General features: G+C 41.2%; 2 protein-coding genes across 3 annotated transcripts in view; both read left to right on the forward strand.

The window, feature by feature from the left end:
• LOC118090184 (desmocollin-2-like) overlaps positions 1-7,610 on the forward strand; it is a 12,960-nt gene extending 5,350 nt beyond the window's left edge. The window contains exons 5-13 of the mRNA XM_035125568.2: positions 218-393; positions 820-954; positions 1,647-1,832; positions 2,426-2,682; positions 2,795-2,934; positions 5,094-5,306; positions 5,407-5,679; positions 6,669-6,820; positions 7,113-7,610. Of these exons, the coding sequence (XP_034981459.2) occupies positions 218-393; positions 820-954; positions 1,647-1,832; positions 2,426-2,682; positions 2,795-2,934; positions 5,094-5,306; positions 5,407-5,679; positions 6,669-6,820; positions 7,113-7,610 (2,030 nt within the window). The remainder of the gene's footprint in view (positions 1-217; positions 394-819; positions 955-1,646; positions 1,833-2,425; positions 2,683-2,794; positions 2,935-5,093; positions 5,307-5,406; positions 5,680-6,668; positions 6,821-7,112) is intronic.
• A 13,929-nt stretch (positions 7,611-21,539) lies between these two features.
• On the forward strand, positions 21,540-53,466 carry LOC118089915 (desmocollin-1). 2 transcript variants are annotated; one of them, XM_035125051.2, is made up of 17 exons: positions 21,540-21,966; positions 29,898-29,982; positions 31,005-31,201; positions 31,901-32,011; positions 32,506-32,661; positions 34,274-34,418; positions 36,190-36,365; positions 38,108-38,242; positions 38,644-38,829; positions 40,244-40,503; positions 41,292-41,431; positions 43,540-43,752; positions 43,850-44,098; positions 45,392-45,519; positions 46,935-47,210; positions 47,753-47,798; positions 47,880-48,025. In XM_035125051.2, the coding sequence occupies exons 1-16, from the start codon at positions 21,889-21,891 to the stop codon at positions 47,786-47,788; spliced, it is 2,571 nt and encodes an 856-aa protein (XP_034980942.2). In that variant the 5' UTR covers positions 21,540-21,888; the 3' UTR covers positions 47,789-47,798; positions 47,880-48,025. The 2 variants fall into 2 exon arrangements, with proteins under 2 accessions (XP_034980942.2, XP_034980943.2); XM_035125052.2 differs by lacking the exon at positions 47,753-47,798 and having other exon boundaries at positions 47,880-53,466.
• The last annotated feature ends 18,623 nt before the right edge of the window (positions 53,467-72,089 follow it).

A 72,089-nucleotide genomic window follows, 5' to 3' on the forward strand; every position in this document is an offset into this window, starting at 1 on the left:
TCATTGATCAAATGTTCAGAACTGTTATATTTCTCTGCAGATGTTTTAAAATGGATATACTTAGGTATACAAAAGTATTTTTAAAAAAGCATTCTGACATATATGCCTGGATTTATATGTTTAGATTAAGTGAAAAATCACCACATCTAAATAATTCTTTAAAAACTATCTTATGAAGGAAAGCTGGAAATTTAAAGATGATGTCTTGTACATGCAGGGACGCTAGTTGGACAAGTGACTGCAACAGACAATGATGAGCCATACACCTTACATACTGAAGTGAAATACAGAATTGTGTCCCAGGATCTTCAAAGTTATCAGAATTTAAGGGTATTTGCTATAAATCCAGATTCAGGTTCTATTACGGTGGTAACATCACATCTGGACAGAGAGGTAAATTTCCTGTGCACCTAACCTTCATTCACATGCCAAAACTCTGTCATGAAGGGCAGCTTGGAGCTTTTTAGAGGAAAGTTAGATTATAAGTGAAATAAATGGGTACATCACCATGCAATTATTGTTTAGGATCAGAATGTGAAGTCATTCTTGCTCCCTTTTTTTAAAAAATAAGGAGATGTGTTTGATGTTGCAAACAGATAATTTAAAGCATGTTTCTCTCATAATGCTATTTTGTAGGCTCAAACAATGCCAAGCTGTTTTTTTTTCAATGCGACATCCGCCATTTTGGCCAATATTATACAAACATGTAACTATCTGAAGAAATGGGCAGTCCCATGGTCTCTGGTTTTCCTTTTCATAAAATCCTGGTGATTTTAATCAGAACAGGAAAATTATGTTTATATATTCCTTTTAATGCAGACAACACCAGAGTATAAGCTACAAATTGAAGCAAGAGATATGGGAGGCCAGGATTTCGGTCTGTGCACTACAGCAAAAGTTATAATTACAGTTGGAGATGTAAATGACAATGCTCCACAATTAGAACAAAATGTGGTAAGTTGGTTATTGTTAAAATTCAACAGAGCTTTAAAAAACGTGGGTACCTCCTGAGCAGTCAGTATTTCCCATGGTGTAAATGTAATCATAATAAATGTTAAATTGAGGAAAAAGCATGGCCTATTAAATTCAATTGGGCTTACTTGCAGGTACATGAATATAGGATTGCAGCCCAAGTCTTAAAGTAGCGAAAGTATGTGTCTAACAGATTGTACTCTATTAGATGCATGAAGTGTTAACCTCAGTTTGCAGCTATATAGACATGTGGGTAAAAAAGAAGAGGTGGGAGTGGAATGCTATTACCATGTGTGGCCAGGAGGCCACCAAAATAAGAGATATGTGTGTCCCATTACTATGGTAACTAAAATACAGATGCAAACAAGGCATAGATGCAAACAAATTCCCATCCAAGTGGTAAAGTATCAACTCAAGAGTGGATGTGGTCTAATCTCCAAAGATAATGAACAGGAAAAGCAAAATGAATAATATATGTAAACATCAAGGTGAGCTAGCCATTTCCAATTGCGGCTCAGTTCAAGTCTGGTAGTGTCAGATCTGCACAAGGCTTGAAACTCTGCAGCTTCGCCACTGGAGTTAAAGTATTTTATTGTTGCCTTTGGGAAATCATTTCACAGTTCTAGAAGTGTTTGAAGTGTTTACTAATTGCTTGTTTGAAAACTTCATTTCAGTATGAAGTGAAAATATATGAAAACGAAGAGAACATAGAAATATTGTGCATTCCTGTAAGAGATAATGATGAAGCTGGGACTTCTTCATGGTTGGCTGCATTCACAATTATAAAAGGAAATGAAGATAATGTTTTTTCTATGAATATTGATCAAGAGAGGAATGTCGGGTGTTTAGTTGCTTTAAAGGTAAATGCAGATGGGAAAAAAATTACCTATGGTACAAAGGTATATTACTAATGGAAATCATCTAGAGTTTTGTGGAAATTATTTGATGGTATGCAACAAAAATTTAAGCCCTGAAAGGGTGTTCTTGAAATGTTATATTTGTAACTATTTCCCAAGGTTGAAATTTTTCCCTAAAGGAAATGTATCCATGTTTTATGCAATTTGGGGAAAATAAGCAAGCATGAGGAAAAGGAAGGGTGGCAAGAAACTTAATTGCAAAATACTAATTAATAACCATTGCGTGGAATCCAAAAGGTGTCATTCCACTAATGGAAGGAATCCACTATACCAATAGGGAGGCAATTTTTGAAGACTCCCTCTGCAGCCCACATCCCCTTAATCTGCTCTGCAGGGTCCCTGGCCAGAGGAAAGGAGGAATCACTCCCCCCCAAAAAAAAAATTCCCCTCCCTGTTCTGCTTATGCATGTCTTCTGTCAGCAGAGTGACACCCATTGGATTCCACACATTATTTTTACCATATTTGTTCAAAGTTTATAACAGCAATCCAGTAATAAATATTGTGTTAGTTTTAATGGAAATGTGTTTGTTTCCAGGGACTGGACTATGAAACTTCCAAGGAGAGAAGATTAGAAATTGTTGTAAATAATGAAGCACCTTATGTCCTAGCACCAAATTCAAGACCCCCATCAAGAAACCCCACCACAATTGTGATTGAAATTATGGATGTGGATGAGGGGCCAACATTTGCCTCTGAATATATTATAACTTTAAGGGAATCTTTCCCAAAAGGAACAGTGGTTGGAATCTATCAAGCGTATGACCCAGAAACTGGAGAAAGCACAGGCATAAGGTAGACTTTTAATCTGGTTTGTAGATTATGGTTAAAAACGGAACAATTATAACTGGTTTATATTATCACATTGTACTAATGGTATACAACCCTCCTAAAATGTTCTCAATAGTTACGGAATAATAAATGACCCATGCAGTTGGATCACCATTGATGAAACAGGACAGCTGAGCACCACTACAATTTTAGACAGAGATATATTAAATGAGGAATACAGTCAATGCATTGTAACAGTCTCTGCAACTGACCAAAGTGAGTACCAAATGCTTGTAAACCGCTGATTACACCATCTACATATTTGCAGCAGTATTTTGTATCTTTCTTTTAAACCACAGTGTTAAAAGACCTCTAATCCTATGACATCAATGAGCTCACAATATGGATATAAATCATGGTTTCACCTGTATTTTATATATAATAAGCTTGCTACCATGAAGAAAATGAAACAACAGAGAAACCCGGTAAACTGAATCATAAAAAGGTTAAATTAAATAATTCCATATCCACATATTTTGTACTTGTTTTATGAATGTGATTTTATCAATTTTATGCTGCTTATTTTTTCTTAATGGCCGTACAGACATTTTTGCGAATAAATATTTTGAAATCTTGTTGATAATTCAGTAAGTGTTTAAAAAGAGCACTAAATGGTAAAAGGTAAAGGACCCCTGGATGGTTAAGTCCAGTCAAATTCAACTATGGGGTATGGTGTTCATCTCTACTTTCAGGCCGTGAGCCAGTGTTTGTCCACAGACAGCTTTCCAGGTCATGTGGCCAGCATGACTAAACTGCTTCTGGCACAAAAGAATACCATGATGGAAGCCAGATCGCATGGAAATGCTGTTTAGCTTCCCTCCACAGCAGTACCTATTTATCTACTCATGCTGGTATGCTTTTGAACTGCTAGGTTTGCAGGAGCTGGGACAGAGCAATGGGAGCTCATCCCATCACACAGATTAGAACTGCAAACCTTATGATCTGTAAGCTCAAGAAGCTCAGTGGTTTAGACCACAGTGCCATTGTATCCCCTTAAAAAAGCACTATTCCCCTCCTAGTCCTGGTTTTTGCTGTTTGTTTAAGTGTACACTTAAACAAGCTCTTAAAGAAATGGGAGTGCCTGATCACCTCATCTGTCTCCTGTGAAATCTCTATGTGGGACAAGAAGCTACAGTTAGAACTGGATATGGAATAATTGATTGGTTCAAAATTGGGAAAGGAGTACGACAAGGCTGTATATTGTCTCCCTGCTTATTTAACCTATATGCAGAATTCATCATGTGAAAGGCTGGACTGGATGAATCCCAAGCCGGAATTAAGATTGCCAGAAGAAATATCAACAACCTCAGATATGCTGATGACACAACCTTGATAGCAGAAAGTGAGGAGGAATTAAAGAACCTTTTTATGAGAGTAAAAGAGGAGAGTGCAAAATATGGTCTGAAGCTCAACATGAAAAAAACTAAGATCATGGCCACTGGTCCCATCACCTCCTGGCGAATAGAAGGGGAAGAAACTGAGTCAGTGAGAGATTTTACTTTCTTGGGTTCCATGATCACTGCAGATGGTGACAGAAGTCACGAAATCAAAAGGCACCTGCTTCTTGGGAGAAAAGCAATGACAAACCTAGACAGCATCTTAAAAAGCAGAGACATCACCTTGCGGACAAAGGTCCATATAGTTAAAGCTATGGTTTTCCCAGTAGTGATGTATGGAAGTGAGAGCTGGACCATAAAGAAGGCCGATCGCTGAAGAATTGATGCTTTTGGATTATGGTGCTGGAGGAGATTCTTGAGAGTCCCATGGACTGCAAGAAGATCAAACCTATCCATTCTTAAGGAAATCAGCCCTGAGTGCTCACTGGAAGGACAGATCCTGAAGCTGAGGCTTCAATACTTTGGCCATATCATGAGAAGAGAAGAATCCTTTGAAAAGACCCTGATGTTGGGAAAGATGGAGGGAACTAGGAGAAGGGGACGACAGAGGACAGTGGTTGGACAGTGTTCTTGAAGCTACAAACATGAGTCTGACCAAACTGCGGGAGGCAGTAGAAGTTCCTGGCATGCTCTGCAACAACACCTGAATAGGAAAAACTTAATTCAGATGCTTTTTTCTAAGCTTATTTATTTGATAAATGATACCAGAAAGGTTGCATTTTCCTCAGAGTCCTATGCCAAGCTCCATCTTCTCTTGCTGAACTGAATTCCTAGTTTGTTACCCTGTTGCCACAGAAATAAGTCTAAAAGCTAGCTTTTATCCACGAGGAGAGAGAGATAAAAATTCTTAAAATTTTCTTTATTTTGGGCATAACTTTTTTCCGCTACTACATATTTGCACAGATTAGCTGAAGTCTGCTACTGTGACAGTGTGTGACTATTTACAGCATTAAATCATGGAAAACTTCCATTTTTCAGGTGGTAAAACAGGTGTAGGGAAAATTGTGATAAGCATCATGGATGAGAATGACAATTTCCCAGTGATTACTACAAAGAATTACACCATGTGTAACGACAAAACGCCAATTTGTATTACGGCCTTTGATGCTGATCTACCTCCATACACAGGACCTTTCCATTTTGAAATAGAGACTCAAATGGGCTTAACATGGAGGTTAACACCAAATGATGGTATGTATATGGTTTTCCCTGTCCCACTTCTGTAATAATAACTGTAGCTAACAGAACAAATAATGTAAAAATGTTCATCATTGCACAATTTGTTTTACAGATGAATCAGCATTGCTTTCACCCATGGAAGATATTGACTATGGCTATTATATAATACCTGTTAGGATATACGATAATGAGGGTAACAGTGGAATAAGCGAAATAACAGTTCACTACTGTGACTGTGAAATTCCAAGTAATTGTTCTGAACGCAGCACAGTCGCCGCTCTGGAGCATGGAGAAATCCCTGTAGATCGCGTTCCGTATCAAGCAGAATCTGCTTTTGGTCCCTGGGGCATTGCTGCAACAGTCATTGGATCAGTATTATCAATGTGTAAGTATATAGCTGTCTTATAGATGATATACAAAATGAGCCATTAACTCCAGTCTATTGCAAAACTGATTCTCCCTTGACTCTTCCTTGGAGTTCTAAATGTTCGCTTAAGGTGGTTTAGTCCCATGTTTGTGTGTATAGGTATGTTAAATGGAAAATGCACATAGCAATTGGCCACTGTGCACATTCAACAGGTGTCATGGAAAATGTGCACATATCCACAAAGATGAACTTCTGCACATTTCCCAGTCAATCTGTGCAATCCACAACAAGCTTCGGGCATTGTGCATATATCAACTACATTAGGTATGTTCTCTGGCCAATATGCATTATCTCCAGCAGGCCTTGAGAAATTTGCATATCTCAACTGCATTCTGTACATACATGCTGACTGTTTGCTGCTTGGGAGAACTAGGCCTCTTTTCCAGAGCTATCAAATCTTCCAAAGGATGAAAAGGGAGGGGGGAATGCCCTGAAATGAAAAATCATGTGTAGCATTTTATTATTTGTAGTGTCCATCCTTCATCTGTAGATCTCAGGATAGTTCACAGCATACAAATACAAGCTAAAGACACAAATAAACATAATAAGAACAAGAACAAACCAAACCAAACCAACCAAACCAAACCAAACCAAACACCTCCTCCTGCTCCCCCCCAAACATTTAAAAGGCTATAGGAGGTTAATCAGCCAAAGGCTTAGTTGAAGACTTAGTTTTCACCTGGTGCCTAACAGGTGTATGATGAAGGTGCCAGCTGAACATCCCCGGAGGAAGCATTTCACAAAGGGGGAGCCACCCTTTACTTTGAGCATTGTATTCACTTCCCCAGCCCCCCACTTCCTAAGATACATGCCTGCCTCCGATGCTATTTGCTTTATAGAAAATATGTAACAATTTACTTATTAAATTTAGTTCCCTTCATGCCTGACTTTGAATCACATAATTAAAAACTAAAGCTCAGATTACAGGTAGGTATTTCTTTCTACAGCGGGCATGATGGTACCCTGTGGTTATTGGCTCTATAAAAGAAATTCAAATACTGAAGAAGCGCCTGGAGAAGAAGCTGGAGAAGCGTCTAATAATGCAGCTTTTGAGAACTTAATGATGTCAAACACAGAGGCACCAGGTGAAGAAATGACAGTAAGTAGCATTTTTTGGCTAAAAGTTATGAAGTTTCGTACTGCATTTGCCTTCTAAAAAGTGGTGTGTGTGTGCGTGCGCCGCGCAATAAAGATTAGAGTTGATGTGTTACTATAAAAGGGGAAATACATGTCTTATCTTTTTAGTGTGTGTACTTTTGAGCTAACCTCTGCACTGTGGGTGTGAGAGAGCGTGTGAGTGAGAGACAGAGAAAGGTTGGAGTTCAAACTATAGATGGTAAAAAGAAACTGCTGCTTCTTTTACAAAATTCTGCTGTTATCTTTGTTTTCAGGTTCTAAATATACTTCCAGCGAGTACGCTGAAGACAGCTGTAAGCATGAGCACAGTTGCAGAGAAAACGGGAAAGCAGGAAAGTTTGGAAGTGATAAAAGGAGCAGGCCAGCACCCACCAGAATTGGTCAAAGGTGGAGGAAATACACTGGCAGCATCTTTACTTGATATCAGAGGGCATCGCAAACCAGAATTAGTCAAAGGAGGAGGAAAACTCTTGGCATCATCTTTACATGATATTACAGGGCATCACAAACCAGAACTAGTCAAAGGCGGAGGAAATATCATGGCAGCATCTTTACATGATATTAGAGGGCATCGCAAACCAGAATTATTCAAAGGTGGAGGAAATCACTTGGCAGCATCTTTACACAATATCAAGCAACCCTTACGGAGTTCCTCCAGAGATTTGTGCTCACAATGGCAGGATTTTACCAATCCTCATTTAGCTAAAGTAAGCATTCTGATACAGATTTCCTATGGTTTATGTTTGGATTAATGTTAAGACTATCCACTGCAGTGTTATACATTTCAGTTAAGTAGCTACAGTTAGTTCATATTCTGGATTTTAGTATTGGCTGTAGCTCTCTAGTTATTTGATACACTTGGGCTTAATTTGTGGGTTATGCTGTTTTACTGCAATGATTCATATTGTTCGTGCTTGTGAGGTGTTTGTGTGGCCCACAATTATTAATTTATTCCCCAAAAAGAATCCAAGGTCACTCACAGCATAGCATACCGTTAAAACAATACAATAAAAAGCTAAAAATTCAGTTATAATACTAAATAATAATAATAACAAATAATATTAATAATAATAATAATAATAATTTTTTATTTATACTCCGCCCTCCCCAGTCAAAACCAGGCTCAGGGTGGCTAACACCAATAAAATTACAATAAAACATAAAAAGCAATTAATTAAAATACAGATTAAAATACAATATTAAAATTTTAAAGTGCAGCCTCATTTTAAGTAGTCCATAAATCCAAGCCATGAGGGAGGAAAACACAGGGGTCAGACTAAGTCCAACCCAAAGGCCAGGCAGAACAGCTCTGTCTTGCAGGATCTGCGGAAAGATGACAAATTCCGCAGGGCCCTGGTCTCCTGTGAAAGAGCGTTCCACCAAGTTGGGGGCAATGCTGAAAAGGCCCTGGCCCTAGTAGAGGCCAATCTAGCTACCTTATGGCTCGGGATCTCCAGAGTATTGTTGTTTGTGGACCTTAAGGTCCTCCGCAGGGCATACCAGGAGAGGTGGTCCCGTAGGTACGAGGGTCCCAAGCTGCATAGGGCTTTAAAGGTCAAAACCAGCACCTTAAACCTGATCCTGTACTCCACCGGGAGCCAGTGCAGCTGGTAAAGCACTGGATGAATGTGATCCCATGGCCGGGACCCCGTAAGGAGCCTCGCCGCGGCATTCTGCACCCGCTGGAGTTTCTGAGTCAACTTCAAGGGCAGCCCCGCGTAGAGCGAGTTACAATAATCAAGCCTGGAGGTGACCGTCGCATGGATCACTGTGGCCAGTTCAGGGTGAGAGAGGTAAGGAACCAACTGTTTGATACGGCGGAGATGGAAGAATGCCACCTTTGCTGTGGCTGCAACCTGCGCCTCCATGGAAAGGGAGGTGTCGAAGGTTACACCCAAACTCTTGACAGAAGGCGCTGGCACTAATTGAGCCCCTGCAAGAGATGGCAGTTGTCCCCCCAACCCCATGTCATCCCGACCCAGCCAGAGGACCTCTGTCTTTGAAGGATTTAGCTTCAACCGGCTCCAATGTAGCCATCCAGCCACAGCTTCCAAGCACTTGGTCAGTGTGTCCGGGGCCGAGGCAGGGCGGCCGTCCATCAACAGATAGATCTGGGTGTCATCAGCATATTGATGACAACCCAGCCCAAACTCCGGACAATCTGGGCAAGGGGGTGCATAAAGATATTAAAAAGCATCGGGGAAAGGATTGCGCCTTGCGGGACTCCACACACCAAGGAGTGCCGCGGCGACAACTCCCTCCCTAGCGCCACCCTCTGTCCCCGACCTGAGATAAAGGAACACAGCCATTGTTGGACTGTGCCCTGAATCCCCATGTCAGCAAGGCGGTGGTCTAAAAGTTCGTGATCGACCATATCGAAGGCTGCTGACAAATCTAAAAGAATCAGCAGTCCCGACCCACCTCGATCCAGCTGTCTACGGAGATCATCTGTTAAGGCGACCAGAGCTGTCTCAGTCCCATGACCGGGGCGAAAGCCGGACTGAAATGGGTCTAGAGCTGATGTTTCATCCAGAAACCTATCAAGCTGTTCGGCAACCGCTCTCTCAATTATCTTACCCAGGTACGGAAGATTGGAAACCGGGCGATAATTGGATAGATCTAAAGGATCTAGAGAGGTTTTCTTTAAGATCGGATCCACCACTGCTTCCTTCAACTCCTCTGGGAAAGTCCCCGTGCCAAGGGACAAGTTGATGATCTCACCCAGGGGGGCCCGTACCTCATCTGGACATGCTCTAATCAGCCAGGACGGGCATGGGTCAAGGGAGCAAGTGGTGGGCCTTCCAGCTTGGAGGAATCTGTCTACATCGGCAGGGAGTATCTAGCATAAAGCAGTGAGATAAAACATAATCCATAAATATGACAGCAGAAAACAAGTCAATACCATCAATTAACACCTCATATAAGTAGTATAAAATAGTATCAGTCACTTATCAAGCAAGACAACATAGCCTAAGAGTGGGGCTTTGTTGCCCACTTTCCTTTGGGATGGCATTTCAGAGCTTTGGTGCAACTACTGAGAAAGTCCAAGAAGAAGAAGAAGAAGAAGAAGAAGAAGAAGAAGAAGAAGAAGAAGAAGAAGAAGAAGAAGAAGAAGAAGAGGAGGAGGAGGAGGAGGAGTTTAGACTTGCTATCCTGCCTTTCACTCCCCTTAATGAGTCTCGAAGCAGCTAACAATCTCCTTTCCCTTCCTCACCCACAACAAACACTCTGTGAGGTGAGGCTGAGAGACTTCAGAGAAGTGTGACTACCCAAGGTCACCCAGCAGGTGCATGTGGAGGAGCGGGGAAGCGAATCTGGTTCACCAGATTACGAGTCCACCGCTCTTAACCACTACACCACGCTGGCTCCTACCTATTTAAATGCTTCCATTATTTGAATGCAGAGCCTAATGCAGATGCTCAAGGTATCCCACAGTGTGACATGGCTGCTAAGAAAAGGTAATGCAATCTTAGGTTGCATTTATAACAGCACAGCGCCCAGATCACAAGATGAAAGAATTCCACTCTGGTCTGCACTAGTCAGGTCAAATGTGGACTCCTGTGTCTAGTTCTTGCCATCAAAATTTTAAAAGGAAATTTAGAAAAGAAAGCAAGCCCACAGCTCCTGCACCAACCAGGAAAGGGGGGGGGGATTTTGTTCACTGCCCAGGGATTCTGTTGAATGAAGGGTGACATAAAAGCACAATAAATAATAATAAATAGGCGGCCAGAAAATCCCTTTCAACCCAATGATTCTATCCTGCATAGTATGGGATAGACTGACACAAGAAGCTGACCTTTGCCTTTAATAAATAGTATGCAAACTGCATTGTTATGCTTTATAGAAAGAGACTTAAATAGTATGAATGATACATGTGAATTATATTCATTTTGTATGCAGGAATCAGTTAGAAGCTCTGATTTATGATCAAGTGCATGTAAGAAAATGGTTAACATGTACTTTCTTTGTGTGCAGAAGGTGTTTTTGTGTGAACAGGAGGAAGAACATAAACGTGTCGGAGAATATGTACATTCATATAAATATGAAGGAAAAGGATCACTGGTTGGTTCCTTAAGCTCCTGTACTGGCGAGTCATCATCAGAAGAACTTGCGTTTTTAAATGAGCCAGAGCCTGCTTTTAAGACATTGGTTGAAGCCTTTGGAATAAAGAAGCATGCTTCCATTGGTTCTGAAACCCACCTGCACAATCTTCCAGGAAGCTATGTGCTAACTTCCACAGTTGGAGGCAGCAATGCTTCTGAATACCAGCTGCTGGAAACCACAGGACAGAAGAGTGCTCTTGTGCCCAGAACATGCTTGCTGGTTTCCCAAAGGCAACTTGTTGGCCACTGTGAGAACAGGGTGCTGGACCAGATGGGCCATTGGCCTGATCCAGCAGGCTCGTCTTATGTTCTTAACTCCATTGAAATGAATTAATGTTCTTGTACCCCTCTAGTTCATTCCAATAGGATTTGAGCAGGAAAGCATGGCCTACTGTAGGCTGTCCCCATTCACATGTCTCCCCAATTTTTTATTTTAGTAGACTCTATAAGAGCTGATTTAGTGGGTTTTTTAAAAAAATAGTAATCGAGATTCTGAAATGTGTTACAAAAACTGACGTAACTGCACAAAACAATTTGAAGCTCAGGTGCCTAATTTTACATTTTTAACAAAATGTAGTTTCATTCTTATATTTAAAAACACCCTTTGGAAACAGTAACATTCTATTATTTCAATTTCAATATTATCTGTCACATGTCTGGTAAATAGAAAGTATTACTTGGTTTAGCTTCTCTTTTCAAAGAGTTCAAGTAATAACTATGAAATGCTACTGGTGTGCATGTTGAAATATCTTCTTAGTTTCTTACTTATATTCATTTAATTTCCTACATATCATCTCTGTGCTGGGTTCTGAATGTAAAGCCACAAGCCAGCACATAGTTGCTTAGGAAGTCCAACTGAAATCAACACAATTTATGTGTGCATAACAGTCAACTGGATACAACCTTTAGATTTTACAACCTGAACTGTGGAAATAAGATTAAATTGGAAATCAGCAATCTGTTCACTAGCAAATAAATGCCATTTAAAGCCCTCCATACTTTATCTCTGTCCACACAGTAGTTGTAAGCATACAGGCTTCTCCATTTATTTTTCTGTAGCTCCTCCTGCAATGGAATAAAAAAAATAAAGCCCTCATGCCATGTGTGTATGAGAGCAATCATGTGCAAACTGCTGCCAGGCCCACACATCACATGTTATTTGCCTTTCAGTTCCTTTCTCCACTCTTGCCTCTGGCTTCTGTCCACCCAGCAGAGCTGATCAATATGTTGAAACTGCATATTGATTAGATTATATGGCTCAGGGCAAGTGCTTTAAGAATCATAGCAATAACTAACCCTACTGATATGCCTAACATTTGCCTGGTGCTATATTTGGTATCCTGCCCACAAGATAATTGAACTTGAGCATAACATTAAGATCAGCTAACCAAGCAAAAAACTAAATTTCAGGTGCATTACATATTTTCTAACACACACACACACACACACACACACACACACACACACAAAACACATTGTAAACAGTGAGGTCAAGAAGCCATGAAATCAAATTCAAAAAGTTTTGTATGCAAAGCTCAGGTCAGTGAATATACCAGTCTTTGCCAACCTTGTGCTTTCCAGATGTTTTGGGCTACTACCGGTACTGGTTCCCATCATAACCATGCTAGCTGGGTTGATGGGAATTACAGTCAAAACATATGGAGGGCACCAAGTTGGCAAAGATAAGTATGCAAGACTGGCATAGCAACCTTTTCAGAAATAACCTTTCAGAAATATTCTGAATTTTAATAAAGCTTTACCTTATGCATTAAGGCTGTTTCCATACACTTTCCCAGAAATCAATACTGTTCTGGATTGAAATTAACGAGAGTTATTGATATTTCATCAACAAGGTTACTGTTGAGAACTGCCAAGTCGCTAGCTTTTTCAGACCTTTAACCTAAACATGCTTCTGGAGGCCCTGTATAATATTATACAGTATATTTATGTGGTGACGATGGTGCTGCTGTTGTGACCCAGCAGTGAGTCCTGACCCACCGGATGAAGACAAATGGCCTAGTTGAATATATGTATTTCTTCCGTGCTGACTCTTTTAAATATCTGCTAAAGTTTTGTTCTTTCAAAAATAAACTGGCATTTAAACAGTAGCTCATTTTTTGTATGCTAAAAATATTAATGTACTTCTATATAATAGTCACATAATAAATTAATGTTGTACAGTATGACTGAAAGTGACCTGCTATGATTGTTGGCTGCTTGCGATAATGGAAAACGCTGAAAGCAGAATATGACAAAGTTCCTTCTCATGACACTTCTGCAGTGAGAAGGAATTAGAACACTGCCCTGCAGCCTCTAGGAACAAAGCTCAGAACTGTGCCTCCCATACAGGAAATACTACATGGACAGGGTAAAGTGTAGTTCCCAGGTGCCTTGAGAGATGTTTAAGGCATTGTTTGTGCACTTTTACATGTCATTTATTAATTGCCCAAACGTCAACCCTAACAGACAGACATGCATGCAAACTCGGCAGTCTTCGTATACTACACTGGGCTGCTTTCATGTTGCTGAAATTGAGGCTTTTCCTGCAGGACCAATAATCTGCTTTGACAGTGCTGATAGTTTCGGAGAGTAGAAAAAGCTGATGATTAGAATAAGAGCTGTTCAGTTCTGTGGGGAAAACGCCTGCCCAGCTACAGCTACAGCAGATAAAATCCTAAAAATGGGGTGTGGCTTTCCATGCCCCTAATCCAGACGGGTGATTCGTGTGCAGAAAACATGATTCTGTTCAACCGTTCCCTTGATTTATTTACCAAAAAACCAAAACAAACCAAAACAAAAAAAAACCCCACAGCTATTTGGATTAATATAGCTGAGTTGACCATTAAAATCTCTGCCTGTTTTGCATCTTTTCAAAATTGTATTTATTTGTGACAACAGCTTATAAAAGGCAGGAAAATTAATAACATAGCCCCAATCTGTGGCAAAACAGTTGATTGTAAAAGCAGCTGGGATCCTTTTGCTGTGATAAAAAGGGTGCCTGTGCACACTTAGCTTCTCTGATCATCTGCTATGAGAATATATTGTTTTATATATTAAAGATTTCATGTTTTAAAATGAGGCCTAGTTCTCTAAAACTGTGTGGATAAGGACACATTTGGGGTAGATGTGTCATGTGAATTAATCCTCTTCTATTCACAAAAGGGTATGGTAGGTTGAAAACAAAGGAGTAAAGCAGGCACCCCCAAACTTAGCCCTCCAGATGTTTTGAGACTACAACTCCCATCATCCCCAGCTAACAGGACCAGTGGTCAGGAATGATGGGAATTGTAGTCCCAAAACATCTGGAGGGCCGAGTTTGGGGATGCCTGGAGTAAAGGTTCTAGCTTTGCCTGTCATCTATTCTTCTATAACAGTAGTAACCAATGAGGTGGTGCCAGTCGGGCTTCATTGCTCTCCTGGTTTCCCTGCACAGCGGATTGCTGCCCCTTGTAGAGAGGGAGAAGGGAAGGGAGAGGGGCAGATTGTGGTGGAGCCGAGCTGAGAGTCCTGCCATCATATTCCGTGCTGCTAATTCTTTTATTATGATGGTACAGTTATTTGGGGAATTTTTGTGCAGGAAAGAACATTCAGTCGTGTGGGCCCCTACCGTCAATCTGAAGAGATGTAGTCTTCATATACTGTATAGGTTTACCAGCCCATCTGCTCCCTGTGACAACTAGGCCCATGACTGCCTTTTATTAATTCCAAGCTTTGTTTAGAATACAAGACTGGTCAGAGAAGGGAAAGGTAAAGCATATAAATGAGATTACACCACGTCAGAGCTTATTCAGCACCGTTTTACACAAACACATACACCTAAGCTTTCCAGGTGAGCAGCTATCTAAATGTCCCTGTTGTCGCCCAAACAATTAACACAGCAACCATTGTGCAAAACCACCATAGTGTCGAACAGTCATTATAGTATGTAGTCACCTCTTTCTTCTCATGCTTGTATATTACTCATCATCCAAAGTGTTTATAACCTAATAAGAACCCTTAAAGAGAGATAAATCTGGAAGGTAATGGTTTACCAAAGGCCATCAAGTGCACTTCCTAGCCAAGTCAGGATTTATTATGGGGGTTTCCACATTCAAACCTAACAAGTCAGCCACTACAGCACGCAAGCTTTTGTGACTCTTTTCCTGTAACACCAGGCATCATGGCTGCAGAAACTGCAATGTGATAGTTGCCAACTATTATTGGTTATGTCTAACAGGTTGCATTGTACAGACTTTTAGGCTGCAAGTCCATATCCTCTTTCCTATCAATAAGCTCTGTTGACTCAATGTCTGAGTTGAAACATACAGGATTGCACTGTTAGTCTCTTCCATCATTGTAAATGTGAGAATATAAGACAGATAATTTTCAGTGATTTCTGAGATGCCCATAACATGTATTCTCAATTTATTGTTTTAGGAGAACAGTTGTGAAAGAAATTTACATTTTAAGTTACAGAGTAAAAAGTAAAAAGTTACTTTTTAACCATACAGACTATGGTTACAGATAAATTGCAACAATACTTTGAAAAAATGTATACAATCGAAAGATGTACCAGCTACTGGAAAAACATTGTAATAAAGTATTGTTAAAGACAATTGTTGTCTCAATGACAACAGTACCATGTACACAGGCAGAATTGGATACAACATTTACACAAATTTTTATGCAGATAGTAATTCTTCTGTGTTTTTAGCAGTGACTCCTATGTGATATCATGAATTATCTTTGAAATCCCAAATTTCAAAAGCAATTTGCCAGGTGGAATGGGTGGCTTCTCTCTGAGGGAAAAACCCTTGGGCTCACAAAACCGCAGTCCTGAACCAGCAAATAATTGTTTAAAATAAGGAACAATTATTGCTGCAGTGCTTGAAGCTCCTCATAAGATCATAAGAAGAATCTTGTTGGATTAGGCTAGTAGTCCAGCATCCTGTTCTTATGATTGCCAACCAGGTGCCTATAGGAAGCAAGCAAGCAGGACCCAAGTGCAGGTCTTCCCTTGCAATGACTGCCTCTGCCCTTTGCTGGCCTCCCCACAGTTATGACATTGCATCCATGCCCAATATAATAGTGGTCAAGCAACGCTATTCATACTCCGAAGCTTCCCACCCATACCACATTTGCATTAATAACAGGTGGTTGGCTGGCACTTAATAATAGCATTGAAAATAATAGCACAACAGATCACAGATTGTTCTGCAGATACATTAGTGCAACTCCCTTCTAGTGCAACTATTCCTATATGGAATGTGAATCCTATGTGGTTCATCAGGACAGGAAAAAAGAATGTGCTATAAAATCACTGTGCCAATTCTATGGTCTATTCGGTCATAGAGTCTATAGTATGAATAATAATTGAATAGCACATAGGTTATTATGGGTAATTATTCTCAAAACAAAATACTGTACAAGTTGTACGTCATCTACATGGATGGGATAACCATAAATAAAAAGAGAAATAAAAAGTGGTGCAAATCTCTAAGGCAGGACTATATTTATTCGTACATTGTTTATTTGGTTTTCATTTTGCATATGTGTCTACTTTCAACAAAAACCCCACAAAAGAGAAAGATCAATTCAGAAATAAAAAACAAGCATATAAGTACCAGTTTTGAGTATGGTAAACATTTTAAATTCTTGTTTAAATGGCAGTAAAAGAACACAAACAAAATATGTAGTGAACTCTCTCTCACTTTCTATATATAATAAATAGGAACATAAAAACATTTAAATATCTCTGCAGGTATATGGAAGCTGAATACTTTAGTCCTTGTGTCTTCAGTATATATTCAGATAAATTAACAATCGTAGATATTTTAAATATAAAAAGTAAGAAGTAATGTAGAATAACAATATTGGAAGTATCATGCCTTACCTTTGCTTGAGGATCTGGATCCTGGGGGCAGCGCTGCTGACACTGGAAGGTGGAGGTGTCAGCAGCAGCATATTCTGGCTGCCCCTTCCGCAGCTCCCCATGGCTGCCCAATGCCCATGCATCCAATATAACTTCTCTTCATCTAGTCTGAGTCTAGTATTGAATAAAAAAAACATCAATTAGTTAAACACACACACACCCCTACATCCCCTCCCACCATGTCTTCCAAAGCATGTTAATTTATTCATTAACATTTTACTTCATACTTTTCATTTTCATGCCTCAATATATAGAAGTTGATCCCTTTGGCAGCTTTACCAGCAATATACGAAATGCCATTAAAATGCTACATACATAATACTCCATACACACATACACATACACACATAGCTGTGCCCTTGGTCACTAAACTCATCAACCCCCTCCCAGACTCTGAATCACCCCCTGCTTCCTTCTCCTGGTTCCCGCAGCAATTGTGTTTCTTCCCCCTGCTGCTGCCCAAGTGGAAAGTGAGAAAGTTTGCATTTTTCCCACCCCACACTGAACCTTTCCACACCAGGCATCAAATGGAAGGATCAGTGCAGGGGAGCTGAGATCTTCTCCTTAGCACCTCTTGCTGCTTCTGACACTATGGATCCTGAGTCTGGCTGGCTGGCTGCTACTTTGTCCTTTTCCACCTCATGCCACCATGGATCCTGAGGCTGGCCAATGCTTATGGGCATCTTTTTTCCTTCCCATGCCACTCCTCATCCTACTAACTGGTGCTAACTCGTGGAGAGGAATGCAGAGGATGAGGGCAGTCAGTAATGGTGCCAGCTTGCTTGAGGATCTGGATCCTGGGGGCAGGTCCGCTGACACTGGAAAGTGGAGGGGTCAGCAGCAGCATATTCTGACTGCCCCTCTGCAGCTCCCCATAGCAGCCCATCCACGGCTTCTTGTCAAACACACTGTCTTTTGCATTGCCATCTGTTACCAGCTATGAAAACACTGCATAATGGTGCACAAGTGCAAATACACACATACACACAGAGGGTTTCCAACAGAACTATAAGAAGCGCCAAATACGTTCCCCTATAATCCCTATAATCCTTTGATAATCAATAGTATTTGTCTCATTGCCATGGTTAAACATCTTTTTTTTTTAAAGAAATTTTTATTATTTTTCAAATAAGACATACACAAACAAGACATATAATATAACACTGTCCCTTCATTTTCCCTCCACACACCGGTCCACTTCTGCCACCAGTAGGACCCGTGTGCTTTAGGAAACAAAGGGGTCCAATTGTGAATTGAGTTCTGCTTCCCCCCTCCCTCCTCCCTCCATATCCCCCCCCCTGCCACTGAGAGAACAGGGAGGAAGGGGTTATGGGGATCTGCATCCCCCAACTCTTTCATAATCATATTAATAAGCCTAGAAAAAAAAGAAGAAAGAAAGAAAAGAGAAGAAAAAAACAAACAAAAGGAAAATTGGGAAGAATTCAAACTTCCCAGTTCTTATTATTTTAACATCTTAATTGCGACTCCCTCGGTAGTCTTCCTCATGGTTTTCCTAACAAATTCTGATTACTTGTGGCGAATTTTCCAACTCAGTTTCAAATCTTAATCTTTTAATATTAACTCAATCCTCCTCCTTTTTCATGCTGCCCTCCCACAGGTCCCCTCCTGCCACAAGAGGTGCCTGCAGAGCACAGCACTTCCAAGGTTCCATTTCCTCCTCACCCATCTGGGCACCCCCTGCCACTGAGTGCCTCAGAGTAAGGAGAGGGGGGTAGGCAGCTTTCTGCCTAAACACCTCACTTAACCTACAATAATTTACAGTAACTTAAAAATTCTTTCCAAACCATTCTTATACTCCCTTAAGGAAACATAACTTTTTTTCCCTTTCTTTTTTTACATTCCATCTCCTCTCCCTAAGTCTTTTTCCCCCAATTGGTTCAGCATTTCCATTGCCATGCCAAGATTTCGAAGACCGTCATTCAGAAACCAAAACAATACCTTTTAACTAAAATTTTTACCCCACACCCATTCTTTCCCAGATCCATCTCCAGGCCTTTGCCCCCCCCCTGCCCCTGTCCTTCCCATCCCACAAAAACCCCACTCCACATTTTAACCCCTCCAGGATCTTCAATTCCATTAGACTTTAAGTCCCTTTGTCTCTCATCTTCTTGTTCTGCTTGTTTTTCTTCCTTTTGGAAGTCATATTTTGCTTCATCCCAAACAAATTTGTCATAGTCCAAGTCCTCTTCCAGTTGTTTCTCCTCACACACAGTCTCAGAGTCAGCAGTCTCCAAATTTAAATTATCCTCTAAGTCCTGGACTTGAACTTCAATCTCAACTGGTGGTAGGTTGGGATGTTGCCGTTCCTTGTAAAAATCTTCCCATGACAGCAAGTAGTTCAGCACAGTCTCCTGGAAGGCTCGAGACAGCTTTGTTTTCATACCTCTGGTAACCGCAGATAAACAGGGGGTAGGGAACAATGGGTACTGGAAAATTCCTTTCTCAGACGATCGACTCCATTTTGGCTGTTCTTTTTCTTAATTCTTAACTCAGTCCCAAATCCATTCTTACTTCCAATTTAAATAGTTCTTTCACATTTTCAAACAGTTTTTCCTGTTCACAGCAGTGCAATCAATCCACCCAGTCTTTTGACAGTTTGACAGCTTTTGACAGCTGTCAAAACACTCTTCACTTTAATGCCGCTGTACCTCAAGGGGTGCCGGACTCAGGGGCTGAGATGGTTCCCAAAAGTCTTTTTTCCCTCTCGGGTCCACAGTTTCCAATTCTTTCGTTATTCGGCTTAGGATTTTTTTTCCAAACGCCTCCCAGTTTCCCATTAGGAAGAGACCGGCTTCCGTTTCTTTAAAGTCTCTCCTATTTTCCAATCAGCAAATTTAGGGTTCAGATCAAAGTTCCACTTACTTCTTTAGGGATCTTTAGTTTCAAATCGGAAGAATCCGCCGCTTGCCGGGTCAGGACTCGGAGCTTCGCTTCCCGGAGGTAAGATGTGGCCCAAAATGGCTCCCGCGGTTCAACCCCACCGGCTCACGATCGCTCTATTGAGCTCTCGGGCGGCGGGGGATCCGCCAAACGGAGCAGCCACTGGACGCCTAAGTCATCGGAACTCTCGATCCGATGCTTTTACGGGGAGTCCGCTCGCTCTGCGGACTTCCCCCCCCCCTCCGAGAAGCCAGGGACCTCGGCGCGCGAAGTCCCTGCGTCCTTCTCACCGCCGCGACGGACCGGAAGTCGCCATGGTTAAACATCTGCCTCCCTCTGGGTCCTCCAGCCTCTGCTTATTTCCTTCCTCTCTTCTATTCATTATTTTATCCATTCATTTATTCTTTCTCATTCACATACCGGTAACCACACTGCTCCTTTATTCACTCTCTCTCTCACACACACACACATTTACACCAACACTGGGTAGTCTCATTGTGAAATACAATTTGAACTGTTCCGTTGTGTTATGACACCTATTGTATGCTAAAGACTGCAGTGTCAGAGGATCGCCCTGAAAAGTTTTTTCTCCTGTCATAGTAGCTGGTATTTCATAACCCTGGAATCTGACAATTTATGATTGCTCAGTGCTACTTTCTTCTGGAGCAACTGGTTTGCCTTTCCATGCTATTAAGGAAAAAAAAAGTATACTTGTATTAATTGAAGCAAACAGTGGTGGTTGGTTAATTAGTAATCTAAAAAAGTGTGCTGTGGTGTAGAATATAGGCAGAATCCCTAAAAAATATTTCCAGATTACAGTATAACATACACTTCTCCATACCATTCAGAATGCATGCTTGTGGAACAGTTCCCAAATGCTAAAATATTTCCTAATAAATCAGGTGGTGTTCTGCCACCCCGAAAGTTGCTTCTCTTTGGGTACCCACATTTTTCTTTACTGTGTTTCTTTCGCCTCAATGATGAAGATCCCATTTCTACTGGATAAAATGTTTTAAAGGCGCCTATGCTCGCCTGTTATAAGGGTAATCCTGTTCAGTACTACTCAATCTACTTGACAAATAATTATGTTTACAAATAGTTCTGTTATTAGTTACAGGTGCAGATGTGCAAGCTCTGCTCAGCAACCTGTGCACCATCCAAATGAGAGAAAAGAGGGCGCGGCCGCAGGACGTTGCTTTGGCTTGCGAAAGCAGAGCGCGAGAAAGGAATGGACGCATTGAAAGCGGGTCTAGAAAAGCGAAACTAGACTTCGTAGGGACTTCTTCCCTGTTCAGAATGAGGTGTGCTTTTTTTGTTTTTAAAGACAGCTATCTGAACTCGATTTGAGTGTGGGCGAGGGTGCCTGCCTCTGCAGCGTCTCCCTTGGTGGGAGGCTCTGCTGGGATCACAGCCGTCCATGGAAGCAGCCCAGGCTTTCCTGGAGGCGCGCCTCTGGACGTCCAGGGCAACCTGAAGACGGGGGCCGTGACGTCGCGGCCCGCCTCGCACCTTTGCCCTGCCTGTGCGCGAGTCTCGCTCTCCGGGCACAGTCAGTGGCGAAGCAGCTGGGAGCGGCGTGTGTTAATCCTCTGCGCATCTCCTATCTCCCCAGCAGCTGGGCGGGGTCGGGGCCAACCAGGGTGTCTCCCGCTCCACTCCCTGGCCGAGTAGAAAGAAAGAAAGAAAGCGGGGCGGGGCGGGGCGAGGGGAGGGAGAGAGAAAAGGAAACCTAATTAAAGGTGCTCTCTCAGAAGAGCCGCTGAGGTAAACTCTCCTCCCTTCGCCTCGCCCCACACCCTCGCTCGGAGCCAAATCCTCCAGCGGACGGGAGGAGACTTGAGTTAACAGGAGGAGGACAAAAAAATAAATAAAAAATAATCACCAGAGTAGGAGAAAACAACCGTCTCCGCCTCTCTGCTGATCCACTATCGCTGCCGCCACCACCCTTGCAGCTGCTGCTGCTGCGGAGACAGGCGGGCGCCTCAGACTCACCTGGTAGCTCGTCCAGCGCGCGCGCGCGCCGCCGTTTCCGCCAGTCCCCTTTTCCCGCCGAGCCCACCTTCGCCCGCCCGCGCGCGCGCGCCCCCGGTCGTCCTCCCCCATTCCAGCTGCAGCATGGCCCCGCTGGCGAGAGCGCGGCGCATGGGGGGCTCGTGGACGGACGCCGGCCTCCGGGTCTTCGTCGGTCTCCTGGTGAGTAGTAGTAGGAGTCGCGCCTTGGGGAGCGGGAGAAGGGAGGCAGAGGGGCGGCTGAAGGGAGAGAGGCGCGGGAAGGTCTGGGCGGCGGCCGCGACCGCCACAGGTAACGGCCCCGAAGTGGGAACTTGCGGGGTGAAGTTCGTTGGGTTTGGCCTGGCGGACCTGCCGCGGGGCTCTTGGGCGGAAGGCGCTGCTGTGGCGGGGAGGGGGGGCAGCGCCCACCTGGATTTTCAAGGGACGCCTCTTCGGAAGAAACGTAAAGCCCGGACTGTTTATACTATTTCCGCACATCGAAAAATAACTTTTCGTTCTTTGGCTTTCGAAACCGGCTTGAAGCTGTGAGAAGCTTCCCCTCCCCAGTTTCCGACTCGCAGAGAGAGCGAGAGCAAATGGGTGGGGGATTCTCGTAGGAGTTGCGAAACTCTGAAGTTTTTAAAAGTGGGAAGGGGAGACTTCATTGCGTTGTGGCGAGGAGAGAAAATGCACGGACTCCTTTAAAAAAGGAGAGACGCTTTTACTGTACTCGGAAGTGAGCTCAGTTTTTTCCCCCAAGTAGCTTTTCCCAAGTAGTCCCCCCCCCCCCACGGTGACTTCAGGGGCGTTCAGGGTGGCAGTTTGGTCCTGGAATATGCTGTGGGGTTTTTTGGGGTGTGTGTGGGGAGAGCTAAGATCCGATGGAATATACCGTGGGACAGGCTTTCTAAAATAGGTGACGCGCCTTGGCTAAGTGGCGTTTGTATGCTCTGCGGGTTTCGCCATGCCCTTATTAACTTGTGCCTTTGATCTGCCTTATTCTTCCCTGGGATGGTTCCCACTTTGAAAAGGAAATGTGCTGGTTTAGAATGGACGGCATACTTATTATACCTGTGAGATGGTTAATCTGTGTGCTTACATATCAGCATTAGACTTGGGTATATATTTGCCTGGAAGAGGTCCTGAAGTGGGGGCAAAACTGTCTAGAGGCACAGGAAATTCAGTACCTCTTCTTCCTACATTTCTCTACTGTATTTGAAACATATTATTTGAGACTGGGAGGGGGCTACTTTTAGGTTGCTTTTATTTTTTATTATGTATTTAGTGTTTTCATATTGTGATTTTATGTTGTAACTGCCCTGAGACCTGCAGGTATAGGACGGTATACTGTACAGATTTAATAAAAAAAACCATTTTCTAGCCATTTGCTATTGGTAAACTATTGTTCTCTGAGTTTAGCATCTGTAGCCAAGGGGTTTACGTTCAGCAAAAGGCTGTAAGCAAACAGGGGATTGGAAAGATTTCTCCCCCTTGTCAGTCTTGTAGGAAATAACTGCTGCGGTACACTCTTATTGCAGTGAATTTGATTTGCATGTTTCAAATAATAAGGTTGCATCTAAGAACATAAGAGCTCTGTTGGATCAGGCCAAAGTCCCCTTCTAGTTCTCACAGTGGCCAACCTGATGCACCTATGGGAAACCCACAAGCAGGACATGAGACAGTACCCTGCTCCCCAGACGGTGGTGTCGCATATCCAATGCTGGAAGAGCACATAGAATGAAATAATGACTAGAATACATTGATGTATATAGCCTTCTTGAATTTGTCTGATCCCCCTTTAAAGTTGTCGAAATTGATGGCTGTCTAGTAGGAAAAAAAGAAGCTTTTATGAATTACCAACCTATTGTCAAATACAGACAATGGGTTGGGTCCAGATTTAGTCATGCTGGGAGTAGACCCATTGAAATAAAAGCCACGGCTAACTTGTCCCCTTGGTTTCAATAGGCCTGCTTTGCCTGTATGCTTGTTTGGATCCAACCCACAAATGGGGAACATGATTAACAGTGTGAACATCCTTTTTAAAATCTATAAAAACTAATGATTGTGCAGACATAGACATCTTGGTTGAAATTTGAGCTTCTAATCCTTTGTAAGCAATAGTCCAGTTAATATGAATAGACTCATTTACACAGCCCTATATGACTTTTATTTTAAGAAATGTACCTTACTTTGAAATAAACTTCCTTTATCCAGTATCATGCTAGACGTTGGGCTTCCTTTGTTACTGAGATCTTTATAGACCCCATAGCCTTTCTGTGGAAACCCTAGACTACATCCAGAGGTCACTGAATAGGCTCCCAGTACCTTACTGTATTGAGTTACTGTTCTAAATTTTCTCTCGCAATTGTTTGTATCATTCCTTAACATCAAAAAATTTGGAGTAATGACTAGTCATGTGCACATTTGCTTCAGACTAAGTCCCATTCTGGATTATTTTTGATATCTTTTAAAACTAATTAAATTAACATTCTACCAGCAATTTCTTTCAAGGTCGTCAACCTAATTCTACGATCCATACAAAAGCACAACTAGTGTGCTGCTCAGATTAATTTTGAGAGCCTGCACGTTTATCAGATTTTCATTTCAAGACGCAAATAGTTCACTTGCCCCTTACCTTCAATACATTAATAATAATATAACTATTAATTGGTGGTTCTTCTAGCTTGACATTTGTGGCCAGAAATGGCAAGTAATTTAATTTCCTAAATGATTGGTTTTACTTCCCCTTTAATGGACTTTTTCTTTTTCTTCTTCTTTTTTTAAAAAGTGTCCTCTGGTACTGATGGCATTCAATCTGCACTCTAGGCTTTACAGCATTAATTTCATTATTTATTTTTGGGATATTTAATGTATCATTAATGCTTACACTGACTCCTATGTGAATTAGTTGGCAGTGTATCAAATTGACTTCCATGGAACCCACTTGTTTCAATTAATGTTGCAGTACTGTATAGAGAAACTTGCACTCTTCCATCTAAGCACTTCACAATTACAGGTATTACAAGGCCTGCTGATATCATTATACAGTACCTTGTTGTCAAACAAGGTGTTTAGGAACAGGGTGTTTAATGTGTGTGAATCCCATTGAAGTCATAAGATTTATACATACCACCCAAGTCACATTTTTATAATGCTTTCATTGTGACAGAACACTTTAAAATAAAGAAAGCCTATGTTATTGGACAGAATTCCATTGTTCTAAAATGCAAACACTTCAGAAAAAGTTTGCTACCTTTTTTTGGATGAAAATAGGAACTTCACAAATAGAACATTGAGCTAAAGTATTCACTTTACAAAACAGAGCTCTGTAAATCCCATCCCTGGCACTGGTAATTCTGTGAATGTTTAGAATGTTTGTATGTATTAAAACCAGTTTGAAAGTGTGCTGAATGTGTTACCTGAATTACAATATACAAATAAAACCTGCAAAGTGATTTTTAGACTGCAATCCACACCTCTGAGAAAATCCCATGGAATTCAGTGGGACTTCCTTCTAAAAGGCCATGCATAGAAGCACATGGCTATTTTCTCTCTCATTCTTAATGTTCTTTAAACATAGCTAGGAAAAATGGAACTATGCTGCATATCTGAAACACTTGATTCTCAAATTGACATGAATTGCTTTCAATAAGACAACACTACACTAACTTTAACTGGTTATTGTTTGGTGTGACATATTCTCTTCGACTTACTCATACTGAATTTATTGACACTCCTGTAATTCCAAGACCATTTGTAGTGCCATTAACAATCTTTTGAAACAATCACAAACCCGCTTATTCCAGAGTAGAAATAATGAAGCAACGTGACATCACTAGACATTTGTAAAAGTATAAGACAGTAATGGAAAATTGGAATGCGGGGAAAAATGTCAACTCTTTTGCTCTTAAATAACTTTAATTCAGTTTACATTTAAATTGGTAATTGGTCTTAAATCTACATACTATTTTCCTGGGCACTTTTGTTAGAAACCCAGTAATACCTTTTAATTACCTCACTTTCACTTTCTTGTTACTTGATAAAGGAGTGCGCCTAATTATCCTGTTGCATCCCTCCTTCTCACGCCCAAATACTAGTAGTTCCATGTGAATTACCATTATTTATAATTTGCCCTGAGCACCATGGAAGGATGGGCTAAAAATCTAAATAATAATAATAATAATTATACATATAGATAAATCTACTGCAGCAGCAGATACATTTGATACTCTATGATTGTGACTCTGTAGGTGTTCAATTTATCAAGTAGTCTCCTTTTATGCCTCTATTATCAGATTCTGTTATATCTGCCTTCTTATTATTAATTTGTTTTATTATTTTTTAGTTCTCTCTTACAGCGGCACCTCATGTTGCGTACAGGATCCATTCCAGAGCCCCGTACGCAACATGAGCAGTATGCAACATGAAGCGCCGCATGATTTGGCACTTCTGCGCATGCGCATGATGTCATTCACGCATCTGCACATGTGCCAACCGCCAAACCCGGAAGTAACCCGTTCCCGTACTTCTGGGTTTGGCACATACGTATTCCATGTTGTACGCAACCCGCAGCATTTGTAACAAGAGGTATGACTGTATATGGTCCCAGGGCAGGTCACAACAATTTAAAACAGAACATTAAAAATACTTTTAAAACAAATTACAATCACAGTGTTTCCCAGTTTGGCCTTATGGACTTAATACAATATGATGCTTAACAGCAGGGGTCAGCAAACTTTTTAAGCAGGGGGCCGGTCCACTGTCCCTCAGACATTGTGGGGAGCCGGACTTTATTTTGAAAAAATAATAATGAACAAATTCCTATGCCCCACAAATAATCCAGAGATGCATTTTAAATAAAAGCTCACATTCTACTTATGTAAAAACATGCTGATTCCCGGACCGTCTGCAGGCTGGATTTAGTAGGCGATTGGGCTGGATCTGGCCTCCGGGCCTTAGTTTGCCTACCCATGCTTAACGGCTTTCCTACAGAGTCACTATGGAGAGGAACCATGAGAGTAATGCTTCTGTACTAAATGGTAGACTGAAAAACGTCCCAACAGGTGAAGATTTACTTCCCCTAGCCCTGTGTGCTGGCTCCCTCCAAAGCTTCCCCTAGCCATGTAGCAATGGCAAAATCCTCAGGCACTGAAGAGGTTGCAGTGGAATCTGTTCCTTATCAAATTAAATCTGCACTTGAAAAGAATGATATGCTCAGAGATGCATCTAGTAATGCCAAAACTTTCATTATTCACTCCAGTAAAGCAATGTCTACTGATGTCAAAATAATAAAAAGAGGAGAGGAATAATTGAAAACATTTATTTTTTTATTTTTGGGAGACTCCTTGATTTAGGGCAGGGGTCAGCAAACTTTTTCAGCAGGGGGCCGGTCCACTGTTCCTCAGACCTTGTGGGGGGCCGGACCATATTTTGAAAAAAATATTAACGAATTCCTATGCCCCACAAATAACCCAGAGATGCATTTTAAATAAAAGGACATATTCCACTCATGTAAAAACACTAGGCAGGCCCCACAAATAACCCAGAGATGCATTTTAAATAAAAGACACATTCTACTCATGTAAAAACATGCTGATTCCCGGACCGTCCGCGGGCCGGATTTAGAAGGCAGTTGGGCCGCATCCGGCCCCCGGGCCTTAGTTTGGGGACCCCTGATTTAGGGGATCAGCTGATTCCATTGAAAAGGGGCATATGGCAAGGGTTCCAATATTTGGAATTACCCATGCTGTTAGCCTCAAAAGCTGTTAGGAATAAAATTGTGAAAACTTCTGGGCACTGTATTCATAGGTTCCCCATCGGTATCATAATGGAAAGAATCTTAGAAGGGGTGTTTTCTTAACTACCAAGCTGAATTCTTGCCTGTTGAACTTAGGGCAGCAGCTTCCTCAATTTGTTTTTTTTTTTTAAATATATAAAGTGAGCCCTTCTTACTATAAATGGCACCACACTCATCTGACACCACACTCATCACAGTGGTAGGACTGGATGATAACAACTGCCTCAAGTTAGGTTTATTCTGCTGCTGACCCTCTATAACCAGATCATGTGTATCTAGATTTGTTATAGCCTATCACCAAAGTACCTCCTTTGAAGCGTGGTTTAAATCCTAAGGTTCTAGTATATCCACCTGTTGCTTTGACATGCCGTGTTTGCAAGCTTCTGAAATGCATGATCAGCATTCATGAACCCAACAACATACTGGCAAATACCCAATACTGGCAAATACCCAATATAGTTTCTGCAGACACTTATCACCTGATTCAGCTGGAAACCAGATCAACTGATAGTTCAACTTAAAAAGAAGAAGGAAAGGCTTATGAAATATGGAATCATCAGAAACTCTTATAATTTTGGATTAAGAAGCAATCTCCTCATCTTCATACAGATCCTGCTCATTCCAGATTCATGTTAGTTTTGACTTTCAAGGGTTTATGTGGGAGAAAAGTGACCCTCAAGGTAGTGTTCTCACTGTGTTTGTCTTCTCTGTAAAGATTTGTTTCAGTGTGGTATTACAGTAGATATTCTAGCATACAGTTGCCTTTATGCAGATAATTTCCAGATGTTCTGTAGGTCCTTTGTTATGTGGTTTAATAGAATATAACTACAACAAGCTTCCAGCTCTCTCTTTATTAGTGTATACCAGTCGGCTGTACTTTGAGACTATACCTTTCTCAAACAAAAATCATTTGTATGTACTTTTGCTGAAGGTGTACCTTACATCCTGAAGTTACATTGAAATTCCTAGTAGTTTCAGGGTGTATGTATCTAGGGTTGAACAAGAAACTCACATTCTTACTGCACATTAACTACCTAAAGGTGTTATACATGAAGACACTGAATGTCCTGTTTTGCATTCTTTATCCACTTCAGGAACAGACTACACTTATATACTGCAAATCTACATGGTGTTGATCTACTCCAGACTAGATTTGGGGCTCCATAATGTACAGTTCTGCAAAGCTGTTTGCATCGAAGAAACTATATTCTGCTTATTGGGGAATTAAATTGTGCATTGGAGCATATTACACCTCAACTCCTTATAGCCTTGGTTCAGAGTATATGCAACTATTTGTGGAAAGTTTTGAAATCTCATTGATTCCTACATATCTCTGTACTAATTCCCATGGTTAATTCCAGCCACAGGCTCATTCAGCTATAGCTTACATCTGTTATTTTCTGTTATGTCTAGAGAAATGTCATGTTGTTTTTGCTGGGTTCCTTGGCATGCTGGAATTAAATTTGGTTGCCCAAGCTGCCAAGATGGCAACTCACCTTGCAACTAAGATTCCCATTTAGTGATTCTCCCTCCCCCAAGCAAAATCAATGGTACAGTGTCAGGAGCTGTGAGACAGTTGGAACAACAGACTTTGAGTTAAAAATCAGTATTCCCATAATAAATACTTCCCTAAAGGAGCACTTCTCAAGAATTGCATGCTATTAACCAGGCATCCCCAAACTTTGGCCCTCCAGATGTTTTGGACTACAATCTTCCCCGACCACTGGTCCTGCTAGCTAGGGATCATGGGAGTTGTAGGCCAAAACATCTGGAGGGCCGCAGTTTGGGGATGCCTGCTATTAACATTCCAGCAGTTCCTTCTGAAGAGGGAGGGCCTAATAGTGTTGGTGCTTTGCAGCACTTCCCTCTGTCAAATATATTTTTATCTGCTTGTCAAAACTGTCTCTAAATCCAGCCATCTGATTGGCACCACATGAGCCTAACTTCATTTTACTGGGTGAATACATTAATTAATGTGCCAGTTTTCCTGGTTTGCTGACCAGAGAAAGTTTTATCAACAGGACGTAACCTTATAGATGGCTTACTGAAATGCATCTTGTGCACATAACAGTGTAAATATGGCCTAGATGTTGTTGCATCAAAATAATCTAAAAGCCTTCCTCATATTCACATCAAACAGTATGAAGGATTGTCAACCATTCTTAAATACTGAGGGAACCTGGAAATGTATATTTAATATTCCTTAATATGATTTAAATTTGCACAATCTAATTCACGGATAAGGTTAGATCATTATGCTATATTTATGCCTATTGTTTATAGTTTTGTATGTACAAAAATAACAAAAAAATAATGTGATTATTTTACCCCTCAGGTACTAAATTTATTTTGTGAAGCTAGCAAGAAAGTGACTTTTAACGTGCCTTCCAAACTGGAAGCAGGAACATTAATTGGCAGATGTGAGTAACAATTACTAGAGCCTCTTTCTGTTGCTTTTACATTGATCTGTTTTCTTCTCCCTGCAACCCATCTCATATTTATAGTGCACTCCAATGCACATTATTTTGGAAACCCAGCTGTGTTCAATGGGGCTTATGCTTAGTTACAGTATACCATAAGCTTACAACTTCAATCCTGAACACATTTACTGGGCAGCAAGTAACTGAATGGGGTTCCTTTCAAATAAATATGCATTGGATTGTGCTGCTATCCTGAAATCTTATGGTGGATCTCACTTTCTGAAGGCAGAGAGCGAGAGCGAGAGGGCTCTGACCTTGGAGAAGGAGATCAGATGCTGGATTCCCCCACCCATACCACTGTGGAAACTTCATTGACTCAGTGTCAGGGCTCAGACATCAGTGGAGCCAGAAAGGGTGGTGGTCTAAGGGGTAGACAAGTAGAATTATTGAACCTGAAGGCTCCCATGCATTTCTGCTCTCCGGACATGCCCCCTAAGCATACTAAACACCGCCCTGCCCTAAACCCAACCCCAGAAAATGACAGAGGAGTGCAAGAGGGCTCCTCTGCCCTTACAGTTGAAGCAGATGAACTGCCTCTAGTTGTGCCGCACTCTCTGCCACGCCTTAGGCAGCATGGGGTATGTATTTCATTATTGATTGTAAATAAAGTTCACTTTTGAATCTATAACCAACAAAACTACTAAATAAGTTTTTGGATTTTGCGTCTCATTCTCATCTGTAACCAGGTTATTTATCCATTCGCTTATTCATTTGTTCATTTAATTGTTCTTAGTTTGAGTCATAGTCTCTCCCCCCCCCCCCCCCAAATTGTAAAGGTTCGGGGTGGATAAGATTGACATTAGATTGTCATGATCATGCTCTAGAAACTTTACCCTGACACTGCAACTATGTACAAATTTTAAAATTGTAAGCATGTAAATACAAATTTAGGACATGAAATTGGGAGTTGTTCTTTGCTGCTTTGTTTCTTGCTTTACAGTTTTTACTGTTTTTGTTTGCAGTAAATCTGAGACAGTATCTTAGGACTTCTGACCTGATCAGTTCAAGTGATCCTGATTTCATAGTTCTAGAAGATGGTTCTGTATATACAACAAATGCTGTTTCTTTGTCTTCTGAGAAGAAAGCTTTTACCATATCGCTTAATGACTTGCAAGGTCATCTGCAAAAGAAAATACATGTCAATTTGCATCCAAACAAGGTAAGTGACATGCAAGGTTGTTTTTTTTAGATCAAAGTACATTTCAGTTACTTTCCTCGTTAGGCAAATATAGATGTTATAGGTACTGAAAAGGAGGTGGGTTTTTTTGGGGGGGGGAGTAATGCTTGACATGACAGAATTGCACTGAAAGTTTCCTTGCCCCTGCAATCAAACTTCGCCCATTGAAAAGGAGTGAGAACATTATGATTATGCCATATATACATTCCAGTATGGATGAGAGAGAGGAAGGACACATAATTCTGCTTCTTTTGATAGCAGCTTTGCAGTTCCTGTAATGTCGATTTTTGGCCTTAATTGACTGCTGACAGAACATTTGATTCAGCATATAACTTGAGCTCTCACTTCAGGTAAAGAGGAGGGCTGAATCTGTCTCTTTATTGCCCAATTAAAACTGATGTAGCAAAAAAAGGAATTATCTTCATTGAGGACATTAAAATTCCAGAAAAAACACACAAACATAATGAAAATAGAGACATGAGAAACTGAAAACAGTTATACAGGGTTGAAGTACTCAAAAATCACCATACCAGAATGTTATAGCAATTCATGGAGAAAAAGATGTATACCATGGTGAAATGCTAGAGAAAGTTAATAGGAACAATAGAGTATAGGAGAGTGGAAAAAGTAAGGAATTAGTAGAATATATTACTGATGTTTGTTTATGTTTCCTGAACACAGACTCATACAACAGGAGAGACCATTCTTAGACGAACTAAACGAAGATGGGCTCCTGTTCCAACCCTAATAATGGAAAACTCACTAGGACCTTTCCCAATGCAAATTCAGCAGGTAACTTTTAAGAAACCAGTCTGATTACACTTCCCCATTTATGCTCTAGCAAATGTGTTTCATGAACAAGATGAGTAGAAGAAACCTATGTAAGTTACGGTCTTAGGATAATTCCAATGACTTTTTGAGAAGCCTTGAACTTGAAAAAGGAAACATCAATGATATCAATACTATTGACGACTAAGTAGTTGCTGGAGAGTAATTTGTACCAGATAGAGTGATCCTAAGCACACTTGAAAATCAGTTATATTAAAACAGGACTTACTGCCTCAGTGTGATTATGATCTCACAGCTTAAGCAGTGTGTACCAAATTTCACTCCTGTGTAAACTGTGAAGGATTTTAAATGAACAAATATTTGTCATCTTCTTCAGGAGTCTGAACTAACTTTGTTACCAGAAAATTAAGAAACAAATTGATACTTTAATTCTGAGATACTAGCTATAGTGTGATGACTTACGTTTTTCTGTTTCATACATCATTCTCTTTATACAGCTGTCTTCTGATACAGCCCAAAAATACAAAGTGACATATTCTATAAGTGGTCGTGGAGTCGACCAACCACCACTAAATTATTTTTATATTGAGAGTGAAACAGGAAATCTCTTTGTTACTGTCCCAATAGATCGGGAAGAGTATTCAGAATTTGAGGTAAGAATGCGAACTTTGTCAGTTGTAAAAATTATGATATGATGCCAAATGTGTTGCTATAAGTACAGTGGTACCTCGGGTTACAAACGCTTCGGGTTACAAATGCTTCAGGTTACAGACTCCGCTAACCCAAAAATAGTACCTTGGGTTAAGAACTTTGCTTCAGGATGAGAACAGAAATTGTGCTCCAGTGGCGTGGCGGCAGCGGGAGGCCCCATTAGCTAAAGTGGTACCTCAGGTTAAGAACAGTTTCAGGTTAAGAACAGACCTCCGGAACGAATTAAGTTCTTAACCCGAGGTACCATTGTATAAGACTGTGTGTTTTAAACAACGAATCAGCAGTGTTCATTGACACTTTGTTCATTTTGAGTATTTGGATTGGAATGGTAGGATCTGCAACCTTGTTCTGCTTATATTAAGCAAAGCTTTTTCTGAGATACTGAACAGAACTTTATCTGATAGATGTTAATGATGTAGAAGTTTGACAGGGGAAAATAACGTATAAAGTAAAAAGTTTAGATGTCTTTCTGATGAAATACAGAAATGTAGTTGAGTTTAAAATTTCTACAGAATTGTGGCTACTGGTAAAATATGAACTGTAAACCTGTCAGTCTTTCACTGTTAAAGTATAAGAAATGTAAAACACTGGAAGTTCTTGTGTTTGTTCAGAAGCAAATGGCAATGCATTACAATAAAACCAATTATCCTTACATAAAGGTAAGGATTACCTGGACCATTAGGTCCAGTCGTGACTGACTCTGGGGTCATGTGACCAGCATGACTAAGCCACTTCTGGCAAACCAGAGCAGCACACGGAAACGCTGTTTACCTTCCCCGCTGGAGTGGCACCTATTTATCTACTTGCACTTTGACATGCTTTCGAACTGCTAGGTTGGCAGGAGCTGGAACCGAGCAATGGGAGCTCACCCCGTCGCGGGGATTCGAACCGCCAACTTTCTGATCGGCAAGCCCTAGGCTCAGTGGTTTAACCCACAGCGCCACCTGCGTCCTTACATAGGCAGGGCCAGTGCGCTAATAAAGGCAAACTAGGCCACTGCCTAGAGCGCCGAAATTGAGGGGCGCTGCGCTGGCCAGCCCGCCCGCCACCCGCCACTGCCTGCAGGACCATCCCTAGGTTTGGGCTGAGGGGCGCCAGGGCACCTGGTGAACAGGGGCACTGTGGGGAGGAGGACGTGGGAGGCGATCCTCCTCTGAGGCCGACGCCGCTGTGCGCGCCTTCTGGAGGCTGGCCTGGGCGGCGGACGCCGTCTCCGTGCCGGTGCCGGTGCCGCTTCTTTCCTGCTCTTGGCCGCTTCCGGCTGCTTCCTCCCGCTCGGCCCAGAGGTGGCCGCAGCTTCGCGGGCACCTCTGGGCCGAGCGGGAGGAAGCGGCCAGAAGCGGCCGAGAGCAGGAAGGAAGTGGCGGCGACAGCGGCACGGAGACAGCGTCCGCTGCCCAGGCCAGCAACATGGGCTCTGTGCCCCTTTTCATCCCTCCTGCCATGGTGGTGGTGGTGGTGCCAGAAGGTGACCTCGCCTAGGGCGCCAAAAACCGTAGCACCGGCCCTGTACATAGGTAGCTACTAAAAGTGTTCCCTCTCTCTTTTTTACAGATAATTTGCAATGCAAGGACATTAGATGGCTATACTCCAGAGGTACCACTTAGACATGTAATCCGAATTGAGGATGATAATGACAACCCACCAATGTTTGATCCAGTTACTTGGACTTTTAATGTTGTAGAAAACTGCAGAGCTGGTAAGCAGCTAGAAATTTTATAGTATCATTTCAATTACTTTTATCCAATGAGTGAAATCTATTGGTGCCCTTCCACCAGTGGAATGAACCTTCGCATGTGCAACAGGACTTCCTCTCTTTCCCCTCCTCCCTGCAGACCTCTGTGTGCTCCCAAAATCTTTGCTGAAGGATTGGCAAACCATCTGGAGCAGATGGGGGAGCAGTAGAGAGGAAGAGGGGCAAAAAGGAAAACCTGTATAATCAGACATCCATTTGCCTCTCATTGAATGGTGCCTAGGGTTAAGATCTTTAATCTTCTTACTTGGATGTTATATAATGGCAGATGTTAAGCCAGTGTAGGTTAATATTAATTTATTTTACTATACTGTGTTGGATTTTAAACTGCACCATCCCCTTGGAATGGGGCAGGTTAGAAATCTAATAAATAAATAAACATGTGCAAACACACAAATACATACAATTACACTAATTATGCATGAATGTGCCATATTATTATTATTATATTGAGCATTGATATATATGAACATACACCAAGTCAAATGACTAGCCCATGTAGTCCAGAATTGTCTACACTGATTGGCATCAGCATTTTAGGGACTGAAGCAGAAATCTTTCCCATCACTTGCTCCCTGATCATTTAACTGGAGGTGCCTGTGATTGAACCTGGGACCTTCTGCTTTCAAAGTATGCTTTGCAATCACATTTTTCAAAAGCTTTCAGATTAGACCATGTATTTGCACCCATGTTCATTTCCATGACTTGATATAAATGCTAATCAAATTTATAACTGGACTGTTTTCATTTATCTGTGTATGTTTGTAACTGGGTAAACCTTTGCTGCAAAATAGTGAAGATATCATTTTCTATGCAGAATAAAAGTTGTATCTCATCGAAACATATTTTCATTGTTCAGCATTTAACTGCTGCTAGTGAAGACAGGGATAACTGTTAAATGGTCATTAACAAAATGAATGTAACACGAACAGCATCATTGAGAAGATCAGTGCTACTGTATGCCTAGAATATTGTTTGACAGCAGCAATTCTGCACATGCTTATTCAGTGCAATTTCATATAGTTGCTAACTTAACAAATTTCCATTATGTGGGCAGCAAGTGATCGTAAGATCACTTTTAGACATCAGTCTACAAAAATTTATCAAAACATGATAATATGAAACCGAGATTATTTTCCTCTGTGGGATATGCTTCCCATCCATTTAGGCAATTTCCTCCATTAGGAATCTCTGCGATTCAAAATCTGTAGATCATTACAAATATATGTAATTAACTGAAAGCTCAGAATTACTTATATTAAAATGTCACGTAAATAGCACAGGGCTTCTTCATCCACTGCTGCATATCTTCTGTTCATTTCACCAGGGCTTGGGCTGGAATCCCTTGCACTAACCCAGACATAGGCACACTCGGCCCTCCAGATGTTTTGGGACTACAACCCCCATCATCCCTAACTAAAAGGACCAGTGGTCAGGGATGATGGGAGTTGTAGTCCCAAAACATCTGGAGGGCCGAGTTTGCCTATGCCTGCACTAACCCAAATGAAGTGAGGAGAGGTTTCAAAGCAAAGCAGCAGTCCATAAACTTTACTAAGGTTGAAGTTAACAACCGTGTATTGTGTTGTTTTCTTTTCAAGTACTTTAGGCGGGGGTTGTGTGTGCGCGCCGTATTATTAGGCTAGATCTCCAATAATAATTTGAGCAGTATTTTATAGTATAATCTTAAAAATGTTACAATGATAATCTGTATATGCAGGTACCGTGGTTGGACAAATAACTGCAACAGACAGAGATGAACCTGATACACTGCACACTAAACTGAAATACAGAATTGTGGGCCAGAATCCTATACCGCTTCAAGGTTCCAATACGTTCACTATACATCCAGATACAGGTTCTATTACTGTGGCATATCCAGTTCTGGATAGAGAGGTAATTTTATTGAAAGTCTAATGTTGTTATTTAGCATTATGCCTTTGAGTAAGACATGATTTGATGGGGAGGTGGGGAGAGGACGCATGAATCTCTGGGAAATTTATAGTTTGGCTTGCTTGACAAACTCATTATTTTGTTGTTGCTGTTGACACCTCCCTTCTCTAAATCCTATGGAGAAAAGAGAGTTTATGTTAGTGCCAGGTTGTTGCTGGAGGTACAAGCTGCTGCTTAGTCATGCAAAAATACAACAGAAAGGGAGGTGATCCATCTTGTCTTTCATCAACGGGGGAAAAGGGAGAGGTTCTCTCTCTTTCCATCACCTTTTTGCAGGAGGTAGCAGTGAGGGTGAAAGAAAGGATACTTGATGGACTTCTGCATAAGAAGCCTTAAAAGCATTTGTTTAGCTAGGAACCAGGGACGTAGCCAGGATCAAAATTAGGGGGGGCAAGGGGCAAGGGGCGGGGCCAAGGCACGGGGGGAGGGGCCACAGTGGGGCAAGGAAAGCCATGATCGGCAGGGACGAGGGGGCACCAGGATCAGCCCAAAATCGGGCTGCTCTGACCCCCTCCTCCCCCTCTGCGATCGGCAGGGGCGAGGGGGAGCCAGGATCAGCCCGAAATTGGGCTGTTCCGATCCCCTCCCCCCCTCCGCGATCGCCGGGGCAGGTGGAGGGAAAGCTGGCTTTCCCTCCACCCACCCCACAGCCAGCAAGGGAGAAGGGAGACATCCCTTGTAGCTGGCTGGCTGTGGGGCGGGTGGAGGGAAAGCCCCAGAGCCGCACAAAGCGTTTGGCTGGCTTTCCCTCTACCTGCCCCACAGCCAGCAAGGGAGAAGGGAGACATCCCTTCTAGCCGGCTGGCTGTGGGGCGGGTGAAGGGAAAGCCAGCCGCTCTGAGGCTTTCCCTCCACCCGCCCTACAGCCAGCCAGGGAGAAGGGAGACGTCACCGGGCAGCGGCAGGCAGCGGGGCAGGCTGGCCACCAGCGGCCCTGCTTCTGGGGGGGGCAACTGCCCCCTCCTGCCCCCTGCCTACGCCCATGCTAGGAACTCAGCATGAGGTCCTGCTCCAAGGACCTTCTGGTGGTTTCCTCACTGTGAGAAGTAAAGTTACAGGGAACCATGCAGGGCCTTCTTGGCAGTGGTGCCCACCCTGTGGAATGCCCTCCCATCATATGTCAAGGAGATAAAGTACTACCGTGTTTCCCTGAAAATATGACACTGTCTTATATTTATTTTTCCTCAAGAAGACACACTATGGCTTATTTTCAGGGGATGTCTTATTTTTTTATTATGCATACAACCTTGCCTCTTCCTTGGTGCCCTCCAAAATGGCGCCTATCACCATGTCTTATTTTCGGGGTATGGCTTATATTGTGCAAATGCTTAGAAATCCTGCTATGGCTTATTTTATGGGTATGTCTTATTTTCAGGGAAACAGGGTACACAACTTTTGGAAGACATTGGAAGGCAGCCCTATATCAGGAAGTTCATAATGTTTGGCGTTTTACTATGTTTTTATATGTGCTGTAAGCTGTTCAGAGTGGCTGGGGAAACCCAGTTAGATGGACGGGGTATAAATATTATTATTATTATTATTATTATTATTATTATTATTATTTATTACAATATGACTAAAGAGAGTCAGTATTAAGAGGATATTGTGTTCCATTGGCCTCCCCCTCCCATTACTGTGTTTATATTGGACTATATCCATATACTGTTTGCTGTGTTCCTTTTCAGAAAATAACGACATACACAATACTGGTAGAAGCAAGAGATATGGGAGGCCAGCCCTTTGGTTTGTGCAATACTGCAACAGTTGTAATTGAAGTTGATGATGCAAATGATCATGCACCCATGTGTGAGCACAGCATGGTATGTTTGCTTCCTTCAGACTTAGAACATTACTCTTCATTTTAAGATCTTCTCTTTGCATCCTCTCTCTTTTTATTTTGTTTTTGTCATTTGCATGAGTTGCATAATTATGTGTCCAAGCCTGCAACTTTTAACTTTATTCTAATTGCATCAGCCCTGGTTAAGAAGCTGGGCTCTGTTTCCTTATCAATAAGAAAGATAAAGGCACACACTTTGTTTCAATTGCTGGCAAAGATTTAATCTAATTATTGCATTATATCTTAAGCATTAATATTTTAAGGCTATAATTTATCAATCCATAGCAATTTGCAAAAACATATATGACAGCATGTGCATAGAAAACTATGTTGTGGTGACCATATGATTTTGAAATAAATTTCTGAAAATCTTGTTCATTTCAGTATGAAGCATATGTTAATGAAAACACAGTTGGTGCAAAAGTAATGGACATCGGTGTCGTAGACAAAGATTCACCTGGAACACCTGCCTGGCATGCTACCTTCAACATTATAAAGGGAAATGAAGATGGTGCTTTCAAAATTGTAAAAGAACCTAATTCAAATATTGGTACACTATGTGTTGAAAAGGTAATTATATTTCACAGCTTTTCTATATCGAATTGAATATAGTTTAATAAGTATTATGATAATTCCAATCATACTGAGCAATACAGAAGTGGGTAATAATTTTCAGCAGAGTTTAACACCTCTGACCTTATGTAGCAGCACCGAGGTCCCTGAATTTAAATTTATAATTATTTCTCAGCAATGATTTTCCAATCTGTATATTGATCACATAGTGACTGTGGTTGCATGACATGCTAAGTCAAATCTTGGTTACAGCTAAGAACATAATCACAAGCCCCAGTTCAGAAAACACACTAAGTTAAACCTTGCCTTAGCTTAATGTCACACAGCAGCAAGAAGTGCTGGGTAGAAACAAAGCAGCTGTGAACTTCTCTCTGAGACCCTAGATGCTTACTTGTTTGTGCTAAGCCAGAGTGGAGCGTTTCCACCCCCATTGTGCAGCCCAGACATTGTGGTCCAGCTCCAAGGGCCTTCTGGCAGTTCCTTCACTGCGAGATGTGAAGTTACAGGGAACTAGGCAGAAGGTCTTCTTGGCAGCGGCATTCACCCTGTGGAACACACTTCCATCAGATGTCAAAACAGATTATTAACTATACGACACTTAGAAGGCATCTGAAGGTATCTCTGTACAGGGAAGTTTTTTATTTTTGAGCTTTTAAATATTTTGTTGGGAGCCGCCCAGAGTTGCTGGGGCAACCTAGTCAGATGGGTGGCATATTAAATAATAATTTTTTATTATTAATTATTATTTGGTTTAGCATGTTATGTGAACCAAGCCATTGTAGATGTTTTATTATTTTCATTTTAAAGCAGATGTATGGGAAAGTAAGAAACTCACAATGCATTTGCATTACGTAAAACTGTACCATCATTCCCAATGTTCAGGCTTTGAGTGCCATTGCTTATGTTGTCAAAATACCACCACCTCTGTACAAGAATGAGATATTAACAGGCTTTTCAGAAGCACAAAATCTTTACATAAAATGCTAAGGGAGTGGACCTCAAAAATACATTGAATTTTCCATAAGGCTCACCATTGCCACCTAGTGTCACATTGTATATTGCAATTAAAACACACTTAAAATGTTTTATTTGCAGCTGTATAGCTGAGACCATGATATCATCTGTGGGAAATTGGCTTCATGGACCTAATTTGGCCTGCAGGCTGTGGGTCCCTTATGCTTGTTTTAAGGCAAGTGAAAAGGTTCAGGGGCAGAAGTGGGCTTCTGGTCCAGCAGACAAAAGAGCCAATAAAAACCCTTACTTCATTGACAAACCTATCTGGGAGGCAGAGATATTCCATCCACAACCTGCTTCTGAATAGGGAATCACCCCCCCCCCCTAATTGTCTGTTTTTGCTGTGAATATTAGAAAAATCTTGCAATTGACAAACACACATTTATTTATTTTCCAGGGGCTGGACTACGAAAGAAACAAGGAGAGAAAGTTGGAAATTGTTGTAAATAATGAAGCACCTTATTTCCTACCACCAAATTCAAGAGCAATTTCTACAAGTACTTGCGTTGTTGTTGTCAAAGTGCGGGATATGGACGAAGGCCCTGTATTTGATCCTTGTGTATTAATTTTGGACATCAAGGAATGTTTGCCTGCTGAAACGATGGTTGGCCAGTACACAGCAAGGGACCCAGAAACTGGAAATTCTGAAGGCATAATGTACAGTATTTTGTTGCCTAATTCATGTTATACTATTAGTTATATTAGTATTAGTATTAATACAACCGTCTGATTCACAGATGTAGCAGTTGGCAGAGCAGGGTGGGATCAGGCAGTACATTGCTTTCCAATGTAGAGTTTGCTGCATAAAACCAAGGGAGAGGGGTGATGTGGCAATGAGGTCAGTGGGTGTAAGCAGAGCACTGGATTGGCTCTGCTGCTGTACCTGCACTGCCCAAACTTCCCTGCTACCTCACCCTCCCCTCTTTGTTAAAAGCAGTAACCTCCATGTTGGGAAGCCAGGCAAGCAGTGCTGCTCTATCCCAGTCTGCCAGCTGTTACTGGTGATGGAGAAACATTGTTGTACCTCTGTTGTTGCACCACTTCACTGAGGGCTATCTGCACATTACACAAACAAACAAATGTGGATTTGTATTGGGTTCATTCTGTGAGTTTTATGCTGGCCTGATGGTACTGCCATCCTCGTGGAGTATAGCCAGAAATGCCAGTAGGGAGCAGATCAGGTTGGAAGAGCTAAGTATAATCTAAATTTCTTGGACACCAGCACAGCAGGGAAACACTCTGAACCATAGAAATGTCTTCTCTTACGTATATACTAAAGACTACAACCTAGTTTGAGGCTGCTTGAGAATCCATTGCTGTGTGATGGTGCAACACGGAGATTTGTACCAGCTTATTTAACTGCACCATGCATAAAAAAACCATTAAGATATAATGAAGCATATATTTTGGTGTTTGTTGCTAACAACTGTATTTGTTCCTAACAGTTATAGAATAATAAATGATCCCTGTAACTGGATCACCATTGACAACGCAGGTCAGATCAGAACCACTAGACTCCTAGACAGGGAGCAACCACAAATGCAGCTCTACCAGTGTAACGTAACAGTCTCTGCAACGGACAGGAGTGAGTATTACATACTATAAATAGATTTAAAAGTGCAATTAAGTAGCCTACAAAACGACTGAATATGTATGTGGCAGAGCAAATACCACATCCAAAGCTGTATTTGCTAGCTTCAGCTGGGGCGGGAAGTGTGTAAAAGTGGGGGAAGCTTTTTCTTCCATTTATTCTTTCTCAACCGTTCCTTGACTCCAGTGAGAGGGAGGGAAATCACACTGCTAGTCCCAGGGCTCATTTTGGGTCTGGTTTTTCTTTTGCCAGGGGTGGAGCCTATTTGTTTTTATTTTTTTTATTGGGTGTACCATAGCTCAGTATGATCACTTTATAATACTGTTGTCTATACTATCAAACCCTTTTCAAAATAAGTTAAATAATGAACAATTAGAGTCAGTGCTCATGCTGTGCCTCTGGATGCTTAACCACAATTAAGAAATTAAGATTAGCCTACAGACCCATGCATTCGTTCCTTGGCCTTTCTTTGATGATTGTGGATTCCCCCCTGCCAGCATTAACCATGGTTAAGCTTAACGTTGGGACCAGTGTTAACTATGTTTGAAGCTAGCCATGATATTTTCTTAACCAGGTTTCTTAGTAGGTTTTTTTAAAAAAATATTCATATATACATTTGTACATGGGTTATGTATATGTATATATCATAAGGCCACATAGAATATTACATAACATCAACAAACTATGAAACACATTAAAATGAAATCCACATGTAAGGTTTACAAAGCAAGGGAAGATTCAGCCAGCACTGCTTCCCTCATAATTCAGTATAAAAATAAAACTGCCACAATTTACAAGAAAATCTTGCCATTCACAAGACGGAAGTACTGTTTTGGGGGGACAGGGCAGGTGTGGGGGACTCCCTGGTCCCGAATGGGGTAACTGTGCCCCTGAAGGACCAGGTGCACAGCCTGGGAGTCATTTAGGACTCACAGCTGTCCATGGAGGCACAGGTTAATTCTGTGTCCAGGGCAGCTGTCTACCAGCTCCATGTGGTACACAGGCTGAGACCCTACCTGCCCGCAGACTGTCTTTCCAGAGTGGTTTATGCTCTGGTTATCTCCCGCTTGGACTACTGCAATGCACTATACGTGGGGCTACCTTTGAAGGTGACCCGGAAACTTCAATTAATCCAGAATGCGGCAGCTAGGCTGGTGACTGGGAGTGGCCGCCGGGACCACATAACACCGGTCTTGAGAGATCTACACTGGCTCCCAGTACGTTTCCGAGCACAATTCAAAGTGCTGGTAGTGACCTTTAAGGCCCTAAATGGTCTCGGTCCTGTATACCTGAAGGAGCGTCTCCACCCCCATCGTTCAGCCTGAACACAGAGATCCAGCGCTGAGGGCCTTCTGGCGGTTCCCTCATTGCGAGAAGTGAGATTACAGGGAACCAGACAGAGGGCCTTCTCGGTAGTGGCACCCGCCCTGTGGAATGTCCTTCCATCAGATGTCAAGGGAAATAAGCAGCTATCCTATTTTTAAAAGACATCTGAAGGCAGCCCTGTTTAGGGAAGTTTTTAATATTTAATGCTGTATTGTTTTAACACTTGATTGGGAGCCGCCCAGAGTGGCTGGGGAGACTCAGCCAGATGGGTGGGGGTACAAATAATAAAATTATTTTGTTTCCAGAGGGGCTGGCATGGGTGCTCAAAGTCTTATGTGAATATCCCAAGCCTCTGGATTTGCTTTCAGTCCATTTACATGATGTGGGCACATGCCTTACTCTTAGGGGTGCACACAACTTTCCCAGGCCTCTGTGTCAAAGAAAGGAAGGACCCGGTTCACTCTTCTGTTATTTAAAAAGCAATGCCTTTCCTAATGAATGCTAGTCGAAAAACGGACATCAACCTGGAAATGCCTTGTAATTAACATTGAGTATGTAGGCGTGGGATCCATCTTGGGCACAGGCTATCTTATTGAGCCCATCTCAGATTCCATTGTTTGGGTGAGTTTCCTTGCAAGAATTTGTTGTGCACTGCTGTTGGAAATAGTAAAATTAATAATTTCAGAAGTGTAACTTATGAGTAGGACAAAGATATGTTAAATCATGGAAACTGCATTAAGTTGTAAGGCCATAACTCATTCTTTGTTATTTCCTAGGTGGTAAAACAGGCACTGGAGTAATAGTGGTTAATCTGATAGATGAGAATGACAATTTCCCAGTGATTCCCAAGACGGAGTACATAATTTGCAGAGACAGACAACCAGTTTGCCTTACTGCTGTGGATGCTGATTTACCTGAACATGGAGCCCCTTTCAGTTTTACTCTTCCTGACCGCATGATCCCACAGTGGAGATTGACACAACATGATGGTGTGTGCTGCATTCCTAAATTTCTTGCATCTGCAGGAATTAATGATTTTGAAATAATGTTAACCACTGAGTTGTGTTTTTGTTTCGTTTTTGGCAGAAAACTCTGCATACCTGGTACCAGCAGAGAACTTGCCATTTGGTTCTTACGACATCCCTGTGATGGTAACTGATCGTGCAGGCAAAGGTGGAATCACTGAAGTTCGTGTAATTATGTGTGATTGCACCACCCCTAGTGATTGCCGTTATTGGCCACGGGTGGTGCCACCGGTTGGACGTCAGGCTCCTAATGTGACTCTTGGTCTTTGGGCCATCCTTGCAATGATTGGGGGATCCTTGTTGCTATTATGTAAGTATGTTTTATATGAAATGTAGCATTTGCCATGAATGGCAAGTTGAAGGGGTATGTTATAAGATTGTTAAGACTGCTTTGGACACCTGAAGTTTGCAAAGCTGTGAAGATGGCTTATTTCATTCATTTATGTAAACAATTGTCCATTAAATACTGCATTGAAATGATACTATAGGCAATAAAAGAACTAATAATTTTTTTAAATGTCAAATGTACTTAAGGCTCTTTAAGTCCCATAAACATTCCTTTCTTTAAATGCATAGGCACCCCAATACAACTAGCATATCTCTGCATATTGAAGTAGGTTTCTATAGGTGTATCCCTAGTTGGATAGGGATACAAGTAAATGCTTGTGCCTGGCTATCTCCTCCAAGTCAGTTGCCAGGACTGAGTGTATGGAGTCATTATATAAATCTAGAATTCAAGCAATAGACATTAGGGGGTAGGCTCCCTTTGCCTAATTATTTCCTTTCAGCTAGTGAACATATTGGAGAAAGAGCTCATATGCTTTCCACAGGATAAAACTGTTCATTTGAATGATTTTAGACATCCAGTGGATTATCTGACTACTCTTAGCTTTTGCTTCTGATGTGAACAGTACTGTGCCTTGGTTTTAACTAATGAGAAGTGCTGAAACTTGTTCTGATTCTTAAAATACTGCAATAGTTTGTGGTGGTTGCTTTTGAATAGGTAAAAAAAAAAAGAAGAAATAATTTTTTTAAGCTTTTAACTGCATTTTATGGTAAGGTGACTTACATCAGTGTCAACTCCAAGTTCTACTGAAACTGGTCTGGAGCTTTCTTGGAAACAAATTTTTTTTAAAAAATTATTAGGTCTAAGCTGCGGGTTTTTGTGATTGTGCTCACTGGTATGGTTTGCTGTCCATGGCAGACATTTTGTGCAGGAACCTGCAACACTTTTACCAAGTTATGAATACCAGCACTTTACTTTTTACCCCAAAACACTGGGTCTGAGCATTCATAAAGAAAACCTGTGTGGGTTGTAATTAAGAGTGCTGAACTTAGGTTGGTGAGACCCAAGTTCAAATCCCCAGTCATCCACAAAGCTTGCTAGGTCACTTTGGGCCACTCATTTTCTATCCTGTTTTAAGCTATCTCATGAGACTATTGTGTGCATAAATGTGGAGAGAGGGTATAGACTGCTGGTGCTGCCGTCTTGGAGGAAGAGGGTGGTAAAAATATTAAGAAATAAAAGGCTAATAATAATATGTGGATGCACTGATGCCTTATTGTGTCTGATTCTTTTGCCTCTCCCCATCCGCTTTTCCAGTAATCCTGATAACACTTTGCGGCTGTTGCGGTGCTGCACCTGTGAGTAGCAGTAAGCATGTGTGTGATGATTTAGCTAACCAGAACTTGATCATTTCAAACACTGAAGCACCTGGTGAAGAAGTAATGGTAAGTTGTTTTGTCTGCTCATTATTTCTTGGGCAATAGATGCCACACACACAAACACACAACGGCTTCAGAGCAAGTGGAAGGAGGGGGAGGGAACTTGATTTGAGAAAGTGAAAATTTTTTAATATTGTTTAAATGCTGAAGCAGAGAGGGCTAGATGGGAACAGAATCTGAGAGTGAAGGCATTCTAATTATATGGAATGACAAGACATAGCAAACTACATGTTGTGTTAAACAACTATTTTTTAAAAAAACAAAAACTGGCCTTGCAAGCACTGGTATTCTATCAGCCTCCTGGCTGCTATTTACCCCTAAAGATGATGTCACAATCCTAGGGAACAAATAGCAATGGGGAAGACAATTTTTGGCATTGGGTCCCCATTCTGTATTGGGTAAGCAGCACTGCATCAAGACTGCCTCACCTTCGAAATTAAATGCCACCAATATACATGCTTTTAAAAAGCTATTATGGTAGTTTGGCTTTTAAGGGAGATAAAGAAGGAGAATGGGACAAAAGGAGAGACTATATATAAGGTTCTCGGGGAGATAATTAGTTGTAGTTTGAATGCTGGAACTAATATAAATCCCATGGTATCTCAGCCAATTAATCTCAAGAATAAAAAATAGGGCTAATGTATTGCTGATTACTGTGTTAATTTTAAAATTGGAGTTTAAATTCATATTTACACCACAGTATATAGTGGATTCCTATAGTGGATGGTAATAAGCATTTGACACTGTTAATTCTTAACAAGCTTGGATGAGAGAACTGAACTTAGCGAAATGTTATATCATGCACACAACTATAGAATATTAAATGTACTTAGCATTAGCTACCACATTTGCTTAAAGGAAAGCTGCTTATTATTTCAGTTAAAAGTATTTTAATGGCTCAAGAAAAGAAAAGGAGACACTGAGCAGTTCAAGTTTTCTTTCTGCACATACACCCATTTTAGCCAGAATTTAACAGGTCAGGTTGAGCTGCACTTTCTAGGCTAAGGTTAATAGAGTCACTTGCTTTTCTGAGTGTTCATCCTCCACTGGGGAAATAGTTATGATATTTTGCAATGGGTAACAGAGAACAATTACTCCAATCCTGAACATCTCTGTGTGTAGGGAGGACTTTAGAGTTGGGGTATTTTCAATTTCATTTATCCCAGGGCCACAGAAGTTGCCCATGTCTGTCACAAATGTAAGTGGAGGGGGATAAACAGGAGCTATTACTTAATGTTAAGCAAAATCAGGGATGGTTAATATGAATTGGCTTCCACTGTATACCTACTAGAAAGACTGAATACCCAGCAGGGAATACAGAAATCCAAATGGCATTCCTTGTTTCCGTGGTTTCTTATAACGTCCAATTCCTTCTTCCCAAGCACCCAAATGTATTTCTTTTGCTGTTTTTTTCTTTTTAGGACCCCAATATACTTCCTGTGAAAACAGGAAACATGGTTACTTATGATCAAGGCACTCTTGGAGTAAAAACTGGAGGACAGGAAAGCTTTGAGATGGTCAAGGGACACCAGACACTGGAATCAGTCAAGGGCGGAGGACACCAGACCCTAGAATCTGTTAAAATGGGACATCAGACATTAGAATCTGGAAGAGGAGGATATGGACAATCTGCGATGGATGCATATAGATACAGTTATTCAGATTGGCAAAATTTTACACACCCTCGCCTAACTGAGGTAAGCACTGTTAAACATACTTTTATTCAGACCTCACATCTTCTTAGCTGGATATAATATTAATCACCTGCAACTATGGGTGATATGTTCTAAGCAAATGTTTAGGATTTACTTTGAAATCACCCTGCAGCTTGGAATGTGAAAAGCAATCCTTTAGTTTTAGTGTTTGGATGTAGAAAATGTAACCTGACCAGGTATTTGTTTCCTATATCTGTTTTAACTTGTTTTTCCTGTAGTGATTCTCTCCTGCTTTGACGTCATCTTTCATTATTCCTCCAATATTGACCACGGTTTATATTAATGGCTGTAATATTGCCCAAGAAACTGTATATGTTATGAACTGGGCTCCAGAAACTGAGCCTGCCCTGTAATAAGTAATATATAACTAAGGTTCCCCCCCCCCATTTTATTTGAACATTTAAAAAACTGATAAGGAAGCTCATTGCATTTGATTATTACGTATGTGATCAGTAGGTCTGATTTTGTTAAATTCGTCATAGAATGAATGATATAGACCAATCATGTGCATTTTTTATATATAGGAACCCATTAGAGGACACACTCTGATTAAAAATTAAACATTGAAAGGTAAATCCACGAAATCATTTTTATGTCATGTTCAGGTTAGTTTAAGAAAACAAGTAACACCCAATTTTTCCCCCTATGCAGAAGGTATATCTCTGTGGACAGGACGAAGAGCACAAGCATTCCGAAGACTATGTCCTTTCATATAATTATGAAGGAAGAGGATCGCTGGCTGGCTCTGTAGGCTGCTGCACTGATCAGCAAGACGAAGAGGCGCTTGACTTTTTAGATCAGCTGGAACCCAAGTTTAGGACATTAGCAGAAACCTGTATAAAGAGATAAATGTGCTGACAACAATGCAGAGAATTGTCGCCCTTTCCACAGGATATCAACTTGAATACAAATATTTTTTATGCCCCGCCCTTTCTTGTGGGAGTAGTTAATCAGAAGACGTTGTAACATTAGGTTTGTCAATATCAAACTTTCTGTGCTGGATACTCTGTGCTATTTGACGTACCTATGTGTGTACTGCCTTAGATTTACACCAAAAAGTATTTTTTAAACCAAATGTACAGTCAATATTGTAGTCCCATAACTTTTCAAAATAGCAACAGAGTTTCTAGTGTTCTCTGTATCTGCTGTTACAGGGAGGCAAAATGTATTCTTTATCATTTTAAGAACTGAGCTTCAAAAATTTCTGGCTGTTTGGGTCTGGGTTATAGCAAGCATGGTTTGATTCATCTGAATCTTTCCTTTAGTTTTATAGGAATAAACGCTCAATACTATTGCTGAATGTTAAAATAGTTATTCATTTCTTACATTCTTACAAAAAACAGGGTTTCTAAGTATTTTTTAAAATGGGATCTGTAACAAAATTTGCAGCCAGCCATTACCTTTTCTAGAATACTCCCCCCCCCCGTCCCAGTTCCCCAAAAACACAGCTTATTGTGGCTACTGAGCACTCATGCATTGGGCTGCTTTGATTCTCCCTCTCCATTTTTCTTTTTAAGCATATTTACTAACCTGACGATTACCTCCTTCTGGAGTATGGACAGTGTTGCTTTGATTATGTAATGATTGATACTCGGAGAATGTGTTCATTATTAGCAGGGCTTTTTAAAATCCTGAACTCGCCAGAATTCAGTTCTGCCATCTCTCAGGTGGGCGCCATTGCCATTCTATGAGAATGAGGGAGGTGTTCATGGTGAGTTCTGGCACCTCTTTTTCTAGAAAAATAGCACTGATTATTAGCATATATGTAATGGCAGAGTAGAGCTGGCCATGTCAACGCTAGTATTGCTTTAGCATGCATGCATGGAGCACAGTAGTAGTGAGGTCAGTCCGTGCAGGTGCATTGGCAAAGCTCACCTGGCTCAGCTCCAACCTCACCAGCTGCAGTGATACTGGAGTTGAGAAGGCTATGCTGTATGGACTGCTAGATGAGTTTAATTAGGCCAAAGCTCCTAAACTGGTAAATAGAGAAGGAAGAGAGTGAAATGTTTTGATGTATATATGTACACATTTTTCTTTGTACTGAATTTTTGTGTTCCTCAAATCTGACAGCATTAGCTTGTATGTTCAAATCCACTGGAGGAATAAGTATAGAAATTAAAATGTGACATTCACATGTCATTGAAAATGTTTGCCAAGCCCACAGTTTCCCCCAAAAGACTTTAAATTAATTCAAAGTATAATACTTGTATTTGCCACTCTAATACAGCTGGGTGTTAAAATACTACAATAGGAACTGGAGAAAATCGCTAGCGTTCAGGCACTACTTATTGTTGACTCCTCCCATCTCAGGAAAAGTGGGGAGCTGAACTTGGAGCAACGAAGGTATGATCTGTGCTGATTCTGTGTTATCACGTAGTGACTGGTGCTTTGCACTTTACATGCATGAATGTGCCTGTTGTATACGGTTCTGATGGAATAAACATTGACTGATATTTTTTATACATCTGTATACATACAGTTTGTTTGGGAATTCAAGAGAAATGTATTGGAAATTTTGAATTGTAAATAAAGGGAAGGAGGTGTGCTGTAGCGGCTGTTTTGATGTTACACGTCATAGTCTTAATCAGGTGATTTTTAAAAAACAGATGTTTCTTTGCTAGAAATTAATTGAGCTAAAATGAAAGGCTTTCATTCTCATCAAGTTGCTATTTTAGGCTTTTCTTTTGTGCTTTATTATGCTCATGTCAGTGCCATTGAGCAGGGATAACATGAAGTTGCTGCAACAATAGAATAATGAGTTTGATTCTTCTGGTGCACTAAGGATCTTAAACACTGAAGATCCTGTTACTTTGGTGAAATTGGTATATAGTCTATTTCCTAGTACATCTTATATTAGTCTTCAAGCCTTTTATGCCATACAGACATATTTCTCTAGATCTGCAGAATCCAGAGAAGATACTCAAAATGTTGTAAAGCATTACAAGGCCTTAACTTACCAATAATATAGCTTTTAGGTTCAGGGTGTTTTCAGGGGTTGGGTTTCTAATGCACAGACTGCTGAAGTCACTTCTTCACACTTAACACTCACTGGCTTACATGGGTGTGTTATTAATAAACAGGTCCTACTTTGGACATCAGAGCCCTCAACCAGTTTACAATTGTGATGAAGTCTCATTGAAATAATTGGGATTTAATATACACATGACTACCTTCTTGCATTTGTTTCAGTGGAACATGGATGACTGAATAACCTTAGGTAGATTGTAGCCCCCAAACAAAGGCATAAAGTAAAAGAAGTAAAAACTGATGGAACAGAAAGAAGATGAATGAATGGGCTGTATCAAATACTACATTCTTGGTGTTTTTTTCCTGGCTATAATAATATAAAAAGAAAATGGGGGAGAAATCATGGGTTTTGTGGTTTACTTTTAAGCTTTGAGAAAAAATAAAAACAGAAATACAGGCTTCTCTGTTTGTATCTTACACTCCAAATAATTCATATATCAATGTATAAAGCAAAATCTAAGAGCAAATTAAGTATATAGTATTCTGAACTAATTCTGCTAAAATGCAAGCTTGCAAAAGTAGCAGCTACGCCTTATTGAGAAAGAGTTTTTGTATGTTGGGCTAGCTTACCCATCAATTTAAATCTGCCTAAGTAATGTTGCAATGTTAATGGGTGTTGCACTGAGTCACAACAGCTATAAATCTGATGCAGGGGCTTTTCTTGAAAAGAAAACACAGTATGACATAAAAGTATTAACTGATGAGCTATTACAGAAGGTTTCAATTCAGCTCTTTCCCCTCATTTGTGTAACATTTAAATATCTAAGAAAAACCTGTTCAAAGTTATTTGAGAAAATGGAAGTCTCCAGAAGGATACTTTAAGAAGTTTTCTGTCGTTTTAAAATGGAGACCAGCTTTGGGTTCCAAACTTGTCACTACCCACCCCCTGGTAATCCTGAGTTGACTGTATTTATTGAAACCAAGGTAGTCTTACAAATCTATTTGTGTTTTATTTTAAAAAACAAAACAATAAAAACTGCAAAAGCCAATTATAAAGTAATATAAACATTAATATTTCTATTGATTTTCTTCTAAATACAAAACACCATGAAATATAATATGGACTCCAAATCATACACTATATTTTCTGTTTCCTTAATTTAGTTCATGTATATAAAAGGAACCATAAAATCACAGTGTTGGAAGGGACCACAATGGTCATCTTGTACAACTTCCTGAAATGCAGGAATCTTTTTGCCCAATGTGGGGCTCAAACCCATGACTCTGAGATTAAGAGTCTGATGCTCTACCAACTGAGCTATCTCTCTGGTGAAGAGTACAATCTTAAGTGGGGAATGAAGTAGTGGATGATATGCCACTAGCAAACCTTTGTTGGTTTGTGCTGTTGGGCAGGGGTCTGGTGTAGATTATCTATCTACACACACATGTCCTGACCCTCTCAAGACAATGGATCTGGAGTTAGGATTGCTCTGAGCAGTTGGAAGTGAGATGTGCCCAGTTAAAAGCTTAACTTACCTGTAAATTTACTAGATGACCTGAGGCAACCCAATATCTCTCAGATCCCTAGATTACATCTGGTGGGCTAATAGTAGTGCCCTCCATATTAATGCTGAGGCACTCTATGTAAAGTCCTTTGAGCACTGAGGCAAAATGCTGTAAATTAATGCAACATATTAATAGGTAATTGTTTTTAGCATTTTGGACTGGGTTATTTCTCTGCCTCTTCATCCAGTTACTCCCTATTTGCTTGCTCTTCTTTTGGGTACAAACTATTAGAATCCCAAAGATGACAAGCATCTGTTTAAATTGCAAAGCATTAATTTAATCATGTTATTTGTAATGTTTCTTTGTTACTACGGTGTGCAAAAATGCTGCCTTTCCTAGCTGCATCCGTTTATCAAAGAGTCTTTGATGATCAATAATGGTGGACAAGCCTGTCTAAAAGCCAGGGTGTCAAACACTATCCACCTTCCATGGCAGTGTGCAGCTCAAATGGAGCATAACAGATCTTGTTTGCATTCTGCATGAATCACACGTGTACCCTAGAATGTGGCCAAACACTTCTTTAAAATGCATCAAAGTTCTGTGGCAGTCTGCTTGATATGGAAAGGCTGTCTGATAGCAGAAATTGTGAGAACTCCTACAGGTGAAACTTGGAAAATTAGAATATCGTTGAAAAGTGCATTTATTTCAGTAATGCAACTTAAAAGGTAAAACCAATATATGAGAAAGATGCATGACATGCAAAGCAAGATACAGTGGTACCTCGGTTTATGAACACAATTGGTTCCGGAAGTCTGTTCATAAACTGAAGCGTTCATAAACTGAAGCGAACTTTCCCATTGAAAGTAATGGAACGTGGATTAATCCGTTCCAGACGGTCCGCGGAGTAACCGTTCATAAACTGAAGCGAACTTTTCCATTGAAAGTAATGGAAAGTGGATTAATCCATTCCAGACGGGTCCGTGAAGTACTTAAACTGAAGCGTTCATAAACTGAAACATGGGTGTAATTGGTTCCGGAAGTCTGTTCATAAACTGAAGCGTTCATAAACTGAAGCGAACTTTCCCATTAAAAGTAATGGAAAGTGAATTAATCCGTTCCGGATGGGTCTGCGGTGTTCATAAACCGAAAATTCATAAACCGAGGTGTTCATAAACCGAGGTTCCACTGTATGTCAAGCCTTTATTTGTTGTAATTGTAATTCTTTGTCGTTAGGCGGGTCAATTATAAATGTAATGTAATTAATGAAATGTAATAGTGATGTTTATTTTTGTATTATTGTAACTATTTGTTTTATTACTGTGGAATTTCCAAAATAAATCATTTGTAAAAATTAAAAGAAAAATAATAAATAATAAGTTGCATTACTGAAATAAATGCACTTTTTGACGATATCCTAATTTTCTGAGTTTCACCTGTATACCAGGCAATCCACAGAATTATAAAATTTCCTGGCCTGGAGAGATAAAAATGTAAAATAACATATGATTAACATGTAAAGTTGAGAGATTTGTATTAAGTATTTATAACTTTACAGGCTATACGTACATATCATCTTTTATGTTCTTTACCTCACCAACAAAATGCTTTGACTCAAAATGAAAAATGATTTGTTCTTCCCAATGTCGTTCTTCTCAAGAACTGTCTTGTTGTGTAAACATCTTGTTTAATTTCGTATTTTAAATACATTTTGTACAAGAGTAATAAAGTAGCTTTTATTTCAAAATAAAAGGGGCCTACTATAGAACTTGCTTATTTCTTACGTGTTCTGTCTGATGCTCACTAGCAGGTACTGTTGCAAATATGGGCCGATTTTTCACCAGGGCTCATTCCTTGCCTAATCTATAGCACTACTTCTTTTTTCTAAGTTGTCCAGATGGCAACCAGTACCCATGGCAGACATTCATAGATGTTGGGCCATATAATAGCCTTGTTTTCCAGAAATGATGGTTTACTAGGCCCAGTTTCTAGCCACTGGCAACATGGCTGGGCAGTTTGTAAGTCCTGCAGGTTTTCTAGATCACACTTTTCATCACAACGATGAAAAAAAGCGTTTAAAATGGTAAGCTGCCGAATGTATTTGGAAGTAAATGGAACCGATAGGATGGAGAAGATATACAGTTGTCATTGCAGCGAACTGATGGATGTGTGAAAAGACAACACCTGGGAGCCTCAAAAGGATATTTCCCAACTTTGTATAGTTCTGTACCAGAAATACAATTGCTGCAACCTTAAATCATTCAGAACATAAAAATGTATCTATCCCCAAAACCTCAAACATTTGACAACTTCAAAAGTAGCAGCACCTACTATATGGGGGAAAAACAGTAAGTGGATAGGAAAAAAATGTCTGCTTTGAAAGCTGTAATTCTTGATTTTTTGTTGTTGTTGTTGTTTAGTCATTTAGTTGTGTCCGACTCTTCGTGACCCCATGATTAGTAGGGGTCTCTAATTAGTAGGATCTCTCTAATGCTGTTCTGGACAATATCTAGTGCTGTTTACAGAATCCAGCAATACAAGCCTGATAAGGCATAATCCAAGGCGCTTTTTTAAAGGGTTAATTCAAGAATCAAGCCCTCAAGAAGAGCCAGGGGCCAATAACTCTTTGGCTCATGCATCTGGGTGGGTACCTCCCACTTAAATACCTGAGGGGTGGGAGGAAGAAACACAAGCTCAGGATACAGACTGAAGTTCCCAGGTGTTTCCCTTCACTTCCACACCAACTCCCCACTCCCTGAGTTGAAATGAGCTGCTCTGCTGAGGCAGCACTTCATAGGAAAGGCATAATGATGCTGGCATAAGCTCTAGGGATCTGCCAAAACTTGTCCTTCAAGTTCTCCAGAGTTGTTTTCTTCTCCTGCTTAAAGAGGCTTCTGATTTTGTTCTCTGCCTCACTTGCAGGGCATTTCAGAATTCATTTATAAATATGGCGAGACATTCACAAGGATTCCCATCTCTATGTTGGAAATCCTACATGTAAGCCAGCTTGCTTTAGGTCAGAGATTTCCAAACGGTGCGTCATGTGAATGCTTCCCGTGTTCTTCCCGGGTCTGGAAAGGAGTTTTAACCTCTGGTTTGCTAGTAAAACTGAATTACTGTGTTGTGAAATTATGCATGTCTAAAAACTGTGTCATCAACATGAAAAGTTAGGAGAGCTCTGCTTTAGTCTAATGCCAATCATACATTAACCTGGGAGTCTGCCCCGTGTCTCCCATGTCAGGCCTTGCTGGTGCATTTTTGCTCATAAGGTCAAACTGAATGCCTGAAAAAGGGCAAGAGTCTTACACAAAAAACTTTGCTACAGTACCACAATATTCTAGTGTTTCTATGCTGCAGCTGCAATCTTACACAGGCATTTTAGTACAGTCAAGGATGCAAGACAGAACAAAGAACCAAAGAGTTCTTTTCAAACTCTTGTTTGTGTGAAGCACTGCATGAAGCAGTATGTTCAACACAGTGGAATGACTGAGAAAAGAGGTCATCAGACAAATACAGAATTCCACAAAGAAGCGAAATAAGTCTCATATAAATGTACCAGACTCTGTTTCAGAGTGATGCATTCTTGTAGAACATGTTCTAAGATGCAGGTATCGGTACATGATTTTTCATGCTCAGCATGATTCAATCCTGTCACCAGAGGAAAGGCACATGGGAATGTTCAAACATGTTTTATCAACCCAAATGGGTGCACTGCAAAATGTCTGAGCAGGGGTTGCAAAACGAATTTCAACATGACTCACTTGCTGACAAGTTAAAACAGACTCAAAGGAGTGAGCAACGGGTGTGAGCATTGAGCAACTAATTCTACTCACTGCCACGTGAGATTTTTTTTTTTGTCAAGGGCATTTTTTAAAATCTTAAATTATGCCAGTTTGTAAGATTCTCATGTCAATGCTAGGTCTGGGAAACAGGACAAAAGACAAAACATATTTCTGGCTTTCAGCAGCATTTGGGTGTGGAAGAGTTCAGAAAGACAAAGAGAGAAACTGATGTAATTTTGCCAACTGAGCAAAGGGAGGAGACCTGATTTATATATATACATGTGCACACACACTACATTTATAGACTGAAATTAGCATAGACATATTTGCCTTAGCTTGCTCAAATGCAAATGGGTGTAATTAACACTCCCCTCTCTTTCATTTCATCAGTGCCACTATATCTTACTCTTATCAGTGTTTTGCTGGCTCCAGTAGTGGTTTCGGGTGCATATACATAAGTGCCCACTCACAATACTTTGAAAAGAAAGCTCCACCTTTTAGGGATCTCACAATCCGGAAGCTTGTGTACAGCCTGGTCTGGACTGGGTCACATTCTCCCTAATCCCAAAGCAGTATGTTCACATATTCAGGATCTTCAGGATCTCCCTCTGGATACTCCAGGGCAGATGCTGCTTGAGCAGGTTCTCGTGGCAGCATAGTGCCCTGCTCAGTTGCCTCCTTTAAAGCAGGCAGATTAGAGATGGGGAAGCATTAGGGATAGAGTTTGCATGTGCACATACCAAAACAATACAGGGATGGAAACACAGCCGTGCTTTGAAATTCACACTTCTCTGAATTTAGCAATGCACTTCTCCAGCCAAGTAACACATACAAAATTGCATATAGTGGAGTGAAGTGTCCATAAAAATGCACATATGAGTGGGGAAAACATGCAAAATGTCATTTTAGGTGAAATTGCTCTGCAAAAATGTGTATACACCTGGTGTTTGGGGGTTCAAACTAAAGTAACTGCAAATACACATACAGGGTGGGATCCAATTGATGCTGTTGCACTATTTGGAAGGGTGATCCAGTGGATGCCTCTCTTAATGGAAAAGGGGAAGAGATTTATTTATTTTTGGCCAATTTTCTTTTACCTGGTGCCTCCTAAATTTGTCCCATGCAGTTAGAGGACCTTCCAACAGAGTGAATGTGAGGGCATTCATGAGATCCCACCCACTGTCACTTATACATAGCAACAGAAGGCCAACAACAATGTAAGTGGTGCTGAGGCATCTTTATCAAGCCTATCCTCAATGTTCGGGTTTACTTGCTAATTCAAACCTGCCATCTTGCAGCTGAACCAGTAGCAGACAAAGAATACATACTTGTAAGGAAACCAATTCATTGCTGGAAGGCTACATTGGGAAGCTAAGAGCAGGACGTGCGTGGATATTAAAATTAGTCTCACACACTGAAAGTGTTCCCTTCAGGGCAGTACTGGATGGATCCACATTTATGCAGGTAGCATGTGATGAATCTTTCCCAGATTCAATCTTATACCATTTATTTCAGAAGTATTTTGCTTTCAGACCGTTTCCCAGGTTCATATAAATTCAGTAAAATGAAAGCTCATGTAGACTCAGAGTAAGAGATACATTAGCACCTTTGAGACATTCCTCATTACTGCTGTAAAAGGTCTGCTTCATATTATACAAGCTGAATATTCCACAAGGAAACCATTTCCATGCAGAAAATATTACATCTTTTTTTTTTAGGCCATCACATATGATGAGCGTACCTCTTTCTTTCTATTAGAGACTCCCAATGTGCCTAAAGCAGATAAATGTGTATTATACACATGCAGTATTCACACAATTTTCTCTGCAGAAGTTAAAATTCATTGGGTGTGAAATGGGGCTTAATGCAATGCTGGGAAAAGCCTCAAAGAGAGTTATGCAACCACAGCTCTGCCCATACATGCTATTTTTTTTCTCTTGTTCAGCACCTGTATAAGCTTGAGAAAAAGCTATTGATTGACAACATGCAAGAGCAAATTATTTGGATGGGAGGGATAGTTTCTTTCTCTCTCTTTTTAAAGACACATATTTCTTCCCAAGTGACAACCATTTCTGAAGATACCTTAAAATAATTTAGAGGTAGTCGAATGGTATGTATATTAGCTCATACATTTTTTAAAACACTTTGTAGCTTCACAGTGGCTCTACTTTTCTGGTACCCATTTGCAGCGCCGGTGCTAGGGCTTTTTGCGCCCTAGACAAAACCACCTTCTGGCGTCCCCCTCGGCACATGCGTCATGACGCGTGCACAACGCCGCTGACGCCCCTGCGTCCCATCCATAGGCGGGAGGGCGCTGAGCTCTCATTTTGGTTCGCGCGCCTCCCGCCTATGGAGGGGACGCTGTGAGCTCTTCAGCGGCGGATGCAGCGAGCGAGCGGTGGCGGCGGCAGCAACAGCGCCTATAGCTGAAGGTTTCAGCTACGGGCGCTGCTGCCGCCACCGCTCGCTCGTTGCTCCTCCATAGGCGGGAGGAGCGCGAGCGCGCGTCGTGGGAGGGCGGCGGCGCAGGGTTTTTGCGCCCCCTCCATTTACGTGCTCTAGGCAACGGCCTAGTTCGCCTAAATGGACGCACCGTCCCTGCCCATTTGTGTTCTTTAATAGGCGTTTACAGACCTCTGAAAGGATATAAAACACGAAACTGTCCAATTTTTTTCCTATGGAGTTATGAAGAGCTCTGGTTTTGCTTTTGTTGTTAAAGTAGAGAAACAAATGATGTAAAGACATATGAAATGAAGCTTTTAACTTTTAAAAAAGTACAACTCAACACTTTACTGCTGCATTTTAATAAAGATGAATACAGAAGAAAAATATCCATTGCTCTGCGGACCACAGGTGGGATTGTCTCACTTGTGGTAAAGCCCATGGATCAATATAGAGGTGTAGGGTACAGAAGAGTACAGAAATAATGGATTCATTGAGGCCCTGTTTCAATTGAGGTGGATTATTGACCTGGGAGTGGGGAAAGACCCCCAAATAACCCAACTTCACATTGTTATTCACCCACCCCAAACTGATACACACCCCAAGCTTCCACATGTATATGCAATGCCATATTCTTCATATTTTATACTTTACATATTATATTTACATATATGAAAATTAAATTTAGCTATTTTTTTAAAAGCCGCTGGGTCAAGATGTTATAACAGTTTCTCTGAATTTCATATGAAACATATTCCATGTAAGCAGTACAGAAGCTCCAGTAGATAGTCTACTTGATGAGACCCTGCAGAGCTATTCTTCTCAAACAGAAATTTTGCACAATAGAAATATAATCTGCTGAGCCTATTTAGTTTAGGACAAGGCTTAGACTTCATAATTCATAGCAGGCAAAGTAGTACAGCTGCAGAGGCAGGAGGCTTTCAGAAGTCAGACCCTAGTAAACGTCCATTAAATCGTTTCCGCCTTCCAGCGGGAACGCCTTGCGCTCTGGACCACGGAACACACCCCCTCCCCTCAGCGTGGGCAGGATTGCATCCCACGTCATGCTGGGGAAACATCCCAGCCACCCCACCACCATAACCACCAAACCAGTGGCTCTTGGGGGGCGTGGCCGGGACGATTTAAACTCCGGCAGGAGGCAAGCTTGGCCCCTTTTGCCTCACGTCACGATTCTCCCTCCCTCCCTCCCTCCCTCCCTTTAGGCTGACCTATCGGTTTCTTGTTTTTAAATGGGGGCCAGGTAGGAATTTTTCCATTTGGCAGATTGGCTTGGCCACTTGGTTTTCACCTACCTCTCAGCAATCGTCACAACTTTTTAAGGTGGCGGTTTGGCATTGGCATAGCGGTGTGTGTGTGTGGGGGGGGGAGGTGTGGTCATCACCTGCCCCTCCATGCTTAGGTGGATTCCGCTAAAGGAATCCAGGGGTCTGGGTCCTGTCCAAAGCCTGCGGAGGGGCTAGGGCCATACCGCGACCTGGGGAATCCTGAGGTGCTCGAGTTGGTTCACGGCGGCCGGGCTACCTCTGCAGGAGTTTACCCTTGCCAGACGTCCAGCAAAGTGGGCAGGAAGTCAGTTATAGTCTCGCTTGCCAGTGCCCCATAGCCAATACTGCTCACATTCTGTAATCAATAAAGTTGTGGTCTAAATTCTCCCACCAACATTAACTTTAATCTCTGTTTCCTTGTGTCTTTATTTCTCGGGAGTGGGCTTCGGGGGCCTCGAAGCGCAAAGGGATTTCTTTCAGTCAAAAACAACAATTGCCTCATCTTCTTTAATTTGAATGATTTGTGCATTAAGGTAAAGGCAGCATTGTACAGACCACTGGTCGCACATACTATCTGCACCAGATGTAGGGGCCCCTTTGGCTCCCCAGATGTCATTGAACTACTACTCTTATCATCCCTGGTCATTGGCTATGCTTGCTGGGGTTGATAGGAGTTGTAGATCATATAAACAGCATCTAAATTAAGCAAGAGGAGAAACATCTGGAGGTCCTATGTTGGTCTATGCATCCTGCGGCTAGCTTTCCATGCTAACTATTGCATCTGTCCTGTGGATTTCAAACCAAGGCACCGGGATCCCCAGGCTTGCATGTTTTATCTATTGAGAATATATCCAAGTTTATGATCATCACAATGTATGTTGCACCAGGTTGCTCCAGCCCTTTTTGGTCATGATTACTGACAAATGAATTTGGAAATATGTATGAAATTCTGCAGTTGTTTGTCCAACATATTGCATCTGGCATCCAGAGTTTTTGCATTCTATAACATACACTGCATTCCTGGGCTTGCAAGTGATAGTCTATCATGCCTGTCAATCTGCGCTGGAAAGTGGCAGTTTTCTAGTTTTAATGGAGGTGGCTGTAGTCTGTCAGATGTAAATACTGCAAATAAAAAACAGGAATCCACTTCTGGTTTATTGGAATGGGAAGAGAAACAATGTTGTTTACAGACAACAACCTAACAACCCATGGTCTTAATGTGGAGGATAATATTTAAACTTTTGATTCTTAAAACAAGCAAGCAAAAACAAAACAAATGAAAACAATCAAAAGCTTCCCCCCACTTTTTTTGCAAATGTTATCTTTGGGAGAGCTCTTTACCTTTTCACCCTACTTAGGTCTATCACACTGGACAGCATGCTTGGTTGGAAACCCAATGAAGTTAGAGAAGGAAGCTGAGAGATTTAGCTAAGGTTGAAATCCTGAGCATGATTACTAGGGAGTAGGTCCTAAACATGCTTAAGATTGTGCTTGCTTTAATCAGTTTTGTCAGTTATTTTTATAACCATTTTTTTGTTTGACTGCATCTTGCTAAGCTCCTGAGAAGCACTGTTTAGGGTAGCACTCTGCTCTAAAAAGAACTAGAGTTTTTGTATGTGGAACTAAATGTGGTGAATCCTTTTATTTTTAAATGAACAAATTAGCTTAGCCCTGAAACAGAATTTCAAATAATTTAGTAGAACTGAATGATGATTTTGTTAAGTATAATTAGGAATATCCTGAGGTAATTGAGTGACCTGGGTGTAGGCCTACCACAGTTTGCCAGTCTGCACACTGTTATAACAAGGGTTGGCCACAGGATGTCAGCACATAATGCAAAGTTGAAGGCTTCCTTCCCCCTTCCTGCTTTCCAAAACATTATAACCGACCATGAATAAAAAAGAGTAGGTATGTGCATGATTACACACACACAAAATTGTGAATCGTGAGTCCGAATAACTTATGAGCAGAATTGTAAATTCATTACCTGATACTAAAAAGCTAAAAAGTGAAGGACTGGGAGAATAGTTCAAATCAATATGTCAAATTCTGAAACTCAAATTCCAGACCTTTCCAATTGCTTTATTTTTTATCTACCTGAACTTCTACCAGGTTCTTTACCTCACCTTCTACTTTGACATGTTTCTTCAGCCACCCCAACACTGGGAATCTTGCTGCTCCTTAACTTCCCTGCCTTTGGTGACACTCCTCAGTCAATTTCCTCAGCTCCAGCCCTTACCACAAATTCTCCTATCTTTATGTGAGGTTTTAATTCCAGAAAAAACTTGAAACCTTCTTCCTTCCCCTTGTAGAAGTACAGTAAAACTCTTCTACTGCAAGCCCATCTCTGAATTGCCATGATGTCACAAAATGTGCACAGCTTAGCCAAAAGGGGCCAGAGGGCCCAGGTTCATAAATGAAATAGAATACAGATTCCTGTTTTGATGACAACATTTTCAGTTTTACAGTATCATTTTTGTTGTTTGGTCAACTGAAAAAGAGAGAAATGGGCACCTATTAGTAGAGAGATCAGAGCACAAAAACAAATGGAGAGGCAAGCAGCCACATATATAAGGAGGGCTCTCAAAAATAGGTCAGTTTCAAGCTCCTACTGACTGGATGCTGGGGGATGTATGGGATTGACTAGCTGGTTAATTTCATCTCTTTTGTTATTGGATCTCTCATACTTTCAGCCAACCCTGCTAGTTCCAGTCACTCACTCCCATGGAGTTGTACACATTAACAGACCCTACTTGAGCACTGCTGCCTCCATGCTTGCATGGCAACACACAAACACAGACATGAACTACTTACTGTGGAGTCAGTTGCTGGAGGAGAATTGATTATCACAGTAATCAATGGGACATGAAAGCAGAAGCACCTGAAGACCTTTTTTTCAGGCCTCACCTTTAAGATCAGTAAAGACAGAACATCCAAATGAACTGGAGTTATATACAGAGAATCATGCTGCTTTCGGGACAAAAGAAAAAGAAAACACCATCACAAAGATGGAAGATCTAGATAACTCTCCTTTACCATAAAGCAAGGAAGAAAAAGTTACTTTCTCAAACAGATCCAGATGCACATTCCATTTTGTCAGACAAATAGCCCAACTGTAGGGAAAGATAAAGCCTGGGTGGGTACACAAGTTTGGCTTGTACATAATGGGGTTTGAAACAATGAAATAGGAACCTGTTGAGCAACTCTTCATCTGGATGTTGAACAAAAGGGATGACGGGGGCGAGGGTGGTTTTACCGCCTCCCTTCCCCAGTTGCCAATTCATAACGATCTTGAACTGGAATGCAGGAGGAATTTTACAGACAAAATTTGTTTAGTCCCTCATGGTAGATGTCTGATTGTAAGGCTGCAAGAGCGCTGAAGAGAATAGGCGACAATTACACATTTTATAGTTTCTCCGTGCGTGTCTCAACATTTTATGGGGAACATGGTGCATTGCATCAAAAAACCTTTATGTTGCATAATGTGTCAACCAGAAGAAGCACTATTATTATCACTACTGCTACTATTACTCACTTATTTCACCGTTTTCAATGGCTTCAATTATTATTCTATCACAGCAAGCCAATATATAGGATATACTGCCATCGTGTGGCAATTTCATGAATCTGCAGAACAATAACATGTAAGACCTAGTCAAAACAAAATAAAAAAATCCTTCCAGTAGCACCTTAGAGACCAAATAAGTTTGTCATAGGTATGAGCTTTCGTGTGCATGCACACTTCTTCAGATACACTGAAACAGAAGTCACCAGACCCTTATGTATAGTCAGAGGGTGGGGAGGGGTATTACTCAGAAGGGTGGTGGGAATGGGTGATTGGCTGATAGGAGTGGTATACCTGTTGATGACTGTTAATGACTGCAATTGGTCTTGCAGGAAAAAGCAAGGGGTGAGCTGGCATAAGAAAGCTTTATCATGTATAATGAGATAAGAATCCAGTGTCCTTATTCAGACCAGGTCTCTCCATGGTTTTAAGCTTGGTAATGAGTTGCAATTCTGCAACTTCTCTTTCCAGTCTGTTTATGAAATTTTTCTGTAATAAAACAGCTACTTTGAGATCTTGTATAGAATGTCCTGGGAGACTGAAGTGTTCTCCTACTGGTTTCTCTGTCTTGTGATTCCTGATGTCAGATTTATGTCAATTTATCCTTTGGCGTAGGGTTTGGCCTGTTTGTCTATGTAAGGCCTAGTTTGTCCAGTATTATTTTAGTAGATCCACAATATGTATGCAGTGCTTTTTTCTAAAAAAATAAATTTGGGGGTACTCTCATTTTGACTCAAGAAAACCACCATTTTATAGTTCAAATCAGGGAAAATAAATACAGTAAATGGACAAAAGTACAAAGATTCACAAAATGTTTAGGGGTATGCTTACCCCTGCCCTCCCCCGAAAAAAGCACTGTGTGTATGTATGTATGTATGTATGTAGGTGGGTTGCTGGTGTATATTTGAATAATGGAGCTGATTCTTCACCTCCATCTTTCTGTGTCTTTGTCACAGAAAGAAACTGTCAGTCCAGGTAAGGTGGTTTTTGGTTGATTGTGCAAATATGTACTTAAATTGCATTAACTACCTCATTTTTCTGTAAAAGCTGCAATTCCCTCTTGGAGTGCCATTTAGGCTCTGTACCTACATAAAAAAGTTACCTCAAAATATTGCAGGCTCTGTGGTAATACATGTTTGTGTAGCGTATGATAAGAGACACTTGCAGGCTTGGTAAAAAAAGGAAGAAGGAAGGAAGATGTTGTTACTGTATTTCAGAATAATTAGGCCGAAGTCATGTCTCAGATATTAAAGAAATTCTCTTACTTAGGCAGAACTACACCACCCCCTTCAATTATGTGTTATATAAAATGATGGTTGCTTATCAGTAGCTTTCTGTTGCTAAATAAAATAATCATCAAGTTGTTTTGTGTAGTCTCATTGAGCTGTATTTTTCTCCTCCGCTGTTCCTTTCCAGCATAGATACATATCTTTTTATATATAAGATACAAGAAGACAAATTTACCACTTATTTACCCCTGTTTATTGATCACTTCCTTGGGAAGAAAAACTCAGACTAACTGGTTCAGATTTCACTCTTTAATATAAGAAAATAAAAAAGAATTCTAAAAATGATCGATAAAGTGTATTACCACAGCCCTCATCAGAGTCAACTGCATCCCAGAGCATAAGGAAGGTGGCTTATTGTTCTCAGGACTGCTAAGGGGCCAAACAAGATGTTTGCTTAATACATAGTATGTATTTCAAAAAGTAAAATTCCTGACAACCGCAAAGTTGTTGCTTTTCCCATCATGTTGCCCTGACATTTTGCAAATTCGGCAAAATTCTCCCCAGAGGCCATTTTTTACACCGGAAAACCAGGACATGTCAGGAATTTTCCTGACATATGGGAAGCCTGGTCCTATACGTCTGCTGTCTTGCAGGATATTTTGGGGAGAAGAAAAGGCTAAGGAGTAAACCCTACACAAACCTGGAATACAGTGCCTAAGACAGTTGGATGGTGCCTCGCACACCTCTTCTGGCAACTCCTGTAGCTAAGCTGGTGCCAACCGTATTGCTCTGCTTTCCTTTGGACGACATTAGCGAAGATGAGAGAGGGGTCTTGTCGTCTGGGCAGCCCAGGACCTTCATACCCATGGCTCAATGCAGGAGTTTGACTTCACCCCCAGAGGTGCACTCCGTTGTCTCTCAAGGAAGACAGATGCCAACAACAGTTACAGGCATGGGAAAGGGGGTGATGCAGGGAGGGGAAGCTTATCTTCTTATTATCATACAACCAGAATGGAAACCACCCCCAAATCAAGGAGCCTTACAGAAAAGAACCCTTTTCGGCATGCTGGCAATCCTTTCAGTGAGCCTCTCTGCCGAGTGGAGAGAGAAGGGGCAGGATTGTCCTTCCAGTGCCCAGAACAGCTTTATCCCACCACCTTCCCAATTGACTGACCTATCTGCCTGTAAATACATTCAGTCCTCAATTCCTAGAGTTCCTTAGGAAGATGGGTTGACTGTTAAACCACTCTGGTATTGCAGCACAACAGAGCTCTCCTAACAACTCTCAGCAATGCAATTGAGTTCCCAGGATTCTGTGGGGGAAGCCATGGCTGTTTAAAGTGCTATGATAGTGCTTTAAACATATGGTGTGGATATGCTCTGTAAGTGCAAATAAAATTTATCACAAAAATGGCACAGGCCTCCAGTAACCTCTTTCCAAGGAAGCAGAATGTTTTCTTCTGGAGTTCTCACCACTCAGAGAACTGGGATGCATGCAAATATTTGTAATGGCAAGCAAACAATCGGTTGCTTTTTGGCTCTGTCCCATCTTCTCTGCTTGTTGTTGTTGTTTAGTCGTTTAGTTGTGTCCGACTCTTCGTGACCCCATGGACCAGAGCACGCCAGGCACTCCTGTCTTGCACTGCCTCCCACAGTTTGGTGAGACTCATGTTGGTAGCTTCGAGAACACTGTCCAACCATCTCGTCCTCTGTCGTCCCCTTCTCCTTGTGCCCTCAATCTTTCCCCAACATCAGGGTCTTTTCCAGGGAGTCTTCTCTTCTCATGAGGTGGCCAAAGTATTGGAGCATCAGCTTCAGGATCTGTCCTTCCTGTGAGCACTCAGGGCTGATTTCCTTCAGAATGGATAGGTTTGATCTTCTTGCAGTTCATGGGACTCTCAAGAGTCTCCTCCAGCACCATAATTCAAAGGCATCAATTCTTCGGCGATCAGCCTTCTTTATGGTCCAGCTCTCACTTCCATGCATCACTACTGGGAAAACCATAGCTTTAACTATATGGACCTTTGTAGGCAAGGTGATGTCTCTGCTTTTTAAGATGCTGTGTAGGTCTGTCATTGCTTTTCTCCCAAGAAGCAGGCATCTTTTAATTTTGGGACTGCTGTCACCATCTGCAGTGATTATGGAACCCAAGAAAGTAAAATCTCTCACTTCTCTGCTTAGGGCACGGCTTTAACTTCAGTAATGTGAACCCTTCTTGCAGCTCACTGGGTTTTGATTGTGTGTACAAAAATGCAGGCATCTCATCCATTATGGCTATTATTATTTTTTTACTGCAGGAGGAATAATATGATACACCCTGCCAAATCAATGGGAAATGAAAGCACTAAATGGCAGCATGAAAAATAAATATCATAAAGCAATTCCCCACCCATGATTCAATTATCTCTATACCGAGTTGGCTTCCCTAAATGAAATTAATTAATTTTTCCAAGTGGATTATGCAAGCCATTTCTCTCCCTGTTAATGTTTTCTCATAATCATTAAGGTTCATCAACGGACCAAAAAAAGAGCATTTGGAAGTTTAGTCTAGCCCATGGATGTTCATGAGCTTCCCTTGAACACAAGAAGTTTCCTGTATGTAATCAGATTTGAATCTGTGAAATCAGTTTATTTATGAATGCCTTTTTGGAAATGTATCTGTTTTCAGGAGTCAGCAAACTTTTTCAGCAGGGGGCCGGTCCACTGTTCCTCAGACCTTGTGGGGGGCCGGACTATATTTTGAAAAAAATATTAACGAATTCCTATGCCCCACAAATAACCCAGAGATGCATTTTAAATAAAAGGACATATTCCACTCATGTAAAAACACTAGGCAGGCCCCACAAATAACCCAGAGATGCATTTTAAATAAAAGACACATTCTACTCATGTAAAAACATGCTGATTCCCGGACCGTCTGCAGGCCGGATTTAGAAGGCAGTTGGGCCGCATCCGGCCCCCGGGCCTTAGTTTGGGAACCCCTGGTTTAGATGGTTGATGGAGGACCCTGGGTGAGAGTCTGGGAGGAGCTACTGTCCTCTGTGGGTGGTAAGGGCAAATAATTCCTTTTAAGAGAGGACTCTGTGTTCTATGTATTTGTTGCAGTTATAATTTTACTGTATTATGGAACTTAAAAAACAACAAAATCTTTATTTTAAAAATGAATAATAAAAAGGTAATGTAGCCCTTTGATAAGAATTACAGCTTTGCAGAAGAGTAGGAATCAAGACTCAGAAGGTAAAAATTAGTTGGATCCAGACCAACCATTGGATGCTCCTATCAGTGGAATGGGGGCGGGGGGGGGGGGGGGAGGGAGAGAGAGAGAGAGAGGGAAGCAATTTTTGGCTATTCTCCCTTCCCCTCGAAGTTCTCTCTGCCTCCTAAAAACCTTCTCCAGAAGTTTGGGGATCTTTCAGAACAGAGTGGGGCATGACATGGCTTTAGGGGCCTTTGGCAAATGACATATCCTCCCTTCTTCCATGGGGCAGAGTCTCTTCCCTGAACTGAAGAAGTCCTTATATTTGTGGAAGTGCATGCATGGATCCACTTAAAAACATGCATTTGACTTTCATACAAGTAATATTTTCTTGGAACAACTCTCAATTATCTAAACTAGAATTTTTTAAAAATGATGGCTCTGGAATGAAATGTCTAAAACCAACCACCCTACTCTGTTTGTTTTAATTTGTACACTACCATGGTTCTGAACTGAAGAGCAGGGAGTTCATCCATTCCATCTGTGAGATCCTCAGGGCCATTGGAAATGGGCAGGTGATCATTGCAAATAAAAAACCTCTGCGTCTAATGCCATTGGAAGTTCAGCGACATTAGAAAAACTCTGATGGCTGAACCAATTGGAACAGGAAATCCAATGCATTAGCTTCCAGGACTTAAATTAGTTGCATATTCCTGGGCTCAGGTATTTTGCTGTCTCAAGTCACTGAAGTAACTTCAGATGTAATGGCAAATTACGGTTTGCTACTTCGTACATGCTAGTTCCTCCTTCTCTTTCCCTGTGTGGAATGTAGGTTAGTTGCAAATCATAGTTTGCTATTTTAGACACATTGGCAAACTATGGTTTGCTGCTAAACAGAAGATAAAACTTCTAATCTCCTTCCTCCACATGCAGTGAATGGGATAAAGGAGGAAGGAGCACATGAGCATGGTCATGGCAATGTGCAGCTGTAAGGCAGCATTGATTTCCAATGTGATCAGCATTCGTATTCCCTGGATTGATTTCTGTTCTGGACATGGAATGAGTAAGTGAACACCAGCAATTTCCGCTCCCACATTTGACATTCTTATGGAAAACTATGACATGTCGTTACATCTGAATATTTAGCATATGTTATCCAACTGCATAATGGAAAAACTGCTGATCTGCCTCCCTATGTTGAGCCCTGAAACGCTTTGTAAAATTATGGTGAAATGAACTCACCTTGCCTGTTGTTTATTTGTGATCTATTTACAAAACCTCTTTAGTACTCCCAATCCGTCTAAGTATGTCATGGAAAATTGTTTGTTACCTCATTGAGAAGATGAAGCATTTTTAAAAAGATGAATAATGAATAACAGACACTTTATTTTCTCATTAGTTTCCCTTCGTTTCATGTGATTGTAGAATTTCATTACAGTCACCATTCTACAAACATTCAAGTGTGACCCATTCTCATAAAGACAATGCTAACAACAATTTGGGAAATGAACATGCATCCGCAAGCAGTATTGGGGCAATTTTGGATACACATGGTTTGGAAATACAGAGCATGTGAGTGACATTTTTAAATCCACTTTAAGTAGGGTACAATGTTCTCATTGTACAGTATACAAAAAAAAGAAACTGAATACTTTGTATTGCTATTCAACGATTTCTGCATTGTAACTGCAGTACTATCAATATAACACGGAAAATATACTGGTCAAATGACTAAACACAATATTGAAAATGGCAAGAAAAATATTTAACACCCCCGTCACTAAGTTTCAACCTCTGTTTCAATCCCTGCTGAACTGTTGTAACACAGGTCTATTTTTGCTGTCATTTCTTCTCCCTCTACACTGAAGTCAGGTTCTCCCTTTGCCAAGTGATTCAGCTACCCCAGATGAGACTAACAGTGGGTCAGACATGTTTGTTGCAGGCACAACGTGAGCTGTTCCACCATTTTTCCTAGACAGCAGATGCCATCGTTTCATCTTGCACAAATAGTCTTTACTGGTATTCAGAGTCACCAAACATGCCGCTAACACAACATATTAGCAACATTCAGTCACCTAGAAAACAATTTATTTAATTTAAAGGTCTCAAAAAGGGCTTAAATCTTCTTTAAGTTCCCCCTGAACTGCACTTGCAGACAATACAGAGGATGTACACTATTAGCTTTAACTATTAGCTCACATTACTCACAGTAATTATGCAGTTACCATTGTGTTTACTGTGGCACTAATTTGATTATAAATGCTAGACATTACTGTGATAAAATATTAATTTGCTTGTAATGGCACATTTAGGAAAATCATAATTATACTAGAACTTCCTATCTTGCTATGTGCCTACACAAAACTGCTGGGGAGGGAAAGGGACACTAAAAGTAAACACCCATTAGAATATAATTGCCAGAGGGTGCTTTATTCTAGTTTATTTGGACCCCCCAATTTTAAACAATCCTTGGAATCATGAACCAAGAAATAGCATGTGAAATATTTAAAGAAAACTTAAGCGAAATCACCAGAGTCCATCTGAGCACTGGAACATCTTTCACCACCCCAAGTATGCAATGATCAAATACAATAATGTGCAAATCAAGGACACCCGATTAATGTCACGGTTCGTGGTAAGGTTAGTGTAAGATTATGATTCCACTTATGACATATATGAATATGCAACTAAAGTACCAAAAAGAGGCCAAATTCAAGACGTTACTAATAGTATGTAAAACTCAGCAGTTTGGGATCAGTGCACTTGAAGGAACTCCTCACTCCATATGTGCCAATTCAATAATAAACTGGCACTTTTACAAGCATGGCATATTTTTCATTCTGCACTTGCAAGGGATCAATGCTTCAGGACAGCAGCGCCAACTTTCTGCCTATTAATATGTTTTAGGCACCTTTGCTGTACAGTTTTTGATGCCTGGTGAACACATTTTGGTTAAGGCAGGTAATTTATTTTGATTTTGGAAATTTGCGTGCATTTTTTAAAAATAAAAAAACCTGTTGATTTTATCTATATGTGCTAAATTCCATCATGTTTACAGTACTTGTTTTTAAAGGTTGTTTTTACCATTATTTCCTTATGAACATTTTATAGTCATGAAACCACTCTTTTCTGATCAAGTGGCATATAAATCTTGTTAGATAAATAAATATACAGCTCAACAGCCACTCTGAAACAGGAAGTACACATGTATGGAGGAACAGGCTTCTGCATGCTTGGTGGATTAGAAGCAAAAAGATGCAGAATTTATGGCACAATATTTTGCATTAGTCTTTTCGGGTTTTTTCCTTAAAAAAACAAAACACTAAAAACAACTCCAGTTCACCATGGCATTGAAGGTGTTTCTTAAATGTAGTGTGACATGGTTCTAGTCCTCAATACCATCTATGCCTCAAGACAATCTACAGTATGTGTGCACACCTGTTGTGTGTGCTTTCCTTCCGAGAAGCCCAGCCCTCTCCACTGAACTGTCAAATCACTTTTCTCAAATCCTGTTTGCAGTTTGGCAAGACACAGAGACAAAAATGAAAGGGGGAAAAAAGAGCTTGGCATGGGCACATATGCACATTCTCTTGGGTGCCCACCAGTGACTTCTCTTGCCCCTGGCTGCTGCGTTATGTCATCATGAACACCGAGGCCTCAGCTTGTCCGTTGCAAGCTGGCTGGAAAGTTCACTCATGCTGAAAAACACAGTTGTACAATTCTCCCCTCAGTCATAGAGTTAGACATTTTATAAAGCTTGACAGTCATGAAAACCACCAATCATTTAGCCTTGCCTCAGAGTGTCCCTCGGGATACAAAACTGCAATGTTTCAAAGCATCCCCCCTCCCCTGCAGGTTGCAAACCATATCAAGAAAATCAGCTGGGATGGCAGCTTTATTTAAGAACACCCTGCAAATCGAAGGCCAATATTCTCCAGGGATTATCCGGTGAGCTACCCCAGAAGCTGTACAAATAACTTTCCTAAAAATTTCCTCAGGGCTAGCAGGTGCCCCAGAGAGGGCTGCTTTGGTGATGGAATGCCTTAGAGGAGATTACTTAATCTTTTCACATTGATGCTGGGGGAAACTGTACAACAAAGGGAGTGTTAGGCATGCTCTCAAACAGTTCATGCAACTCTCTTTCTAGCTGAATATTAATCCCCACTAGCTCAAAAAGTTTTGATACAATAAGCAGTTGCACCCATGAAACCCATGAATTCAGCTATGCTGTACTCAGAAGAGACTCATTGAAATCAACGAACCAAAATTAGCCATTTTTCAACACATCTTTTCTGAATAGGTCTAAACCACCGAGCTCCTTGGGCCTGCGGATCAGAAGGTCAACGGTATGAATCCATGTGATGGGGTGAGCTCCCATTGCTCTGTCCCAGCTTCTGCCAACCTAGCAGTTTGAAAGGGTGACAGTGCAAGTAGATAAATAGGTACCACTGCAGCGTGAAGGTAACAGGGGCGTAGGAAGGGGGATGTGGGGGATGCGGTCTGCCCCGGGTGTCATCCTGGAGGGTGTGTGTGCCAAAATGGTACACCGCAGGGGTCGGCACTTACCATGGGGCCTGGCCTACAGCGTGCCCGAGCCACATGCCTTTCCTGGGAGTGACACGGTGGCTCGGGGCCCAAACGGCAGCGTAGGGCTTGCATCAACCAGGCAGACTCCGTGGGCAGCTCACCGCTCCCTGGGCAGCTCGCCACGGCATCCCCATGTGGCGCCACCTGGAAGGTAAATGGTGTTTCCATGTGCTCTGTCACTTGTCACAGTCCTCCGTGTGTCAGTAGTCCTGCCAGACACATGACCCGGAAAACTATCTGTGGACAAACACCGGCTCCTTTGGCCTGAAGCGAGATGAGTGCCACAATCCCATAGTCACCTTTG

Source organism: Zootoca vivipara, chromosome 8 (assembly GCF_963506605.1).
Source record: "Zootoca vivipara chromosome 8, rZooViv1.1, whole genome shotgun sequence".
Classification (NCBI taxonomy): domain Eukaryota; kingdom Metazoa; phylum Chordata; class Lepidosauria; order Squamata; family Lacertidae; genus Zootoca; species Zootoca vivipara.

Coding starts and splice junctions, on each gene's coding strand:
- LOC118089915 (XM_035125052.2), top strand. CDS start 21,889: ATGGCCCCGCTGGCGAGAGCGCGGCGCATGGGGGGCTCGTGGACGGAC. Junction 31,202..31,900: donor TCAATTTGCATCCAAACAAG/GTAAGTGACATG, acceptor TCCTGAACACAG/ACTCATACAACAGGAGAGAC. Junction 32,012..32,505: donor TCCCAATGCAAATTCAGCAG/GTAACTTTTAAG, acceptor CTCTTTATACAG/CTGTCTTCTGATACAGCCCA.